Source organism: Phocoena phocoena, chromosome 21 (assembly GCF_963924675.1).
Source record: "Phocoena phocoena chromosome 21, mPhoPho1.1, whole genome shotgun sequence".
NCBI classification, from domain to species: domain Eukaryota; kingdom Metazoa; phylum Chordata; class Mammalia; order Artiodactyla; family Phocoenidae; genus Phocoena; species Phocoena phocoena.
In genome coordinates this window covers 7,020,261-7,081,208 of record NC_089239.1, presented here as the reverse complement: position 1 = coordinate 7,081,208, position 60,948 = coordinate 7,020,261, and the positions used below count along the sequence as shown (strand labels likewise).

At 48.2% G+C, this 60,948-nt stretch overlaps 2 protein-coding genes across 3 annotated transcripts; both read right to left on the bottom strand.

Moving 5' to 3' along the window:
* Positions 1–1,500: 1,500 nt before the first annotated feature.
* Positions 1,501–28,264, bottom strand: RAB11FIP1 (RAB11 family interacting protein 1). Of its 2 annotated transcripts, XM_065899904.1 has the most exons (6): positions 27,888–28,264; positions 12,902–13,347; positions 11,018–11,804; positions 8,200–9,975; positions 7,318–7,426; positions 1,501–1,719 (listed from the first exon to the last, which is right to left on the bottom strand). In XM_065899904.1, the coding sequence occupies exons 1-6, from the start codon at positions 28,262–28,264 to the stop codon at positions 1,501–1,503; spliced, it is 3,714 nt and encodes a 1,237-aa protein (XP_065755976.1). The 2 variants fall into 2 exon arrangements, with proteins under 2 accessions (XP_065755976.1, XP_065755977.1); XM_065899905.1 differs by lacking the exon at positions 8,200–9,975.
* Positions 28,265–52,390: 24,126 nt separating this feature from the next.
* GOT1L1 (glutamic-oxaloacetic transaminase 1 like 1) lies at positions 52,391–57,144 on the bottom strand. The gene is made up of 9 exons (XM_065900017.1): positions 56,951–57,144; positions 55,894–56,075; positions 55,039–55,150; positions 54,671–54,780; positions 54,367–54,459; positions 54,123–54,273; positions 53,470–53,635; positions 52,849–52,991; positions 52,391–52,587 (listed from the first exon to the last, which is right to left on the bottom strand). The coding sequence occupies exons 1-9, from the start codon at positions 57,114–57,116 to the stop codon at positions 52,436–52,438; spliced, it is 1,275 nt and encodes a 424-aa protein (XP_065756089.1). The 5' UTR covers positions 57,117–57,144; the 3' UTR covers positions 52,391–52,435.
* Between the last annotated feature and the right edge of the window lie 3,804 nt (positions 57,145–60,948).

Here is a 60,948-nt window from a genome sequence, read left to right as displayed (position 1 = left end):
TCAGGTTACTAACAACGAAATTACCTGAAGACTCTGAACTGGTGCTATTAGTTGAGAAGGGGGCACGTGTCCTAGTTTAAAAAAAAAAAAGTATGTTAATCTAGTTTTAAAAATACAGCCATCTAAAAATAGGTATCATCTTGCTCTTTACGATTTTATAACAAGGGGTGGGGGAGGGAAATGCCAAGAAGAGCTGCCAAGGGAACCAGGGAGCCAAGCGACGGCACGTGGGAGAGGGCCAGTGGATGCCGCTGCAGTTGTTCCGTACCTGGTGGGACTGTTTTAGCAAGTGCTTGGGTCACCCGATCCCTAATCAAGGCACTGACTCGGTCACTCCAGCCAGCAGGGACCCCGCGATCACAAGAGGAGGGATTTTGACCAACTGCCCCAGGGCAAAGTGATTCTAATTCCCCTGGTCTACTTTCCGTACCTCCACAGACAGCCCCTCTTGGATGATAAAGAGCACGCTTTAAGGCTACAGAGCAGCGGAGGCTGATGTCTGAAAAAGGCAGCTTGCTCCAAATCTCAGAGGCACACTCGGAGGTGTACCCTAAGCCCCTCTGCTCCAGTCCAGTCGAAAACAAAAGACCAAGTCCGAGGAGCTGGGTAGGTTTACATAGTATCAAAACTTAGCATCTGCCCCCAAAACGCCACAGCTGGGCTACTCAAAAGCCAAGGAAGTATGTGCAACACCGCACCAACTGCCTGGTCCCTGTCATCTCACCCTAAGCTTTAATGACTGGGGGAGACGTACTTTATATATATTTTTATTTTTTAAAGATTTTTTCCAAGGTATGGTTTCTCCCTCCTAGTCCTATTGGCTTTTTTTTTTCTTTAATTTTATTTATTTATTTATTTTTGGCTGTGTTGGGTCTTCGTTCCCGTGCAAGGGCTTTCTCTAGTTGTGGCAAGTGGGGGCAACTCTTCATCGTGGTGCGCGGGCCTCTCACTATCGCGGCCTCTCTAATTGCCGAGCACAGCCTCCAGACGCGCAGGCCCAGTAGTCGTGGCTCACGGGCCTAGTTGCTCCGCGGCATGTGAGACCTTCCCAGACCAGGGCTCGAACCCGTGTCTCCCGCATTAGCAGGAGGATTCTCGACCCCTGCGCCACCAGGGAAGCCCGGGAGACGTACTTTAAAATCTCAATACTAAAGAAAGAAAACCCCAATGTTAAAAATACATTAATACCCCCAGCGCCATCTGAACCTCTGGGCCAGGATCAGATCTAATGACCATGTCTCCGGTCAGGCATAAAATATTTACAACTTGGTTAAAGGCACAGTGGCATTTAAAAATAAAACCCTGGGAATGTCCAATAAAAGATTCATTGTAATAATTAACCTGGCTTCTGTGGGTGGGACTGACTCTTGCCAGATAAGGCGTGAGGGAGAGAGCGGTCTGGAGCCTGGACCCTGGGGCTCTCAGGCACACCGAGTCCTCGGCCTTGGGAGCAGGCGGAAACAAACTCACACACAAGTCTCAGTGCCGGAGGCAAGTGCTTCACATTTTTCCTGCTTTTTTGCCAACCTGAGAGGGAACCCGGAGGATGCTGGGGGTCTCCTCCATGACCCTGACCAGCAGGTTGTCGATGTAGTCTTCCAGCTGGCGCACCTGACACTCCTTCTTGCTTATCGTTTCCTTCTGTTTGAGGACAAGCTGGATCAGCTCGTCATGGGTCAGCTGTGCATAAGCTAACGCGGGTTCCGAGGGCTTGTATTTCTTTGGAGGGGGAGGGGAGAAAAGTGATAAAGTCAGTCAAGGAGTCAAACATCTTAAAGAAACACAAAAGAGGTAGCTTTTAGTGACTGAGTCTGTGATCTGAGTCTCCTGGGAATTGGTCTTTGATTTCAGTGGAAAACTGATGACGGATGAACTTTTCTGTGAAAGGGCCAAAAAGTTAGTATTTCAGACTGTGCAGGCCCATGTTCATCTTTGTGGTTTGGTTTGGTGTTTTGTTTTATGGCCTATTAAAAATGTACAAACCGTACCCAGCTCACAGGCTGCAGACCCCCAGGCTAGACTCTGGCCTTGGGGTTTAGAGATGTAATGACTGGTGGCCTGTGAACCCTGGAGCTGGCACAACCAGATATCCAAGTGGAGCTGAGCCCCAATCTAAGGTGACCTGTGAAGAAACCCTAGCTAGTGGCAGACGGTGCAGGAGGCGACACTGTCCTCCCAAGACAACACGTGGCCGCGCATCCCAGAAGGTCTGCTACTGCCTTGGCTGTGCTCAGGATATCTGGTGATGAGGAGGGTGCACTGGGAGACCCCACTGTAAGTCATTCCCCAAAACGATGCAGTCAAAGCCAAGGACCACCATCACAGCCATCGATGGCGCCCCCTCTGGGTACAAGTGGCTGAGCAGCCCCGTCCTGACCGGAGTGGGAGCCCCACGGAGTTACATTTACAATCTGGGATGACTGGTGGCTGACTGAAAACTGCCCAGGCCCCAGCCACGAGGACACGCAAGATAAGGATTATATAAAGTAACACGCTGTACCAAGTCTCTAGTGAGAGGGGAAAAACCCCCAAAGCTAACTTTTCCTGAAATCTGTGGCTCAGATTCATAAGTTTAAAGAGACGAGGTCATGGGGCAACCTCAAGACAGTTTTGCCGGCGGAACTCTGAGGTAATCACGGTTTCACTGTCGGCACTCTGAGGTAATCACGGTTTCACTGTCGTGAGGGTCTAACAGTTTAACCGAGAAAGGCTCAGAACCACCTGCTTCAAGAAGCAGCTATGTCAAGAGCAGGGTCAACCCTGACACGACACAAGAGAAGACCCTGTTCAGTCCAGTGACGCAAGCTGCCTGCACACCGGCCAGAATCCCGAAAGAAATCCCGTCCCTCTTGTCCTGGCTACAAAGAACAGCACGATGATGGCAACACTAGCTTAGAAACGTGCCTGACACTTTCAAACAGGGTGTGTCTGTTTACATATCCTATCAAGGAAAAAAGTAGTCTTTGTAAACAATAGCCAAGAATACACCCTCAAGGGGTTTTAGATTATACCTTGGTCACAGAAGGATTATATTTATTCAAAAATATTGATTACATAAGATGCTCTGCAAGAGAGTTTGGGAGAGAGAAAGAAGCAGCAGGCCGTGTAGCACACACAAAAAAATTAATTTCCCCCCCAAATAACAGGATTTTATTTTGAATCATAAAAGGAATATTTACTTATCATAGAAAATCTCAAATCCAGAAGAGGGAAGAAAATTATTACCCATAACTCCAACACCTAACATTGGGGTCTCTTTCTTTCTTATTCTTCCTGTTTTTTCGTTTTGTTTTGTTTGTGGGGTTTTTTTGTTGTTGTTTTTTTATTTGGTTTGGTTTATTTGTTTTTGTTTATTTGTCACACTGCACGGCTTGTGGGATCTTAGTTCCCTGACCAGGGATTGAACCCGGGGCCCTAGCAATGAAACTGTCAAGTCCTAACCACTGGACCGCCAGGGAATTCCCTTCCTGGGTTTTCTTTATGATATGTTTTACAACTTTAGCATCATACAAAATCGAGTTTTACAGCTTTTGAAAATTATTATTTTGTGAGCATTTTCCCATCATTAAACTTTAGAAAAATTGCTTTTTAAATGGATTTTCTTTGTTTGTTTAATTTTATTTATTTATTTATTTTATTTTCGGCTGTGTTGGGTCTTCGTCGCTGCACACGGGCTTTCTCTAGTTGCGGCGAGCGGGGGCTACTTTTTGTTGTGGTGCGCGGGCTTCTCATTGTGGTGGCTTCTCTTGCTGTGGGGCACGGGCTCTAGGCACGCAGCCTCAGTAGTTGTAGCACGCAGGCTCAGTAGTTGTGTCTTGCAGGCCCTAGAGCGCAGGCTCAGTAATTGTGGCGCATGGGCTTAGGTGCTCTGCGGACCAATCTTCCCGGACCAGGGCTCGAACCCGTGTCCCCTGCATTGGCAGGCGGATTCTTAACCACTGCGCTACCAGGGAAGTCCTAAATGGATGTTTTAAATTTCATTCTATTTTAACCATCTCTCTGTTGCTGGATATTTAGGTTGGTTTTGATTTTCACAATTATATAATAACATTTATTTAAATGTGTGACCATAAATCTTTGGTCATATCCCTAAATGTTTCCTTAAGACAAATGCATAGAACTGAAAAGGCATGCACACTTAAGGTACTTCCTACAAACTGTCAAACAGCTCTTCGATTTGGATTCTGTAATCTAAAGAGGAAACTATGCAGGACTTTGAAATCATTAGAAGTTCCTATTCATGTGATGACTAAAAAAATTAAAAAGCAATCCAGCAATTACAGAAAGTGAGTAATGGCCATGGAGAGGAAGAGGTGCAAAGAAAATATCCATTAATTCAAGAAACAATAGTGCCCAGTGTCACACATTTCCTTCCAGGATTTTTACATTGGATTTTTCCCTCATAGCTGTACCAATAATGACGTACATTCAAATTTGTATCCAACTGTTCCCATACAATATGACAGATGATTTTTGGATCTAGTTGGCTGGATTATTTTTAAATGGAAGCGTGGAAGCCACCTGAATAAATAATACATTCCTAGTTTTAATCATCTATAAAAGATGGCGGCCCTAAAACAATAACAACAACAAAAAAGGCCATTGTAGTAATGATTCAGCTGGCTTTTCGTAACTTTAGGGATGCAATTTCTTTTCCGAACCTCTCTCTCACTTTGCAACATTCCAAAGAGTAGTTATTTTTATAAGCACTGTTTATGCCTTAGTACAAAGCGTCTATTCTACGGTCGGCCAATAGCCGTCTCCAGGAACCTTTCCATGTTTACTCAGAGTAGTTACCAGGTATGGTCCAGGACCAACAGCTTTGTTGCATCCAGGCAGGGGGGCAGCAGCGGAACTTACAAATCATGAGTAGAATAAGCAGCTGTTGCCTTTGTTCTAAGGCAAGTTACTCTCAGTCAGGGCCTGGAGATAAGGCCCTGGTTAAATGAGCTTTGCAGAGGAAGCAGAATGGGAACCAGGGGTCTTGCTTCTCTTCGGAGCCAAGCTGCATGCCACAGTAAACGGAAGAGGGGACGGGGCGAGGGGGGTGTTAAGTGACTCTAGTTTTCGTGATGGTCCCTTTCATGCTGTTCTTTTGCCCAGTTTCCCGGTAAATATCATTAACTCCAAGAGGACAAGTGCTGCCCCTTCTACACAACTACAGAAGCCAGCCAGGCTGAGCTGGCGAAGTTAGGGTCCACCTTTAGGCTTTGGGCTAAAACACCGTAGCTTCACAGTTCTGGCTACAGCTGATCATTTTGAGAACAGTGATGCCCTGTCAGCATGGACGACAGGGAACAGAAGGCAAGATGGCCAGAAGATGCTAACTTGTTTTCAGCAGCAGTTCGTTATTACTACTCAGCCTCTCGACCCCAAAATCTCCAGCTTTCAGTGCACCTTCAGCCCAGCGCCTGGAGGCAAAGGTGCAACAGAGCCAGAGGTATCAGCCACCGCCTGGCACTTACAAAAGGCTTGCAGGAGTGAAGAAGACGTGAGCAAAAGTTTTATTTTAAAAACACAAAAACTATTTGATGTCCTGGAGTCCCTGGGACCGTAAATATCTATGACTGAATGAAACTTCTAGATGCTTGCAGTAAAATAGAAATAAAGTTTATGTCTCCCAACTGCGATCCCCAGCGGTGGGTTAGGAAATTCCTGTCCACGTGTCTGAAACACAACACATCTGAATCCCTCTGATTTTAGGATCAGAAAGGGCAGGATGAAGATACTCTCCAGCAGAGATCATCTGGGGGGCACTGGTTTTGGTTTTAAGGGGAGGAGCTGGGTTTTTTCGTGTTAGCCACTCGAGCTTTTTAAAGAGCAGAGATCTTCTCATCCAGCAATAGTCTTCCTGGAAATTTAGCTTACGGAAATCACCTACAAGAAGGGAAAAGTTCTATGCGAGAAATCATTGACGACAGTGTTGTTCATATTGAAAAATAGAAAACAAGCTACATATCCACTAACCGGGGAGTGAGTAAGTAAAGACTGGCATAACCGGCTCAAAGAATAATTAAGTAGCAACATGCAAAAGTGTTTACGATATGATACTAAGGGAAAAAGAGGATTTCAGAGCGTTTCCACGCAGGTGATGGAGCTGGAGAACCATCATTTTGCTACCACCACATGCGTTAGTGGACAGAAGGCCTGCCAGCAGAAGGCTGATAGGAACAGGAGGCTCACATGGTCTGAAATGAATGCCCCACACATTTCTTACTAACTGTAAAGGGGAAAACTAGCAACTTTGCACTGGAGAGCCTAGTGGACACCACCTAACCTAAGTCATCACAGTTAACACCCCACTAACAGGACAGGCTGGTGTCACGGGCTCTTTACACAACACACTGGAAAGGGCACGTTATTTCTCTAGTTAATTCCTGCCGAGAATGCCCAGCCTCGACCAAACCGCAGGGAGACATCAGACAAATCCAAACTGAGGAAAGTTCTACCAAACGACTGACTGCAACTCTGAAAAAGGTCAATGTCTTGAAAGACAAAAGAGGCCAAGGAACTATCCCAGAATAAGGGAGACTCCCGAGACAAGATAACTGAGTGACCCTGGACCGGAGAACAGACAGACAAGAAAGGGCACTACTGGGAAAACTGGTGAAGGTGAAATACGGACCGCAGATGAGAAAGCAGAGAGGCATCCATGTTAAATTTCTTCATTTTGATAAACGCCTTCATTCTTAGGAATTACACACTTAAGCATTTAGGGGTAAAAGGAGCATGATGTGTGCATCTTACTCTCAAATAATTCAGAAAAATATATATACGCAGCTACAAAGAGAGAACGGAGTAGGAGAGGGTGAGGATGATAAAGCAGATCTGATGAAACGTCAACAGTTGGTGAATTGGGATGGAGGCAGACAGGAGCTCTTTGTGCTATTCTTGCAGCTTTTGTAAAGTTTGAAATTACTTCAGAATAAAGTTACAAAAAAGTCTATCTGTGCAATGATGACAACTGCGAGAATTGTATATTCTTGCCAAAAGATAAGGACATGTGGGGAAAATGAGAATATCTGATCTGCATGGGCTGGAAGGTGGGTGACAGTTTCTTCTCATTAAAAAAGAGTACTCGTGTCAATCATGTTGCTTGACACACAACAAAATTCAACGACAGCCAAAGAACTATGAGGGGAAAAGTAAGTATCCCATGGAAAGTGTAGGGGCTTCCAAAGATCATCCAGAGACTGAGACGTGTGGTTAAGTCACCCCTGGCGTTACCTGCTGCCCCGGGAGATGTATGTCATGGTGACTCTCACAGCGGGTTTTCTAGATCCCTAACTAACCTGCCTCCTTCTGGAGAAGACATACCTTCATCATGGCTTCGTTGACCAAGTTCTCACTGATGATGGTGGCAGTTCCCGAGCTGGAGAGAGCGACCTTGGCGGCTGCCGTGTTCATCGGCTTCACGGGATGAAGTCTAAAGAGAAGGGGGAAAGGACACTTAGCTGTTTCCTTAGACGTGTACGTCACGGCAGAACCGGAGGAACTGAGGGACTGCCTCTCTCAGACGTGGCCGCCAACGAGAGAGGTGACGGGGGAATGGGGGGGACACGCGCGCTTACACCTGCAGTCCCACACGTGCCAACGTTCCTTCAGAAAGGAAAGCAGTCAGCGCGAGGCAGCCACGCACAAGCCAACAAGGCACCACTTCTGGCCACGTGTCCTGAGCTTCTCACAGGACCCTTGGCCTCGTTATCAACGTCAGGAGAACATTAAAGACGGTCTCCTATTCTCAGAGGCAGCTGCAGCCTAGGACTCCACTGTGGGAGTCCCCGCAGAGCCCTCTGCGCGCGCCTCGAGAGGGAGGAAAGAGCTCAGAACAAACAGACCAGCTTCCCATTGGGCACTGCTTAAAGTAAGCTGTCCGCACTGCTGGGTTCTCCTGGTCAATCTCAGCTGGTCTCCGGGACTAGGAAATAAGATACGGTTCCCGGTGTTTCTCTGCAAGGAGAGCTCCAACTCAGACCATGCAGAACAATTCCGAATCTATCTCTGAGGACAGCTGCTACTCTGTTCTTGCTATAAACGCAGCTACAAATGCTGCTCCCGGCCCAGGACACAGCCCTTCTGGCAACACAGGCGGACGCACCGTCAGAACAGCTGTGCGGTGAGCAAGCCCTGGCATCTGCAGACAAGAAGCAAAGGGGGCACGGCTTACACTCACGAGGACAGTCGTCCTCCGGCTCTCACCTGTGCTTGGCCGACCCGCTTCCAGCGCTTGGCTGAGCTGAGACTGGCTGTGCGTCTGAGGGTGAGACCCAGGCCTGAAGAAGCGGCTTCCTCTTGCCAGAATTTTCCACTTTACCCGCGGAGCCCTCGACTGCTGCTTTTTTTTGAGATTCTGCTGTACTGGTGTGGTGGGTGTCAGAGTGTGCACAGGTGGGAAAAGAGCGTGTGGCAGGAAAGGGCTCAGAAAAGGGGGGGCCGGACACAAGGGAATCCAGGGCTGTGGCTGGAGGCTGACCCGGCCTCCCATCTCCCACTGGTTTTGCCTCCCCGCTGTCACCGGGGCCCGGCGACTGTGGTTCCTGAACCGCCAAGGCTGTGGTCTGCTCTGCAGAAGCGGGTGCGGGTGCTCTGGGCGCTCCTGGCCTGGGCTCGCACAGGCCCCCTGCTGACCCGCCGGCCTCCCTGCTGGGCGCCCTCTCCCGCTCAGCACGGGCAGAAGCCCCTCCTCCCAGAGCTGCCACCGGGGCCACCCCTCTGTCATCTTCAAGCTGATCTCCTCTCTCGTCTTCCGAAGCGACTTCGGGGATGGAAGGCAGGGTCAAGTCCAGATGGGCTAGGGCTGGGGGCTTTGCCTCGCAGGAGGACTGAAGGCCGTGCAGGGGGTCAGACAGCAGACCCTCGTGGTCACTGGCTTTGCTCTGGTTCTGCGCCATCCGGGTGTCATCTCCCTGACTCCTGAGACGGGGACCATCTCTCCCCGAGCTGGCGGCATGCGCAGGGCCCCCCAAGAAGCTCCCCTTGGAGGACGGGCGGGGAGGGCGAGCTGCCAGGGCAGCAGGCCAGGGTCCAGCCACAGCCGCGCCCTCCTGGGAGTGTCCCATGTCCCACGCATTTCCAGGGGCAGCCCCTTGTGGCGTCACCTCCTGGGGGTCACCTCTGTCCCCGCGGACCAGCACAGGGGCCTCCTCCCCTGCCTCTTCCCTAGAGAGCTGCTTGGAAAACAACACCTGCCCCTCGATTTCCTTTCCGCCCTCACAGGCATCCGGACCCATCTCTTCGTGTTTCTGCACCGCAGAGTCAAGTAGAGGCACCGCCTCGCCCACGGGAATGGGGGGCACCGCTTCCTTAACTGCAGGACTCATCCCGCCACCCCCATCTGCATCCCCCACGGGAGACCTAGATTGACCCGCAGAGCCTGAGGCTTCCCGCCTTGGGGGCTTCCCGGCAGGGCTGCCCATCCCGCCTCCTCTGAGCGCAGTGGCGGATGTTACTTCTCGGGCCTCGACAGATGAAGGGATGACACCTTGTTGTTTTCTCGGGGGAGACCCCAGAAGCTCTTCTTCTTCTCGCCCCGCTTCAGGCTGCGTCCGGAGAGGCTGTCCTGGGTCATCAGCGCTGGTCTTCCCCACTGGAGAGTCTTCCATCCCTTTCCCCACTGGAATGGGTGTCTGTTTGGAAAGCGAGCCCACAGCACAAGGAACAGTACTTGGAACTTGTGTCAAACTCTCCTTTTCTAGCTCTGGTTCAGGGAGCGAAGGCGGTTCTTCAGGACTGGCCTCACCCACATCTGCGGGAGGCCAGTGTTCAATGGGAGTGGATGTGGAAATGGGGGCCGCTACAGGAGAGGAGAAAGAGGAGCCAGGAGGAGATTCAAAGGGCTGTGGCTCTGAATCATGCCCCAGTTTAGAAGGGACGGGTGTCTGACCAGAACTGGAAGGGAGAGCAGAGAACACGAGAGGAGAGCGAGCGGAAGGAGGGAGCCTGGGTGCGGGCTGAGCCTCTGGAGACACTTCCAGTCTGCAAAAAGGACAAAGTAAAACCTGCAGGTCAGTTGCAGGTACAGCATGAGAGGCAAAAGACATGTAAAAGTACAGTCTTTCCAAAGGCGAGGACTCTTTTTCATATTGGGGGCAGTACCTTGAGAAGTTAAAGAAGGAACACCAATACTTAATCCACAAAAGGCACAATTTTATCACCAAGTACATCTGCCACAGAAAGGACTGTTGCAATAGAAACAGAAAGATCCAGGTAGAGCAACAGTCTGCAGTCTCTTTTGGTGATAATGAAAAAGCACCTAAAAAGTGCAAAGCCATAAAATGTGCACCACAAAGCAAGAGGCAGATTTTGAAGAGGAATACTCGTGCGTGTGTGTGTGTGTGTGTGTGTGCGCGCGTGCGTGTGTGTGTGTGTGTGTGTGTGAAATCAAAATAGGCAGAATCTCAAAAAAAAAGCCTCTCCCCCCCCCAGCGCACAGGAATATCGTCACTGTGAATGTGAGTCATGCTGAGAAGCAGGACACCCGGCCAGTGAGGCAACGTGCAGAGAACCCTCCCAGTCACACCTGACAGTGGACCAAGGGTCTCTTGTGCCAGCACACCCACACCAAAGTGCAAGGAGGAGAGATTCCACCTGCCTCAAAGGGAACTCACAGGAAGAACCTACTAAACCCCGGTCTGCACGTACCACCACCGAAACCTGGTATTGCTCCCAGACCACGACACTCGGAATCTGATACAAAACCAGGGCATTCCACTGTGCTCTGCTTATCTCACTGAGATGGACAGACCAGTTCTAGGTACTTTTGCCAGAAGCAAAAATGTGTGCAGAGAAAACGCTTGCGGCAAAGATGCCTGCCGGGAAAATGTCGGGCAAGGGGCAGACCACGCCTGCTGGCAGTGGCCCCGGGCTGGGGCACATCACTGCAGTCTCTGCAGGTGGGCCAGGCCAGTGGTAGGGACTGGCTAAAAACAATTTCTGCAGGGACCACTACGGACCAACAAGCAAGGTCTGCTCTAACGTAGGCATGGCCGCTGGGCCCCGGGGAGGGGCTGAGACTCACCGGGGTTTCACGGCTCTGGTCTGGGGAGCCCTGGTTGAGGGAACAGGTGGCGCTGGTGCAGCCTTGGGCTCTGGGTCAGCTTCTGGTTCTGGGATCTGCACGTCTTCAAAGGGGTTCGGGGCTCTGCCCCGTCCCGAGACAATGGCCGCAGTCCCCTCGTCTGATCTCTTCACAGGGTCGTCGACAGGCCCCGGCTGGTCCTCACTGGCTCTAACCGCCACGGGCGTGCCTTCCCTCTCCTTCCCGGGGGCGGCTGGCGGGCTTTCGCCTTCACTGCCCTTGGCCGTGTCCTTCTTCCCGGTCACCAGGGAGAGCAGAGAGGACTTCTTGTTCTCCTGTTTCTTGCTCTCTTTGGTTTCCTTTGCAGCCTCCAAGGTCGCCAGAGCCGTGTTCTCGCGAAGGTCCCCGCTGACCAGCGGCCGGTAGGATGGCAGGGACATGGACTTGAGAGAGTCCTTTGTGGAAGACTCGGAAGGCACTGCACCTCCTTCCCCGGGCTCCTTCAAAGGTCGAGAGGCCAGGTTTTCTGTAGATGAGAACAAATGCTTCTTCCTGAGGCCCTGGGGGGATGGCGAGGAGGCCGGGGAGCTGCCCTTGGTCTCGCTCTTGGCTTCGGACTGCTCCACATAGACGTGGCTCCCGTTGATACAAACATTCGAGCGGGAAAGGATGTCATTCTTAGACCGAAGGCCTCCCAGGAAGGAGAGTCCTTCCTTCTTGGGGGGGTTGAAGTGGATCTGGTTCAGCTGCTTAGGATCCACACTTGCCGTTCCCTTGTGAGACAAGACTGTGGGAGAAGAGCCAAGAACCAAGGGAGTGAGAAGCTAAGGGAATGGTTCGCAACACGAGGGGGGGGGCGGGGCATGGCTTTTGTCCTCACGCATCTGAGTGCATTTTTGGTGTCACCGCTGGGTGGGGTGTGCTACCCGCATCTAGCAGGTGGAGACCAGGATGCTGCTAAAGCTGCTACGAGTACAGGGAGGCTCCCACAACAAACCATTATCCTCCCAAACTGTCAATGGTGCTGAGGTTGAGAAGCCATGCACGGAAGCAAGGAGAAGGGCAGTGCTCTTGGTAGAGGTGCAGAATCTGGCCAATAATAGGGATCTGGTCACTGAGACTGAATTTCAAAATATCCAGTTAATTCAGAGTTAATGGAACTGGATTCCTCGGCTTTCATTAGGAATGTATTCCATGAGAGCTCAGTATAAGTACCCAACGAATTAATGAAATATCAGAATTACTGTAAGTTTCCATGGTTTTATCCTTAATTAAAAAAAGAAACTCGGGGCTTCCCTGGTGGCGCGGTGGTTGAGAGTCCGCCTGCCGAAGCAGGGGACACGGATTCGTGCCCCAGTCCGGGAAGATCCCACATGCCGCGGAGCGGCTGGGCCCGTGAGCCATGGCCGCTGAGCCTGCGCGTCCGGAGCCTGTGCTCCGCAACGGGAGAGGCCACAGCAGTGAGAGGCCCACATACCACAAAAATAAAAATAAAAAATAAACTGTGCATGCATTCATTCTGTTAGCCCCAAAAGCTTGTACTAATGTACCTCAGTTACAGAGTCAGGCGTTGTGGAAAAGGCATTCGCACGTTCCTAGAAACCAGAGGGCTTAGAAATAGAGAAGGCTTCCTAACCAAGGTTACCCCTCATCATCACCACCACTACTGTGACCACCATGAGCAGCTACAGCGCCAGCACCACCAGTAAAAGCAGCATCACCACCACCCCCGCCATCCCCTCCACCAGCATCACCATCACTGCAAGAACTGAGGAGCTGAATTAAAATCTTTCTCCTAAGATTTGTTTGTTTCTTCTCTCCCAAAGCAAAGTGGGCTCAGCTGGGGGAGAAGGGCCAAGTAAGGAGGAGGAGAAGGAAACTCACCGTCCGAGGCAGAGGAGGACTTGTCCTCACCATTGTCCTCATCCTCCCACTGGGACTGAAAGTCTCCAGGACGAAGCAGCACTTTGTCTGACTTTGCAGTCGGCAGGACAGACATGGACTGAGAAAGCGGTGCTCTCTGCAGGTTGGACCTGGAAAACAAGGTCTTGAGCTTTGACTTCTTCTTCTTGTCTTTCGAAGGAGACTCGTCATCGCTGTCAGCCGAGGGCGTCACGCTGGGGATGATGGCTGACACGGTATCTGACGCGCTGTCCTTATTCTTCCCCTTGATCTTGTCCTTCAGTTTCCCGAAGGGATTCCGAGACTTGTCTTTCATGGAAAGGTCAAACATGCTAGCGGTCATGTTGCTTCTCATAAACTGGATGTCAACCTCAATTTCTCCTCGTTCTTTATTCTTCTTCCCCGGTTTGGATTTCAAGGTACACCACCTACGAGGAGAAAGGCTGAGAGGTTACCTTTGAATGGAAGCACCTCAAACGATGTTCACAGTCCACGTTACCTGGCCTCTCCTCTCTGCTATTACCAGCCTCGTACACAAACCCTGTGTTCTCTTCTTTGGGGTGTGAGGGGTGCAGTGGGGGAGGGCAGAACTTGAAGTTTTATTTCTGAGAAGACACCCTCTAGGCAAAGATAGGATCTGATTCTGTACTTAGTGTAAGGTCACCTAAAATCTTGATTCGGTAAAGAGCTATTTCTAAGAATAAAATAAACATTCCATCAAATCACTTCCTGTGACTGGTTTTTTCCTTCAACGGGGTAAAAATGCAAAGATCATATACAAACAGTTACGTAGGTAGAGTGCAAATTTTCAAGAGAAAAGCAAGGGTTTGTAGAATAGTCCCTGGCAGGGAGTAATGGAAACTATAAGACAGAGTTAAAGAGATTTGTTAAAGAAAAAAAAAAAAAGAGCAAAATAAGGCAGTCACAAAGTGACAAATATTGTATGATTCCACTGACGTGAGGCCCTTAGAACAGCCAAGTTCAGAGACAGAAAGGAGAATGGTGGTCGCCAGGGGCTGGGGGGGTGCGGGGGGACCTGGGAGTGTCAGTTGGGAGAATAAAAGTTTTGGAGTTGGGCGGTGGTGATGGTTGCATAAAAATGTGAAAGCACTTAATGCCACAGAACTGTGCGCTTAAAAATGGTTAAAATGGTCACCGTTCTTATATGTATTTTACCACGATGAGAAAGAGAGAGAAACGGAGAGGAGGCATTCATCCCCAGCTTAATAATCAGAAAAGGGAATATTTCAAGCATGATTCAAGAATTTCACTTGGTCATTCGCAAACCACTTCACGATATGGCAAATGATATTATATCAGCCCAACTCCATTGAAAGACGAACTTCAGAGGAAGTAAACCTCCCCTGGGCATTTTCCATCGGGTGAACCGCAAGGATGTGAGCCCGGTGAGTGGCGCGGGCTCCGCAGAACAAACAACTCCAAATACAGGGCTGACCCACAGCTGCCCCCGGGGTCACCCTCACACGCCGAGAACCACACTCTGATGTTCTTTTCGGTGACCTATTTAAGAGCTGAGGGCTGTGGACTTTAAGGAAATGATGGTTTTGCCCAAATAAACACAATTTCCTCTTTCACCTTCAGCCTGTCCTGCTCCCAGGGCAGATCGTGCCCCCCGCTACTTTAGCTCATTCTACACTTAAAGGGGCAGAGGGATGCAGAAACACACTTAGAAACATCCTCCTCTAGGTCTCACGAGAATGACATGAAGTGGACAGCATACCCACTTTACAGATAAGGAAATTGAGGCTCACAAGTTAGGTAACTGGTACAAGGCCTTGCAACTGCTAAAAGGCACAGTCAGGACTCTGAACCAGCTCTACAATTTCCCCAAAGCTTTCCCTTACACCAAGATTCCAGGTTGGCACTCCCTCTGAAGTCATCTTTGCTGAGCCGTCTTTTACAACACACAGAAAAGAGGGCTGAAATTTAAATTCTTTTTGAGGAAGGCTTAAGCTTCCAATTTAAATGTCCTGAGATGAAAGAAGAGAAAGGGGAAAGCTCCCATAGCTGGCATCAACCATAAATCATAGGGCTGCACGTAAAGTTCAGATACAACGTCATCGAGAAGGACTTACACTGGATTAACAAAATACAGCCAAGATCTGGGAAAATGACATGAGCCACGATTTTGGACCTTTAGGAGAAATCTTTCATGATTTTTAAAACTACAGTCCACAGCTGGAGCAGGAGGAAGATGCAAGGTCTTTACCGACAGCCTCACCCTGCCAGCCGAGTGTCTTCCCAACACATTTTCCACGGCAGGCTGGGAACAGTTTGCATATCTGTCATTTAGATGTTGAGAGGATTATTTGTATCTTTCTCTTCTGACAGTCATGTGCTAAATGGTAGCCTTGGTGATGAGGGGTGGTTAGCTTTTGTAAATACCAAGGGTAGGCACCTGAATAGGGGAAGTTGCTGAGAGCTGAGTGTGGAGGCACAGATGACCACACCAGCCACAAGCAGAGAGCCTCATCTCTCCACCCAGGGCCTTCTCCCAGCTCTTCCACCTCTCTATTCACCCTCCCAGGGGACGCAAAGGCTCCCGACCTTCAAAGAATACCACTTGCCAGCTCCCTGAACGGGGCCGCCTTCCCCGAAGTATCAGTGCCGAAGTCTGTTTATTTTGAGCAAAGCTGCAACCAACTCTAGGATCCTCCCTGAGGGCCTATTATCACCTGATGCTCAGGTTCAGTCCCTGGGCACTAGAGTGGGATTTGTTTTGGAAACTTCTAACACCACTAGGAGGTATGAACAGGCACTTCAACTGTTCCTGTCACTTATTTTCACACGCAAGCCGAAAACCAAACACCAGGTAGCCAAGAACAGCCACAGGGCTATTTAAGGACATGAAAAGCAGACTGAATCGTAGGCAGGTAAGTAACCCCTGTGAGTCTGCTGGATCTATTAAAGCTGGAAAGGAAGACAGGAATTCTTCTAGCAATATTATCCTGATCATTAAATTCACACAGCTTAAGCAAGGGATCTTTTTTTTTTTTTTTCGGTACGCGGGCCTCTCACTGTTGTGGCCTCTCCCGTTGCGGAGCACAGGCTCCGGACGCGCAGGCTCAGCGGCCATGGCTCACGGGCCCAGCCTCTCGGCGGCATGTGGGATCTTCCTGGACCGGGGCACAAACCCGTGTCCCCTGCATCAGCAGGTGGACTCTCAACCACTGCGCCAACAGGGAATCTCTAAGCAAGGGATCTTTGACACAAGTATAATCTGATAGTTCATGAAAGCAACGATCCATAAATGTCTCACCCTAAGAAATTCCAAAGCAGGACATATTTGTGGGTTCCAACATTTAAGCATTGGTTCAAGTTATCAGTGTTTCTGTCCGTTTGATTTTCAGTGCACTTAATTCCAGCACCTCACAGAAGTAGTTCGTATATAATCAGGTCCCAGCAGGGCCACACAGCATGTGACAGCAGGGTGGCTGTGTCCCAGCACAACCATTCAGGAAGGCCCAGAAAGCTTGAATTATCTCAGAAATCAGGGCTGGGTTTCCCCAGTACAAAGGGCAGAGTACAGAGAGAAAGCCACAATCCCAGTTCAGAAAGTTTATTTTTAGGCCCATATTCTAAAAAATCCTGCAACCTATCAAAAAAATGAAAAATAAAAGGATCCCTTCTATAAGCAAAGAGTCATTTTTACTTATAATTAAAAGTTAGTTCTTCCAAAATTAAAAGGATCTCTGAAAACACAGAAAGTGACAAGAAATGTATATAAACTGTATTTTAAAGTAATAACATGCATAGGATAACAATTCAAACCATACAAAATGGTACAGAATGAAAACTTTAATCTCCATGCCCCTCAGTCAAGTGAGGATCTTGGAAATGAACATACAAGCAAAAATCATATTATCTAGACAGGCTGCCCTACTGTTTGGGAGTTTTTTGGTTTGGGGTTTTCTTGGTCAAACACAAGACAAGGCAACAGCTAAAAATATAGAAAAATTCATTTAAGTCTTCTACACTTTCAGAAAGATGCCTTATTAAGAGCAGCAAGGGAAAGAATGAATGAAAGTAAAAAAGCATGAACTGGGTACAGGAAGGAAAACATACAGTATGCAGGACACAGGGTCTGCTTCCCGAGTCGCCGGGCTGGGGACCGAGTGTCTGGACCCGCATTGTCAAATCTCCTGGGCTTTTTATTTATTTCTTTTTAATACATTTATTTATTTTATTTATTTATTTCTGGCTGCGTTGGGTCTTCGTTGCTGTGCACAGGCTTTCTCTAGTTGCGGCGAGCAGGGGCTTCTCTTCGTTGCGGTGCGCAGGCTTCTTATTGCGGTGGCTTCTCTTGTTGCGGAGCACGGGCTCTAGGCGCACAGGCTTCAGTAGTTATGGCATGTGGGCTCAGTAATTGAGGCGCACAGGCTTAATTGCTCCGTGGCATGTGAGATCTTCCCACACCGGGGCTCAAACCTGTGTCCCCTGCATCAGCAGGCAGATTCTTAACCACTGTGCCACCAGGGAAGTCCTCCTGGGCTTTTTAAACACTCATTTTGAGAACAGCTAAAACCACCCAACCATGTCCAATTCTCAGGGCTGGTTTGCCTCAGAATGTAGGTTTCTCAATACAAGGAAAGCTGGTCCCAGGGGGCCTTCTATCTGAATGTGGGAGAGCGGGGGCGGTGTGGCTCCTGCTCTTGGGAAATGAAAGGTCTCACAGTGCATCCCTGCAGATGTGCGGGATTACACTTGTAAAGGACTGACTGGTACGCCTCAAAAATAACCTGTCTGCAGCTGAAGCAAACATGTTTTTCCTTTAAAACATTCCAGAGGGGTAGACACAGACAGAAAAAATGATGGCTTTCAAAGATTCAAGACACAGAGAAACGATGGCTTCAAAGATTCGGTTCGGTTCATGTTTTTGCATGGCAGGCGCTGGAAATACAAAACGAAGCGGCCAGATTCCTCCCTGAAAAGCTTAGCCACCAGTAGAGAGCTGGCTCACCAAACATCACAAGGCGTTTGTTACACTGAAACAACAGCTGCCTTTTCTTTCTGACTATGAAGTGTGAGAAAATAATTAGACGTGAAAAGAAATTCCTGCTAAAACAAGGACTCACACACAAAGAAGGTCCTCAGCTAACTGAAATCCCAAGGGGCTATAAGAACCACCTACTTAGGGACTCGGCAAAATGAATTAAGACTGCACCCTCCCATTAGACACAGGAGGCTCCAGGAAAGGCAAGGCAAAGGAAGACCAGCAGCTCCACAAGTCACTTCATTTTAATGGGTGAGCGTTAATTTCAAGGGGTCCTTGTCTACGGGTCTGATGTGGACTCCAGGGTCAATGGTGGACCGCCTACTTCCCTTCCTGCACAAAAACTCAACCATGAGTTATAGCATGAATCATCCCCCATGGTAACTAAACTTCATGACACAGGGCAGTTTGGCCTCAAGGGAGGAAAGAAGCAGGAAGAACAGAATAGCACCTGAGTCTAACGTTTGAGATGGAGGATGCACTTGATCTTTCTTAGACGGAGAAATTTTAAGAAGCAGTTTATTCACCGTCTTTCCCAGGGAATAAAAATAAATAATAAAAATCACGTGAGGGTAGCAGAGGAGGACATCTAAAAGGGGTTCTGAAAAGGACTGATTCCACATGGGTAAAGTGTCCAGACTTTTCTCTTGGTAGCCTAGAGGCAATGCACAGCAGACAGAGACAGAGATGTTTATGACCTATAGAAGGTTTGTATGTGTATCCTCCAGAAGCTAAGTAGTTTAAGAGGTTTTGTCATTGACCAAGACAGCTAGTCCTAACTACCTAACTATGAATACAGAATCACCGACCAGCCAGCCTTGCCCCCCAAGGTGGACCTTCCCCTCTGCCCATCATCAACTTCCTGGTGGTAAATCATGAGGGCTGCAAATGGCTCCTTTTTTACTCTAATCCCTAAAACAGCCATTCTGGCAGCACTGAAAAGCTATCTGTAGTCACCAAATTCAATCCTAAAAAGCCAGTAAACGACATGGCAAAGGAGAGATCACAGAAAAAGCAGGTTGAAAACGCTTTTGATCTTCCTATACTATTTGCTCTACAGAAATTCCCTTAGAAAGTAACTAAAACAGGTTATAGAAAAATTTTTTTAATATTTTTTTAAAATTGACTTTCTCTCATGCTAATTCAAACATTCCCTTTTGCTGTATTTTCTTGAAGTCTTTTTCCCCCGCATAGTTCAACGATTACTAGCTGAGAGGCTTCAGACAAGTTACTTAACTTGTCTGTGGAACAGGGTTAAAAGCACCTACCTCATAAGGATGTAATGAAGATTAAATGGCTTAATATACGTAAAGAGCTTAGAACAGTGCCTGGCACTTACACTCAGTAAGTGTTCGCTATGATTATGACTTGGTAGTAACCAGAGTACACGTGCAATTCTATTTGCAGCGTGTTTTTAAAGATAATTGTCTTACAGTCTCCATACCCACCATTTTTAACGGTTGTATGATGTTCTGTGAAGTGCATTTATACCATCGTTCACCCATGGTTCTCAAATAGGAATTTAAGACATCAACAGTTCTGACAGACTGTATTCCTAAGGATCCAATCTTACTTAAGCCATCAAACACAGATAACAATGATTTGCATTTGAAGGGAGTGGGAAAAGACTCAATTATAAAATTAGTTTGTAGAACTTCCCTGGTGGCACAGTGGTTAAGAATCCGCCTGCCAATGCAGGGGACACAGGTTTGAGCCCTGGTCCGGGAAGATTCCACATGCCGCGGAGCAACTAAGCCCGTGCGCCACAACTACTGAGCCTGCACGGCTAGAGCCCGTGCTTCGCAACAAGAGAAGCCACTGCAATGAGAGGCCCATGCACCACATCGAAGAGTAGCCCCCGCTCACCGCAACTAGAGAAAAAGCCCGCATGCAGCAACGAAGACCCAACACAGCCAAAAATAAATAATTTTTAAAAATTGTTTGTATGACACAATTTCCAAAATTAAAAAGTACATACAATTTTTTTAAATACCACGATTGGTGAATAATTTCTATAACTTATCCTGAGATTTAATGATCCTCAGAACTCTGCAGGATTTCTAAGTAGGTGGGAGAGACAAGAAACAGAGGCTCCCAAACTATTTCAGACATATGCCAAGATGGCATAACTGACTGCAGTATAAGGATCAAGACATATTTTCTAAGTTGAAAGCAATACCAAACTCCTTGTAGGTAAAGACTAAAGGAAAAACCAAGCACCAGTGTTTTAAGATTCTCTAAGAATTAGAAAAATTAACACATTTATAAACATGTAAGTCTACCACTCCTGCCATATCTAGTTACCAAGTTTTTACTTGACCATATCTCAAAAAGCCACAAATGTTAATATTCTAACATCAGATCAGATATCTCGCCTCTTGCCCAAAAGTAAATGCCACTGATGTAGTCTACGTGATCTGCCAAAGAACAGTCTCTGTGGGGTCTCTTTAAGGATGAGGAAAGAAAATGTGATGGTTTGGTTCACCACCTCTCGGCCAGGACAAAAAAAAAACAACTTCAGCATGACAGACATCAAGGAACATTCAGTCCACTCTACCCCACAGGTAGACTCACACTCCCTTCTGTGGGAGCTCCCAGCAGGGCAGCACAGCATCTGATTTATCTGGTAATCAGGTAAGTCCCAAGGAGAAGGAAAAAACCCCATACCAAAAGCATTTCAAAATCCTGTTCTCATGACAAATGATCAGTAAAAACGAAAAGTTCCATTAGCGTAAATGGAAACCCCACAGGACTGGTGCTGTAGGTGGTGACACTCTTGAAGAAATAGCTCAGGGCCCGCCTGCCAATGGTGCCCCTCACACAGGACAGCTGTTATTCAGGATCACAAGAGGCCTTTTCAGACCAGGCTTTCTGGAAGCCTTGGCTGTTCTCCCTCAGTTAGCCATGTCCTTTTTAATAAACAAGAATTTTAAAAGTGAAGTGTGCAGCGGTCACACCTCTAGAAAGGGTTTTTCTGGGATTTCCTATAAATGCCTTCCCTCTGCTCCACTCAGAGGCCAGCATTCAGGAAAAGACACTTAATTACAGCTGCCTTTTTTCTCCCTACGGGCACATTCCTAAATGTGTCCCTCAGGGACACCCTGGAGACGAAAGCCCTTGATTTTTCTCTAACAGATCATCCCTAGACCTGTCCCAGCAGGAAAGGAATTTCTCGTCTCATTAGTGGCTAAAAGCGGCTCCTTTACCAAGGGCACCGTAAGCCCCAAGCTGCAGGTGACCTGCTTCTCCAGTGTTGAGCAGGGGTGCTGACGAGCAAGCCAGACAGCACACTGGGAAACGGAGAGAAGCGGGGCTTTGACGTCATACCGAGGCCACCCCTAGTCTTTCATCCACTGGGCTAAATGTAAGATTAAACACTTCTCCACGTCTACACGGGCAAACGACCGCCTGCCCTGTGTCTACAGGGACCGCACTCAGAGACATCTGCGCAACTAGGCTGGGTCACACAGCAAACAACGAGATGGAAGTGGTCCCCGGCCAAGGGGAAAGCAGAGGAACTGGCCTGGTCTCCTGCTGAGCCAGCTGCGGCATGAGATCTGGCCCAGGACCCCTTAAGGGGAGCACAACCCGCTCACCAAGTTTTTTCCACACAGTGGATGTTGGCTTTCTTCAAAGGCCATACACGTGTCTGGGTGTTAATTGTGTTGGAATTCAAAGGCCCGGAGGGGGACTTCCCTGATAGTCGTGTGGTTAAGAGTACTTGCTTCCAATGCAGGGGGGTGAGGGTTCGATCCCTGGTCAAGGAACTAAGATCCCGCACAGCGCGGCCAAAAAAACCCAAAAAAACAAAAAAAAAACCCCAAAGACCCTGAGGCTTAGAGATCCGCACCAGGCCCAGGACCAAAGGCCACCCAGGGCATGGCTCTGAGATGAAGAGAAGGTCTTAAATGCCCTTCTATTGCTCCCACGTTTGAGCAAGGGCACCTTAATCCTCTGGAGCTAGGCCAGAGTGAGCGTCCCTCCAAAAGTATAGGGTGAGAAGCACAGCTTTCTCGGACGCATGGCAATTAAAATTGGAGTGGCCAAATGGACACCTAAGATTATCGTCCAGGGAGAGGGAGAGTGATGTCAGCAAGCGCATGTTGGAGTTGACGACCGTTTAATAAGCACGTGTACTGCTAATGTAATCATAACGTTTTTTAGTTAATAACTACAATTAAAATGACTGATACCATTTAGAAAAGCCTTCCTCTGATGGTAGTTGTGGAAATACAACAGAAGTCTTTGTAACCGAAAGGAAGTTAAGCAAAACAAGGCTCTTTTGTGCGCTCACCTTCCCTGATGTGAGAAACCTTTACATGGTTGACTGACTTGCCTCCAGAGGCGTAGTTTTCATTTACAGGCTTATTTTCCCTCGTGTTATTTATTATTTTTCCTTTTCTTAGTCCTGTAGTCCTCGCAGAAGTGACTCTACCGGAGTGTTGGGGCAACCAGAGAGGTCACATCGGGTTATTACAAAACAAAGGCTTGGCCTGTGTTGAAACTGTAAACACTTGAAGACATACATATACACACCCTGGTTTCAATGGTGTTTCCTGCTCATTCGCTCAGCACACAGGTATCCCTGCTGGCGTTGCCTTTGTAATGGTGACCTCACTCTTGTGTCACGGTGACTGCCAGGGAAAGAAATCTGCCCCCGTTTCCTGGTTCGTTTCAACAGCAGGTTCTCCTCATTCTGTTTGTTCATTCTTATCACTCCCTCTCACTCACCCACCCGTACCCAATCCATCACCAGTCAGGCCAGCTGAACCTCTGGAATACTTCTGAAATCCACCTACCTCTGTCCGTGACCATGCCTGTCACCCGAGTCCAAGCACCATAATTGGTTGCCTAGATTCCTGCCAGAGCCTCCCACTTCACCTGTCTAATTCCGGGCTAGGCCTGCTCCAAATCTGCTCTCCACCCAACAGCCACAGTGATCTTTCACGAACTGCATCACATCGCCCCTCTGCTTTCAACACTCAGTGGCTTCCACTGCTCTTCAACGAAGCCCTGCCTTCCTCTTCAGCCTCAATGGATGCAACCTCTCCAGCTTCCCAGGCATTCCTGCCTCAGGGCCTTTGCACAGGCTGCTCCCCCTTCCTCTACCTTTCCCTGGGAAAATTCCTCTTTATCCTTCAGGTCTCTGCCTCAGAGAGGCTACCTGCAATCTCCTGTTCTTTCCTCTTATGACACCCTGTTCTCTTCCTCCACTGCACTCACCCCAATACAGGATTGTTCATTTATGTGTTCATTTGTTTACTGGCTATCTCCCCCACAAGGCTCTCAGCTCTCTGAAAGCGGGGATCATGTGTGTTTTGTTCATCACTGTTTACAATGTATACCAAGTGCCTCACACATAGTAGGCATCAAAAAATAATTACTAAAAGTATGGATGAACGTTAAAAACAAGGGGGAAAAAGGCAGTTAGAACTTTCCCCATGCTAACTGTCTTCTAAATGAAATCATCATCAAATCATATCACGAAAAACAGGAGGGAACATCTTTCACATCGATGGAACTGTGACTTTGAGCCACCCTCCCCCTTCTTAGTCACTCCGTTCCCCTGCTGTGAACAGGTTGGGGTTATTTATCCCAGAACCCACAGATCCCCGTCCTGGACGTGAGCTATCAGGTTCCTACACTGGGTGGGAGGGTTTCCAGTAACGCCCAATGTCATCTTTAGGGGGAATCCCAAGAAAAGAAAAACTTAAGCAGTAACAGCATTGCTCGAATTTTCTAGTCTGTTACAAAAAGCCGAAATGTGCTTAGGAAACCCAGAGGTGTAAGTGCAAACACTGACGGCTCAGATTTGTGAATTCGAGACCTCTGTGCTCATCTGTCACCTCTGTGCCTCCACCTCTCCCAGAAAAACAACTGTCTAGCCCTCCTTAATCACCTGAATTTCCTTTGACAGCTTGTCACTCTTTCTTACAGTAACTTACAGTTCTTCAAAATGTCTAACCTTTATCAGGGTCCAGATCTTTTCACATGCAACCAAATTTCCTCTTGAATCTTCAAGAAATATGAGAAAATGACCCTCCATCAGTCTCTCTTCATATCTGGAAGGCTATCACAGTATCAAGTTTCATCCTATTTACTTACACAATGGCCTTCCAGGCACCAGCCTGAATATTTATTTTAATCTGTCTTTAAGAGATTATTTCTCCCATTTTTATTGCTCTTAGTATCCTAAAAAGATGTTTTGGGGCTTCCCTGGTGGCGCAGTGGTTGAGAGTCCGCCTGCCGATGCAGGGGACACGGGTTCGTGCCCCGGTCCGGGAAGGTCCCACATGCCGCGGAGCGGCTGGGCCCGTGAGCCATGGCCGCTGAGCCTGCGCGTCCGGAGCCTGTGCTCCGCAACGGGAGAGGCCACAGCAGTGAGAGGGCCGCGTACCGCAAAAAAAAAAAAAAAAGTTTTGTTTTGTTTTGTTTTGTTTTCAGTCTAGGACCCCAAACTACATGAGACCGGACAGCAGAGAAATCCACATGCTAGTCACCTGATTCTGCCTCCTCTCAGATTCACGTCTGTTTTATGATCACGGGACTTAACTGATTCCCATTTAACCGGGGCCCAGCTGAGACCCCAGATAAGTACGCACGAGTCGGCCCTCTGTGTCCACAGGTTCCACATGTTGGATTCAACCAACCTCAGATCAAAAATATTCGAAAAAAAAAAACATTCCAGAAAGTTCCAAAAAGCAAAACTTGGATTCATGCATTGGCAACTATTTATATAGCATTTACATTGTATTTACAACTATTTACATGGCATTTATATCGCATTAGGTATTATAACTAAGCTAGAGATTATTTAAAGTATACAGGAGGGGGCTTCCCTAGTGGCGCAGTTGTTAAGAGTCCGCCTGCCAATGCAGGGGACACGGGTTTGAGCCCTGGTCCGGGAAGATCCCACATGCCGCGGAGCAACTAAGCCCGTGTACCACAACTACTGAGCCTGTGCTCTAGAGCCCGTGAGCCACAACTGCTGAAGCCCGTGCGCCTAGAGCCCGTGCTCCACAAGAAAAGCCACCACAGTGAGAAGCCTGTGCCCCGCAACAAAGAGTAGCCCCCACTCACTGCAACTAGAGAAAGCCCGTGTGCAGAAGCGAAGACCCAGTGTAGCCAAAAATTAAATAAATGAATAAATAAATAAATTTATTAAAAAAAAAAAAACAAATAAAGTATACAGGAGGATGTGCAGAGGTTATATGCAAATATTAAGCCGTTTTATATAAGGGACTTCAGCATGCACAGATTTTGTTATCCCGGGGGTGGAACCAATCCCCCTCGGATATGAGGGACAGTTGTATAAGTGCAAAATCAATTCATTTCCATTTTTTCTTAACTACAGGGGCCACTCTTCCCTGTTAAACGGATCCTATCTATATGTCAGCCTCTGTTTAGTGCTTTAAAGATATGTATCATCACACTAAATTTGAGGTCTGCAAAATCTGAGCCATTACAAAAAGCATATTCTCTTGACTCCAGATATATGATGCATGGGGGCTTACTAAGAGGACAAATGAAAATATCAGCACAGTTAGCTCTTAATGCCTTGAGTTTTAGCTTCTGGACCCATGGGGGAAGAAATCATACCTAGAAGAGCAACTGTTCTCTGTAGAGATGAACACACATGCACACATTAACACACACATACAAAACTGCAGACCAGGATTTGAGCTTTTGTTTTGGTTTTGATTTTAATGTCTAAGGTGGAGTCAAACCATTAATAGCTAGTTCAAATGATCTTCCTAGCCCAACCAGTTTCTTTCCGTTGAATTCCCACCTCTCAGTGTATATCTCATGCTCCAAATCACAGCTACCTTGGGCACCCAAGTGATGTACCAGGACATCAGACAGGCTTGGTTTAACTGGGTTTCCCCAGCACCTTGGAAAGTCCCAGCAAGTGACAGGTGGAAAGCTTGCAATTTCACCTACTGCTAGCAGAGCAAAGAAGGCTTCCTTTGCAGTTATTAAAAATCTATCAACTAAAAAAAAAAAAAAATCTATCAACTAAGTACCATTTTCCTATAAGCTGATACTCTAAGTGGTCACAAGCTCATATGATAGAGACAGGAGTAATCATCTAAGTTTAGAATTACATCAGAGAGGATGAGAAAAATGGAGATGCGGAGACTGTACCCTTCCTGAAACAGGGAACTTGAGGAGGTTTTCATTCCTCCCAAAGCAGTAACAGAACCTTTTGAATCTATACACGGGGCTCCATTAATCCAGCAACCTGGGAACATCTTATAAACATCAATTAAGTCTGGCCGCAAGCTCCATTTATACATAGGACAACTTGGATGTTTAGAGACCGAGCAGCCTGAAGCCCAGCAATGAGTCAGGGCGAGAGTGGGCACCAGACCCAGGAATCTGGAATCCCCATCTCTGGCAGGAAGATGCTATCTATCTTTCAAGGGAATAAAAGGTTCACAGAAGAAACAGATGGCAGAGACAGACGATAATATCCACACATCTCGGGATGGGACAAGACAAAGGATGGGCAATGGTGCCTAGTTGAAGCTGGAAAGGAAACCAACCCCAGGCCCCAAATGTCATTTAGTCAAATGGAAAATTAGCATTGCTTCAGCCCCAGCTCAGCAAAGACGCTGCTGCTCACCTTATGGCTTGTAAGTTGATGCCACAAAGATACCCCATCCATCCTCACCTCAAGGCTCTCTCTTTTTATCTGATTTGAGTTCAGAAATGCCTGTTCATCTTTGGCCAGATAAAAGGAGCAGGTGTTACAGTTGCAAGCACCCTACAGAAAGGGGAGTCTGGTAACTTCAAATCCTCTGGCTCTTCCTGTCTCCTTCACAAGGGAAAGCTGAAATACCGTTTATATCTAAAACACACAATATGAATCAGAGTGCTTCGTAAACCACAGGAGTTAGGTGATAACATGACTGCCTTGCATATTTAAGGTCCAGCAAAGTAACCAATTAAGCTAAGCGAGGCTAGTTGTCGGTACACTAGATGAGCACAATCAAATGTTCCCTTCCAAACACCTGCGAAAGAGAACAAATAAATCGGTAACACTTTGGCGTGCACAGGGTTTCGCCCTGCTTTCCCTGCGGGACTCTGATACCCTAAAAGAGAAGTCTTGGGGGCAGGGGGGGCGGTGCGGTGGCTACAGGTGAGCAGCCATCCCCTCCCCACTACCCAGTAGGACCAGAGAACTTGACAAACTCCGGACGGGAACAATGCTTACTTTTCAGTTCAGCTCGGCCAAGGGCAGGCCCTGGCTCCAGCCATCAATGGGAAATCCTTACTCCTTTGGGGCCCGGGGCAAACACGGTTAGTATTTTTCGGTCTGAAAGTGAAGACCAAACTGTTCTAGCATTCTTGAGGGAGGGGCGGAGAGGAGGGCGGGGCAAATTCTCTCGACCAACCCCTTCGGCGGCTGTGAGGTCGGGTTGGGGGATAGCCCTCCCCAGGCAGCCCGCATTCCCCGTTCCCCAGTCCCCACCGCACTGTAACGCCCCAGCTCAGCCCCTGGGCGAGCCTCTAGGGCCCTAGTGTCAGTGGCTCTCACTGCTCCAGTGGGTCCTCCCTGCGCCCTGGCCCAGCCATTCTCAGCTCAGTGTCCAGTACAATTAAATACCCAGGAGGCTTTCCACGGAGGCTAATGCGTACATCAAATATACACGCTACTCAACTAAATAAGAGTAATTCGTCAGCCCACAGGTAGTTTCGAGTCATCAAAAATTCATTAAGTGATTACTAAGTTCCAGACTCCGAGCGCCGTCCTGCAGATTCAAAAACGCTCCAGGTGCCCGAAGCCACACACTTGGGAGAGCCCAAGAAGGTGAAGCTAGGTGAGAATACTAGTACGGGCCGAGGGGATCCCTCTAGAAAGGCCTCGCTCCGTTCGCCCCCTTGGTGGGGACACACTCAAAAGGGTCTCGGCGCCCAGACCACGCGTCCTCGCCCCCGGCCCGCACTCACTGGGTCTTCCTGTGGCCGTGGTCCCGGTGCAGCTCCCGCAGGTCCACCTCGGCGCGGCCCAGGAACTTGTCGAGGCCGAGCAGCGCGCGGTGCAGCACGGTGAGCTGCAGGGTGGCGGCGGCGGCGGGCGCTGCCTCAGCCGACAGCAGCGGCGGTAGCTCAAAGGTGGCCTCCTCCCGCCACACGGGCGCGCCCAGGCTGCGCTCCGACACGGAGGTGGCGTACTTCTCCTTGCCCACCTGGATCACTGCGTACGCGTCGCTCGTGCCCCCGGGGCCCTTGGCCCGCAGGCCCCGAGCCTGGAGCACCGTCACCTGCACGTGCGTTGGGGACCACACGGCCCCCGGGCCCCTGCCCGCCGAGGCCGCCAGCGACATGGTGGCTGCGCTGCGGTCCAACCGAAACTGAGAAGATCGCCGCGACCCGCGGCCCCTACGGCCCGCCCCGCCGCGCCGGCCTCTTTAAGGCTTCCGGCCACGCCCCCTCCGTGCCTTGCCCCTCCCGGTCCCGCCCCGCCACCCGCCCCACCTGCGGGTGCTGGGCCCGCCTCCTCCGCGCAGGCCGGGCGAGGCTCCAGGGCGCCGAGGACTGGGCGGGCTCGGCGCGGGCGGGGGCGGGGCTTGAAGAATTCGGGTCTGAGAGGTGCTAGGTGAGGGCAGGGGTCTCCGACTGCCAAAGGTCTCCCGGCCCAACCGGAAGTGGCCAGAGCAGCTACTGGGGAGCCACACCTCATTTCCAATCTGGCTTTGCCAACCGGCAGGTGTGTGACCTTGCACCGATTACTTAATATCTTTGGGTCTCAGTTTCTTTATCTGTAAAATGAGATAACAATCACCTCATAGAATTGCTATAAAAAAATGTTACCTGGTACAGGGTGAGTTCCCAATAAACGGTAGCTACAAGGGTAATTATGAATACGTTCCCAAATTCGTTGCTCTTCCTACTTTGGCCGCGGGGGGCGTTGCTATGGAGGAAAGTGGGTTCGGGGAAGGTGCCAGGTGAGGGAAGAGCGAGGAGGATCTTTTGAGCGCCCGAAAAGGGGAAGGGAAAGGCAGGGGGCGCCTGAGACGGCGTGGGAGTGTTCTGTTTTGCCCCGCCCTGACCAAATAAGGTGAGACCAAGAGGCTAAGTCGGGGAAGGGGACGAAAGGAGGAACTGAAAATGGGATTGCCCAACGGGGCCCTTCCCCGCAGTTCCCCTTCTCTCCCTGGCTGGACCCTCTGCAGTCTCTCCTCGCTCTTTATCTCTGAGCTCCCAGTCAGGCACTTTCTCGTTCCCAGTTTCCATTAGAGTGGCTGATTCCCTTCATTCCCAGTATGCTACTTCAAAGACTCAAATATCTATTGACCATCAGATTGCAAAGGTCACTTTGAAGGTTTTTAGGTTTTAGAATTAAGGAAAGGCCCAGAGAAGCAGAGAAGTGACTCGTTCAAGATCCTGCAACAGAGCCAGGACTAGAACCCAGGTGTCCTGACTCCCATCTAGTGTTTCTGCTGCATCCTTTGCTTCTTCCAGATCCTCAGAACCCCAGTCTTGGATGGCTCAAGGCATTCCTATCTGGACCCCACCCTGATTCACTCTCCTCTATCTCCTGAACAAACTATAGCCCAGATAATCTTCCCATGTACTCACTTGGCTGGCCCATGGCGGTCCTGCCCACCTCTCTGCCAGCCCATGTCCTATCCACCGCAAGGCTTCACTCAGATTTCTCCAGGGTCTGGCTTCTGATAGCCCTCTTCAGGGCAGGACCGGGTGGTGACTTGTCTCCTCCAGAACCCCCAGCAGAAACCTGGGCAGCCAGTGGGTACTCAGGAAGTGCTACGGAACTGAAGAGTTGGCAGGTTATCCCAGCCAACCATGAGTACATAGTGTTTCCTTTTACCACGTAAGAAATTACAAGACAGACATTATGCCTCAGGTTTGCAACTGAGGGTGGCTGCAGTGTGGGAAAGGCCTATTTACTGGGCCTTGAAATGTTTAACAGTGATCGGAAGGGGAAAGGAAAGGAGGTACCAGACCTGTAAGCGGCAGGAAAGCCTAGCAGAACTCTGTTGATTTGGTGCCATTTCCCTGCTTGACGATCTGTTAACCTCATTCAACCTTATGGCTCCATTCGCTACTGTAAAGATATATTGAGAACTGACCTGGTGCCCAGCATGTGCTAGGTGCTACAGACGGAGGGCACAAAACCCTTTGAATGAGACCCAGTCCCAAGGCACGCCCTGACAAATGCTGTAAAGGAAGTCCTGTACCAATAAAATGCTTTGGGTGTTTTGAGGATAGAGCAATTTCTCTAAGCTAGTGGATTTTTTTTTTAATTTTTTAAAAATTGAAGTATAGTTGTTTTACAATGTTAATTTCTGCAGTACAGCAAAGTGACTCAGTTATACATATATATATATATATATATATATATATATATACATTCTTTTTTTATATTCTTTTCCATTGTGGTTTACCATAGGATATTGAGTATAGTTCCCTGTGCTACACAGTAGGACCTTGTTGTTTATCCATTCTCTATAAAATAGTTAACATCTTAAGCAGGTGGATTTTTATGAAGGACATGGCATTGAGCTGGGCCCTAAAGGATATGCCAGATTTGAAAGACAGAGAAGGGAGCATGGAGGAAGAGCCTTTCAGGAGAGAACAGAACAGCTAAAGCAGGAGTGTGGAGGTCAGAGTACCCCAGTGGGGCTAGACTGTGGGATACTTCAGGAGGGCGTTGGGGGTAGGTGGTGGAGAAAAGGCAGCCCAGGTAGGCCGGGCCAGATCACGCAGACCATGGACACCAGGCCACGGTGTGTATACAGAGTTCTGGACCAGGTGAGCCCGCCTCCAGAGGACTTTGAACGGTGGTGTGATCAGGTCGTAAGGCAAGGTATGACCAGAAGCAGCCCAGCAGCCAATAGCGCGGTAGGTCACAGCCAGACACCGGCCTTTGTTTTCACCTGGAGACTGTCTGCCTCCAGCCCCATTCTGCCCCACCCCTGACCCATCCTTGGTGACTATTCTAAGTTGATGCTACAATAAATAAGGCTGTACCATACTCCCCTCTTGGCTGCCCTGCCTATCCACTGCTCCACTGCCTCCCAGCCAGACAAAGTCAGAGACCTGTCATCCAAACTGATCCTAGGAGTAAAGTTTTTCATCTCCAGCCTCACCTCCTCTCCCACACACACACGGTTCCCCGGGGGAGACAGAGCCAGGAGTGAAACCCAGAAGGACAGCCCCACAGGCTGAGTATGACACGGAGCATCCCCTCCACTCATGGGAAGGATATGAGGACAGGCGGGGTGCGAGAGGGGAAGAGAAAATAGGATCCCCTGGTGACCTCATGTGTTTGGGTCTCTGTCAGACACAGATAAGCTCTGTGGTTAAAGAGGAAGTGAGAGGTTGGGGGAGGACAGGGCAGCCTCGCCACCTCAGAGAAGTCCCGGTCCATATCCTTCTCTCTAGACACTGGACACGGGCAGGGGTTAACTCAGAGGAGTGGGGCTCACCGGAGGCGGGAATGAGAAACTTGCCGGTGGAGAGATGCCAGGAGGTCCAGCACGGGGCGTGCTTGGGAGCTGGCTGATCGCCCTCCACACACCTCAGGGTGGCTTTTCCCCCTCCCCAGCTGGAGCACACTGTCCCTGAAGGCCTACCTACTGACCGCCCAGAGTCCAAGAGGCTGTCTTCTTCCAGCTTTGTAGACAGACCCTCAGGCCACGTGGGGCAGGGGGTGGACGGGTGGAGCAGGCCCAATGACGAGGGCAAGGCTGGCACTGGGCCCTCTGACCCCTGGCCGGCTCCCTGAATTCCGGGAGTGTTTGTAAACACCTCCCATGGCCAGGGTGCGGAGGGATGACTGCTCTCCCCTCTTAACCCGCCCCGCCTGGGGCTCTGACTGGCAGAGGAAGGAGTTTCAGCAGACAAGGCACCTGACAGGTTCGACTGGAAGGGTCAGCCACCTGTCCTCCTCCCAAAGCAGCAGGGCGGAGAGCACCTGGGCCCGGGCCTCTCGCCAGGCGGCACTGGGCCGCCTCGCCGTAGGGTCTCTAGCACAGATATGCTCTTAGGCTCATCCGGGAAGGTTTCCCCTCTAAGACATGGTGCAGAACCAGACTAGACGGGAGACAGGGCCTGTGGAGGGGGAGGCGTCACTGCCCCGCCAGCGGCCGACCTCCCTACGGCCCCTCGACATCCCCCAGCTGCAGGCACACGACCTCAGAGGTCATCCTGGCGACTCTGGAGGGGCCCACATGTTCCCCCGAGGGAGGAAGAGAAAGGGCCTGGTAGGGCTGCCTGTCAGCCTGTTCTCCTTCGCCCCAGTCTCTGGGGGGTAGCGACAGCCTTCCTCACACATGACTCATTCACTGGGGCTCTGCCTGAACAGCCGGTCTGTTCAGGCAGAGCCCCGGTCTCTGCTCCGGTCCAGCTGCCTCTGCCTCCTCCGGCCCACTCGGTTGACCAAGATTCCCTCCAAGGAGCAAGGACTTCCTGCTTCTTCACGGAGTCAGTGAGCACCAGGCTCTTTCCTGTGCCCCAGGGGCTGTGGCAGTGAAGAGGTTGAAAGCATGGCCCAGCGGACAGAGGAGGGTCTCAACAAGAGGATGGCTCAGCCATCTCCCTACAATCTTGGTGACAGTACTACTTTGTTTAATGAAGCTTGCCTCACGGATTACGCAAAGGTATTGCCTTTCCAACTTGTCAGGTCCCTTCAGAGAAGGCTCCTGAATCCCACAGCTGAAAAGCTCTAGGGAATGTGCAGCCCTCACCTTCCCACTTTCTGCCCAAAGCTTTCCCTCCCGCCGCTCCCATTCAGAACTGTTGCCTTTTCCTAGCTTTTTTTTTGGGGGGGGGGGGGCGGACACGGAGCGGGGTGGCCAGGTCACATGCAGGATCTTAGTTCCTCCACCAGGGATCGAACCCGTGCCCCCTGTAGTGGAAGCGCAAAGTCTTAAGCACTGGACCGCCAGGGAAGTCCCCCTAGCTTATTTCTTGTACTCGGAGTCAGCACTGGTTTTACTCACTTGCCAGCAGCTCGAAGGCAGGAAAAATGTGGTCCTCACCTTTGCCTTAACCATCTCCCGATTCCTTGCCAATGGAAGGCAGCTCAAGTTAGGTAGAAGAGACATAAAGGACTCTTGAACCTTCAACATTAGTCCATTTAATCCCTGCTACCGCCACCTCCAGCAGTGCCCTGTATTACTGTCTTTTTAAAATATAAGGTTTAGGACTTCCCTGGTGGTGCATTGGTTAAGAATCTGCCTGCCAATTCAGGAGATGTGGGTTCGAGCCCTAGTCCGGGAAGATCCCACATGCCACAGAGCAACTAAGCCCGTCTGCCACAACTACTGAGCCTGCTGCACTCTAGAGCCCGCGACCCACAACTACTGAGCCCGTGTGTCACAACTCTGAAGCCCGGGTCCCTAGAGCCCGTGCTCCTCAACAAGAGAAGCCACCGCAATGAGAAGCCCACACATCACAACGAAGAGTAGCCCCCGCTCACCGCAACTAGAGAGAAAAGCCCACGCACAGCAACAAAGACCCAACGCAGCCAAAAATAAATAAACTCATTAATTAAATAAATTATAAGGTTTATACTTTCTGAGTATAAAAAAATACATGTTCATCATAAGAGCCATTTTCCACCTTTCCAGAATCAACTTCATGGCACATAGGGGCAAAGTAGAAGTTTTGAGTGTTTACTCCTCCTTGAATTCTTGCATTGGAAGCTGCCCCTCAAGATGTTGTCTCTTCCTGGCATCTCTCAGAAAAGCCATGAGCCTCCACTTTCTCAACCGCCGCCCCCCCTGGACCACTGGGGACCCCACCACAGCAGAGCCAGCCAAGAGGAGGATGTAAACAACCCCATCAACCTTTTACTCTGCTTCCCTTTTGAAGCCACGACACATGGCACAGGGCTGATGGCTATGTGGACTTTTGACACCCTAAGGAATCGTGATGTAGACCCGGAAGCTTCAAGCCAAGCCCAGCGCTTGATGCTTGGCAAGGTCGAAGGGAGAGCACCAGAATAAAGCCCTTCCACTGCAGGGAGAATGGGTTTGATCCCTGGTTGGGGAACTAAGATCCCACATGCTGAGCGTCACAGCCAAAACAAAAAAAAGGAAGAAAAGTGTTTATATAACATAGGAACAGATTTCTTTTTTTTTTTTTTTTGGCTGTGTTGGGTCTTTGCCGCTGCTTGCGGGCTTTCTCTAGTTGCGGTGAGCAGGGGCTACTCTTCGTTGTGGTGCGCAGGCTTCTCATTGCAGTGGCTTCTCTTGTTGCAGAGCATGAGCTCTACGCATGCGGCCTTCAGTAGTTGTGGCTCACGAGCTCTAGAGTGCAGGCTCAGTAGTTGTGGCGCACGGGCTTAGTTGCTCTGCAGCATGTGGGATCTTCCCGGACCAGGGCTCGAACCCGTGTCCCCTGCATTGGCAGGCGGATTCTTAACCATTGCACCACCAGGGAAGCCCAGGAACAGATTTTTTAAAAGAATCTTTATTATAGCATTACAGCATGGCCATAATCAAGGAAAGGAAATTGTACTGTAAACATTATATGCAGAAAAGTGCACAAAAGTTTCCAGCCTGGTGAACTTTCACCACCCAGATCAAGAAATAGAACAGGACCAGCACCTGCAGAAATTTCCCCTTGGTTCACCGCCAATCACTAGGCTCCCCTCCTTTCGAAAGGTAACCACTACCTTGACTTTTATCCCCAAAGATTAGTCTTGCTATTTTTGAACATTATGTAAATGAATCATATATTAAGTATTTGTTTGGGGTCTGGCATCTTTACTTTTTTTTTTTGGCCTCTCCCGTTGTGGAGCACAGGCTGCGGACACACAGGCTTAGCGGCCATGGCTCACGGACCCAGCCACTCCACGGCATGTGGGATCTTCCCGGACCGGGGCACGAACCCATGTCCCCTGCATCGGCAGGCAGGCTCTCAACCACTGCGCCACCAGGGAAGCCCTACTTTTTTTTTTTTTTTTTTTTTTTTTTTTCTCAGCTGTGCTGAGCAGCACGCAGGATCTTAGTTCCCTGATCAGGGATCAAACCTGTGTCCCCTGCAAAGGAAGTGCAGAGTCCTAATCACTGGACCGCCAGGAAATTCCCCAGGGTCTGGCTTCTTTCACTCAGTATTATGTTTAGGAAATTCACCAGTGGTGTTTGCGCAGCAGTAATGTATTCATCTTTATTGTTTTGTAGTATTCCACAGTGTGACTCTACCACAACCTATTTTTCATTCTACAATTGAACTCCTGGCCTCCAGAACTGACAACGAGAGAATAAATTCCTGTTGCTTTAAACCACCAAGTACGGCAGCCACTGGAAACAGGCCTATTAGGAATAAATCTGCTGTACATTCTCATATGTCTTTGGGTACATATGCATAAACGTACACACACACCTAAGAATGGAATTGCTGGGTCACAGGGTGATTATATGTTTAGCACTGAGAGAGAGTACCAGATCATTTTCCGAAGTAGTGATACCAATTTATACTTCCATCCACAATGTCTGAGAGATCCTGTTTCTCCACATCTTTGTCAACCGTGGTATTGTCAGTCTTTCCTATTTTGTTCTTCTGGTGGCTGTGAAGTGGTTTTCATTTGTATTTCCCTGATAACTAAGGGGCTTGTGTGCTTGTTCATTGACCATTTGGATATGGTCTTTTGTGATATGCCTATTCATTTCTTTTCTCCGTTTCTATTTTCTGTTGTCTGTCTTATTGATTCATAGCATACATATAATATATTGCGTATATTATACCTTTGTCCAAAAAAATCTCAGGCAAATATCCTCTCCCACTCTGTGGCTTGCCTCTTCACTCTCTTAGTGGTGTTTTGGGGTGAAAAGAAATTCTTACATTTAATGAAATCTGAGTTATCAATTTTTTATGGTTAGTGCTTTTGTGTCCTGTTTAAGAAAACATTCCTGCCTCAAAGTCATAAATATAGTCTCCTTTATAATCCTCTAGCAGCTGTACTGCTTTACTTTCACATTTAGGCTAGCAATCCATCTGGGATTAACTTTATTGTGAAAAGATAATTCTCCAAAATATGATAAAACCATGACTCATATAGATATAAAAATGAACACATGTTAAATTTTTATTTAACTTATTAAGAAGGAAAGGTGGCAAGGTGTTTCAGCCTGTTCCAAGGTGAATCCGAAGAATAGACACATGTATAGATCAGGAATATTGAAATAGGGACTTCCCTGGTGGTGCAGTGGAGAAGACTACCTGCTCCTAATGCTGGGAGCCCAGGTTCCAGCCCTGGTCAGGGAACTAGATCTCATGTGCATGCCACAACTAAGAGTTCGGATGCCACAACTAAGAGTTCGGGTGCCACAACTAAGGAGTCTGCCTGCTGCAACTAAGACCCGGTGCAACTAAATAAATAAATTTTTTTAAAAAAGGAATATTGAAATAAATGTGCAAACTGAGGCAAAACTGGTTTTTCCACGGTTGGGGGTGTGTTCCTCCACCAGACAGAATTTATTTTTATGAGCTTGGCACTGCTATCAGTTATCTACAAGTTACAGAGGTTTTTTGGTTTTTTTGGGGGGGAGGGGGTTCTTTGGCTCCACAGCATGGCATGCGGGATTGAACCTGGGCCACAGCAGTGAAAATACTGAGTCCTAAAAACTGGGCCTCCAAGGAACTCCCTACAAGTTGCAGAGTTATAAAATAGCTGCCATAAACTCAAAATCAGAGGAGATGCTACAGAAAATGCAGTTTTCCCCGAAGCAGAAAAATTTCCCTACCATATAGTAGCAGATAGAGGTCAAGATTCTTTTATTTTTCCATAAGTATATCCCATAGATCCAGTGTCATTTATTAAAAAACTCAGCTTTCCCCCACCGGCTCTACAGTGTCCCTGTGATGTGTGGATTTGCTTCTGAACTCTGTTCTGTTCCATTGGTTTATTAGTCTATTCTTTTTTTAAAAATATTTTTATTTATTTATTTTACTTTTTTATTGAATGAAAGATTCTTTAAATTCTACAGTGCTTTACAATTTTCAAAAGTTTCACACACGTGATTTCATACAATCTCATAATAACCCTTTTTTAAATCCCCTACCCTTACGTTGCCCCTCCCTGATTCCCTCTCCCCACTGGTAACTACTTTGCTCTATATCTGTAAGTCTGCTTATTTTTGTTTTATTCACTAGTTTGTTGTATTTTTTAGTTTCCACATATAAGTGATATCATACAGTATTTGTCTCTGTCTGACTTATTTCACTTAGCATAATGCTATTTGCAGCAACATGGATGGACTTAGAGGGCATTATTAGTCTATTCTTGAATTAATGCCACACCATCTTAATTATCATAGCTTTATAATACATCTAGGTATCTAGTAATGTAAAGCCTTCAGCTTTGTCATCCCTTTGGTTAGATTTCTTGGTTATTCTTGAGCCTTTGCATTTTCACAACATTTTAGAATCCATGGTTCATTTCTTTTTTTTTTTTTTTTTTTTTTTTTGCGGTACGCAGGCCTCTCACTGCTGTGGCCCCTACCATTGCGGAGCACAGGCTCCGGACACGCAGGCTCGGCGGCCATGGCTCAGGGGCCCAGCCACTCCGCGGCATACGGGATCCTCCCGGACCGGGGCACGAACCCATGTGCCCTGCATCGGCAGGCGGACTCCCAACCACTGCGCCACCAGGGGAGCCCCCATGGTTCATTTCTTAAAAAAACAAACAACCTCAAATTTTGATTGAGATTGCATTGAGTTTGTAGATTAATTTTGGGGAAATTTGACATCTTTACAATATTGAATCTTCCGAACAATGAGCAGGCTGAACTGCAGTTAAACCATCCTGTAGAGCATTTATAAAGTGAGGAGGACCTCGAGGTCTATCATCATGAGATATTTTTATTAAGCATAATTAAACATTCATATTGTACTGGGAATGATCTTTATAACGGTTAATCCAAAAACAGTAAGATCTTCTTCTGAGAATTTACATCCAAGACAAAATAAATGAATGCAGGTAAACATATTTGATGATACTTTCCAAAAATTCATAAAGAAAGAGAGAAATGGTTATATGTGTCAATGGTCCTTGGCTAGAGCTTTCTTCTCATATAGGAAGACAAACAAAAACTTCTTACAAGTTGTGAAAAACTTTGTGTAGAAAATAATTTACAAACAAATGTAAAAATGAAACCACCATCAGTGCTGTGGAGATACCTCTTGTCAGCATTTTTCAAGTGGTTTTGACTATCACTTCTCCATCAAATACAGTCAGTCTCCTCAGGACCTACAGGACCTAATACTCTAAATTTCTCTGAGAGTAACATCTGGAGGATGAGTAGAAGTTAAGTGGGTGAAGAATGGTCCGAGCAGAGAAAGCAATACGTGCAAAGGCCCTGTGGCAGGAGAGAGCAAGTGATGGGAGGCATTGTAAAAAAGGCTAACTTGACTGGCTCTGAAGAGCAAGGCCAATCATGGTGTGAGAGGAGGCCAGAAGAGTGCTAGGATACACACCATACACAACCTCAGAGGCCATGGCAAGAACACTTTTCTTAGGGTCAGATTTGTGTTTTGAAAAGATCACTGGCTAGAGTGGAAGACAGATAAAGGTAGGGCTGAGCACGGGTCAAGGGAGGCTAGTTAGCAGGCTATTTCATTAGTGCCAGTGAGAAGTTATGGCAGGTGGACTGAGTAGTAATGGTGGAGAAGGAGGAAAGTGAATGCAGTCTAGAGACTGCAGACGGTAATTAAATACCTACTCTGTGCCGTGCACTGTTCTAGGGCTCGAAGACACAGCAGAAAACAAGACAGGCCAGGTGCCCTCCCTCAGGGAGACTATAACCTGGCTCTAGGTTCCTGGCTTGCATAACTGTGTGAACAATGATGCCATTAACTGAGCTAGGGAACACTGGAAGAAGGACTGGGTTCCATTTTGGACATGTTGAGCTCTCGGTACATTTGAGACACCCAAGAGGATGGTAAACAGACTGGTGGATATATGGGTCTGGAGCTCAGAGGAGAGGTCTGGACTGGAAATGTATTTCCTTCATCAGATGTAGAATCAAGCCAAGGGTTCCCTATGAGGCTATTGTGGAAAAAAATGACTTTAAAGTTCTTAAAAGCCCTGCTCTTTCACAGAAAGGATGAAAGTTGGCTTCATCTTTACCCTGAGGCTGCATTTTCATGACAGCACCATATATTTAATTCCCCCTCCCCAGGCCCTTTATAAATCTGAGAACACTTAGCTACCTGTAAACACTGTCATGAACGCTCTATACTTCCTTGAAATTCTACCCAAAATATATACCAAATGATATAATGAATACAATGTGATTATTTTTACTCTGTTAATATGATGGATTATCTTCATGGATTTTCAAATATTGAACAAGCCTTACACCACTGGAATAAACTCCATTTATTTGTAGTGTATACGTTAAAATATATATATTGCTGGAAAAAAAGCTGGAAGTAGTACAAGAATTCATCCCAAATAACATCATCCCTGTCTACTGGATACTTGGAATACAGTGGAAAAAATGGCATGTATGTGAATGGGCAGCTGCTTCATATCTATACACATGTATATACATACCCACTATATACCTGTATACAGGTAATTTGCTTGTATTTACTGATAACTTTCCTTATTTGTGTTACTATTATTTTTTCACACATAGTGATCCTGAACTCCTTTTTAAATTGTAACAATGTTGATCAAAGTCTGCTTTATATTAGAATTATTTAGCCGTGTCTATCCTTCATGAACTTCTAAAGGGTAGGACCAGGAATTCCATAGCATCCGGTTAGGATTCGGTGCTTTCACTGCCGTGGCCTGGGTTCAATCCCTGGTTGGGGAAGTAAGAATCCACAAGCTGCACGGTACAGCCGGAAAAAGAAATAGATAAATAAAGGGTAGGACCACATCTAAATTTCACTGTTTCCCCTAATTCTGCATTCAATGGATGGATGGACTTACATTTCTTCTCCCTTAAGACACATTCATTCATTCCATCTACTAGCGGTCAGATTTGCTTCCATACATACCTTAAGACACCCATGACGAACAGCTAAAATTGTATACATAACACAAAGAATCATTCCTCTATTACTTTAATTCCTAATTCTATTATCTTGTATGTGTATATATGTATTATGTGTCGGTACGTATATCTATATCATCTACTTCTGTAAAGAAAATTCCAGGTACAGTTACAGTTCTGTTAGACGTGAAAGAGGTCAATATGGGTGGTGAGGTGAGAAAAGGGGTGGTCTGGGAATCAACAGGCATCAATCTTAGTGTAGACACTTTAGCTCTGGGACCTTCAGCAAGTCATCTAATCACTTCCAGCCTCAGTACTCTGCAAGGATGGTGTTAAATGATCTCTATGATCTTACATCTCTAAAATTCTTTGAAATCCAGTTGGATGGTAAAAATGACTTTTCAACACTGAGAGGCCCCTGACCACAGGGCTTTGGGCGAAACACCTCAGAGAAAGCAGGGAACTACATCTAAGTATTTGGTATGGATACATTCATCTTTTAAGACTGGAAGGAAAAGTGTGGGTTAAAACTGAAAGCCAGGGTTGGTGCTGGAGGTTACAAAACATCAGTCGGTTTGAAAGTGATCCTAGGAAGGTAAGGACCACCTGTTGAGGAAGGAGATGGAAGGCCCGTAGGCCCTGCAGTTTGGGAATTGCTTAGGTTTGTCACTAGTATAAGAAAACAACTGCTGTCCTGATCGCCCTTGTATGAAAGTTGAGGCCATCGTGCGGTGCCTCGCTTTGACAGCAACAGCCCCGAAAGGGGGTCATTCCAAGTGTCAAGGGAAGCAGATGCTCAGATAGAAAATAGAACCAGGAGAGCGTTGGGGACAAGGAAATTCCCTCTTTCTGTCTAGACCTTGCTCTCTTAGCTTTAGACTCAGAAGAGGTGTGTGCATATATCCTAAGATGGTAGCACTGTCCTGAGGCAGACTAGAGAGTAGGGAAGAGGGACCCCACTAATGGAAAATGAAATAAAAATTCATAGCCGTCACTAGTTTCCTGTAATTTTCTGCTTCCGTTTTGCTTATCCCATAGTCTTTTCAGAGGTCATTTCAAATGTTCCGACCTTCTGGGTTTAGAGCTTTAGAAGCTCTGCAGGGAGCTCTAAGGGAAAGGTCATGAGTCCACAGCAGCAAAATGGTTACAGGACGCAGCATCCCCAGGCTCCACCCTACCCTAACGCTTGACGGTAACTGCAGCAGCCCTAGAAAGATGCCAGGGAGAGGCCTCAGGAACGCCAGGGGTCATAGTCAAGGCTGTGCATTTCTATTGCCTTTTTTCATAAGGAGATCCTCTCTCTGCTGTCAGTCGTAGAAGATTCTGGATGTTATGGTGATTAAGGGACAGAGTCATTTTCTATTTTTTTTTTTAAGAATCTTTTTTTTAATTTATTTATGTTTTTTTTTTTGGCTGCCTTGGGTCTTCGTTGCTGCACGCAGGCTTTCTCTAGTTGCGGCGAGCAGGGGCTACTCTTCGTTGTGATGTGTGGGCTTCTCACTGCGGTGGCTTCTCTTGCTGTGGAACACGGGCTCTAGGTGCACGGGCTTCAGTAGTTGTGGCTCGCGGGCTCTAGAGCGCAGTCTCAGTAGTTGTGGCGTATGGGCTTAGTCGCTCCACGGCATGTGGGATCTTCCCGGACCAGGGCTTGAACCCATGTCCCTTGCATTGGCAGGCGGATTCTTAACCACTGCGCCACCAGGGAAGCCCTGGAGTCATTTTCTTATATTAGCTCAAGGTTCAGCCAATATCAGAACATCTAACCTTTTAGAGCCGTGTTTTTCTATTTATTTGTACCCTGCCCTGTTTCCAAAAGGATTTAAGCCTGCTTACAAAACCACATAATGGAGTTAAAGAGCATAAATTAGAATAGCAGGGGAAAGGCGAGGCAGAGGAAAAACAAGGGTGAGGGCATGAAAGTGTGCTAAAAGTGAGCGGCAGCCCATGGAGCCCCAAAGGCACACTGGGCTCTGTCCTGTTGGGCTTTTTAAAACTTGCTGAAGCTGTCAAACCAGTGTTGTTTTCATTCCCCAGAATCCTGTCATTGTTGGGGACAAAGCCCAGTGAAACAATCAAATCCGGATTCCCAGGACAGAAGGAGACCTCTTACCTAATCCGATGCCCTAACCCACGTGGAAAGCACTGCAGTTTACCGACCAGTCCCTGTGCATGCCTTCTGGAACCTGCACTCGCTGGACCAAAGCCCGACATTTAAAAATACATTTAAGGAGATGGCTTTCAAGTGTTTGCTCTGTTTTACTTCAGCGTTGCAGAATCCTCAGAGCAGTTTGAACTTCCTACGAAAAGGGGGGCTCCTAGGATCAGGGGGAGCAGGCAGGACCATCGAGGTCACCCCTAAGCTGGGTAGAGGGTGAGTCAGCCTGGCTGGTGGAGGGGTGTGTGAGAACACCTCTAAATTTCCTTGCCCCTCCCAGACAAGCTGCAGATGGCCACCACCCAGGACTTCACCTGAACCGCATTCCAAAGACATCTGCGATGCCTACACACGTGGGAAGTACACCTGAGAGCAGATCTCGGGCCTCTTTCTCCCTGGGGCCGGGTGAGGAGTTCTTTAGAGGTCGAAGAGGAAGAAGATTCCCATCTCCCCCACCCTCCTCTGTACTGGCAGATGGAAGGAGAGAGTTACCAGGCCAGAGCTGCCCAACTTCTCAAGTTTAAAATTCAGGGTTCTTCTTCCCTGCTCCCAAGTTTGCTAAACAGCACCACCTACTGTCTCAGACGTAAGGAAACGGGAAAGAGCGGTAGTGGGTGAGCCTTGCAACGTGCCGTTGATAGAGTAGAATGAGTTTCCCTCCCAGTGCGCCCCTGAGACCCTCGGGAAAAAGCAGAGGCAGAGAAGGACATCCCACAGGCCAACTTTACACCCTCTCCTCCCTGCCTACCCCACTCCAACCTCCCCTCCACCCAAACCCACCAATTTCCCATAGCTTTATGCTAATTCCATCCCCAGCACCACATCGACAATCCCTCAGACACCAACATACCATTGATAAGACAGGTCCTAAACCCAAATTCCGTCATTGAGCTTCTGCACTTCCTGGTAGGAAGGGGAGGTTAGCGGCTCAGGGTCTGATAGGGTAGACCCCCTAAAAGTTCTCATGGATGTTGTGTTGTTGCCCAGTAACTTCTTTTTCGGTAGTGGTAAAACTCACATAGTATAAAATTTACATGTTTTAAAAAATTTTTTTATTGTAGTTGATTTACAATGTTGTGTTAGCTTCTGCTGTACAGGAAAGTGAATCAGTTATACATATACATTTATCCACTTGTTTTTATTTTCCCCTATAGGTCATTACAGAGTATTGAGAAGAGTTCCCTGTGCTATACCGTATAAAGTTTACATGGTTTGGGCTTCCCTGGTGGCGCAGTGGTTGAGAGTCCGCCTGCCGATGCAGGGGACACGGGTTCGTGCCCTGGTCCGGGAAGATCCCACGTGCCGCGGAGCGGCTGGGCCCGTTAGCCATGGCCGCTGAGCCTGCGCGTCCGGAGCCTGTGCTCCGCAACAGGAGAGGCCACAAGAGTGAGAGTCCCGCGTACCGGAAAAATAAATAAATAAATAAATGAAGTTTACATGGTTTAAGTTGTACCGTCCAGGAGCGCTAAGGACATTAGCTTCTCGTGCAACCAAACTCCAGAGCGCTTTTCATCTTGACCCCAGTACCATTTTCAACACCGTTCTCCCCCCAGTTCTAACCTTCTCTTCTCTGTCTCATAGCTCAAGTTCTTCTTGATTGCCATTCGCATTTTTTTCATTGACACCATAAAACCCTGTGTGAGGGCCCGGGAATCCTGCCCAGCAGAGGTACCTGTCTTTGGCTCTAAGGGAGGATTCAGGGAACAAAGATCACACTTAGATGCCAACCCTCTACCTTGACAGATTGGGGCTGCTGCAAGTAGCACAGATCTCTGCAGAACTGCCCTGTCCGGGAGGCGTATTCTGGTTCTAATGTTCTATGGAGCAAGGAGGCGATTAGTTCATAAAAATGCTATCACAGGGACTTCCCTGGTGGCGCAGTAGTTAAGAATCTGCCTGCCAATGCAGGGGACACGGGTTCGATCCCTGTTCGGGGAAGATCCCACATGCCACGGAGCAACTAAGCCCGTGCACCACAACTACGGAACCCACGTGCCACAACTACTAAAGCCCGTGCGCCTAGAGCCCGTGCTTGGTGACAAGAGAAGCCACTGCAATGTGAAGCCCACGCACGGGCACAAAGAGTAGCCCCCGCCCACCTCAACTAGAGAAAGCCCACAACAACAAAGACCCAATGCAGCCAAAAATAAATAAATAAATTTATTTTTTTTAAAATGCTACCACAAATATTTGTGATATTTTTATGCGCCCACTTGACAAACAAATATGTTCCTTGTGCTATTTTACATTAAACTGGCAAAGTCAGAGAATAAAGCAAAATAAATACAAAGTGCGGCAAGAAGCATAAAGGAAACAAGAAGGAAAGGAAATAAAATATATTTGTGGGGGAAGGGAGACCTTACTTTGTAGGATGGTTACATACAAGTCTTTGGCGGGGGCGGGGGCGACATTTAAGCTGAGATCTGCGACCCACACCATGAGAAAGAACTGACCTTGCAAAAAGCAGAGAGGGCGTTACTGGGCAGGAGAGACTGTGCAAAGGCCCTGAGACTGGAAGACCTGTTTATATTGGAGGAACTGGAAGAAGACCGGTGTGGCTGGAGTGTGGTGAGCAAGCGAGAGAAGGGCGCTTAACTCCCAAATCACGGTGCGGAGTGAGGGTCCCTGTTACAAGTCCACGGGAGAGGCGTAGGCGAGCACAAGAATTTGGCTTCCCGGGGAAGACCCTAGAGCCCGGGCAGGAGTGGAATCGCGAGCGAAGGCTAAGGCCTGCTGGGGGCGCTCAGGAGCAGTTCCGAGTCCATCCTCCACCACGGCCCCTACCCCGCATCCCACAGCGGTTCAGCCCTCGAGGCCTTGTCCAGGGACCAGAACCCCAGCCTTAGACCAGGGACTCAGGCCGACTCCTAGGTAAAGAATGCCTTTCTCCCACCTCTGGGTTCCCCTCTACCCGCTGGCCGGTGCTTGGCCAGGTGACCTCGCCGCCCGCCGTCGGATGCTCGGCCCCGGGTACCGCCCGGCTCTGCTAGGTCCGCTCCGTCCGGGAGGCTGCGCGCTTGCCCCACCGTGAAACCCCATTCTCGACTTTCCTCAGCTCGAGTTGGGCGTCCTCCCAACCCTGGGCCCCCCAACACGCGCGCGCGCGCGCACACACACACACCCACACCCACACACACACACACACACACACACACACACACACACACACACACACACGGGATTTGGAGCTGAGCCTGGGGCCATCTCTGCCTGCGGACAACGGGGTTTCCTGGAAGATGCGCCCAGGGCCCAAGCTTTTCCTTGTGCGTCTGCAGCCACTTGTCGACCAGGGAAAATCGGAAAAAACTCGCAAATTTTCTTTTACTACGAGGTCTTGCTGGAACTCACAGCCGATGGAAAAGGGGAGAAGGCAGCCCTAGAAAGCTCAGTGCGCGCACTACAAACTGCTGGGCTCGGCGCCCGCATCTGTGAGCAAAAACACGGGGACGCCTGTCCCCGGGATCCTCTGGAACCCTCTGGAATCCCAGCTTGCCCAGGCTTGGATAACCTTGGAGTCGCGGGCCACCGACAGAGGCGGATTCACTTGAAGACCAAGATCCCCGACAGCAGGTCGGGGGGCGGAGCTGACTGCACTTCGGAAATACTGCCTCCCCGGCGCCTTCCTCCCCAACACGCACACATCAGATACTTGAAGAAGCCTGGACCAGCCAGGTCCCCAGCGGCGTCAGCGATGCCCGGGAGGAACCTGCCCGGCACCAGGAAAGGCGAGGCCGCAGTGTCGGTGCAGAATCTCCGGACCCGGGGCCTGGGACCTGGCCTCCCCGCAGCCTCGCCGGCCGCGACTGCTCTTGCGCGGCTGGTGGCGCCCGCGTCCTCGTGCAGGGCTTTCCGGTCCTAAGAAAGCCTGCGAACCAGTCCCTCCCTCCTACCCGTTCCTTCATCTCCATGTCCTCACCAGCCCCACGGTGAGCAAGCTTTCCCCTTTGCGCAGAGGACTGTCTGCTCGGAGGCGACGCAGTTCTGCAGCTCTTGATTCTCCGCAAGGCGCAGGCGGTACAGTTGGCTCCGGCCGCGCGAACCCTGGAGGCTCCTCTGGGCCCCGCTCTGGGTGCTTATTACCTCCTCGGGGTCGGGAGCCAGAGCCCTTGGGGGACGAGAATGAAGGGGTGATTGGGAGCAGCCGGCATGGGGGAAGGCAGCGCCTGTAGCAGGAGTCAAGGCACCGACGGAGCACATGGACCCCTGCAGCCCTTTTCGGCTGTGTGCCCTGGGCTGGGCAGTTTACTGATGCTCACTGAGACTGTAAACGAAGGTGATGATGGTAATAAAAATAATATAAAACAAAATAAAATAGCTACCTTTTTGAATTGTTATGAAGATTAAATGACAAGATAGACATAAGTGCTTCGCATAGTACAGTTCCAGGTAGCGTTCCACAACCATTAGCTATGATAGTAATGGTCATTGTTACAGTCTGGACTCCTTGGAAGAGCCAGATGCGTTTACTGACAATGTACTCAACCGAAGCCCCCGTGTCTCCAGGGTCCTAGGCAAAGGAAGACAGGCTCCTAGGAACAAAAAATGAAAAAGTATTCCTTCCCGTGTTATTGCCATCCCAGTGTGAAGAAATCCAAACGGAAAAATTGCCCACCTCCTACCATTCCTAAAAAATCACTACTTTCAGTCTTTCATGTTATCCCTGGCTTACATACATAGAATTTTGTGTTCTTTTATCACTTATTATATAAGTATTTCCTTGGTTGCATACGTATACTACTTGGTATTGATAACAACCATTTTAATGGATCATAACATTCCACTAAATTGATATGATTCCCTTACTGTTGGACTCTTAAGTTGTTCACAAATTTTCATTAGATAATGCTGCTATGTAATCTTCGTTAATAAAACTTTTAAAATAAAAGTTAACCATGATTTATTTTAATATTTTTCTTTTAAAGTTTATTTCTCCAAAAGCTATACAGATCTGATCACTGAGAACCACCTAATACATATTCTTTAAATAAAAGTAGTTTTTTATATGAAAGTAATAAAAAGTTAAAATATACAAATAAAAAATGAATGTTATTTGTAATCCCATCACTCAGAGATGTCTTAGAAGCATATCCTTCCAGGCTTTTCTGAATATAAATATATATTAATTTTTAATGTAATTTGCTTAGAAAAATGGAGTCCTATGGTACATACTGTTTTGTAACCTAATTTTCACTTAAGGCATCGTAAGTATTATAATAATAGCTAACTCTTAATATGGTGCTTACTATGTACCAAGCCCTATTCTAAAGTGTTTTACCTATGTTAACTCATTTAATCCTCATAATAGCTCAATGAGGTAACACTTGATTGATAGCCCATTTTACAGATGAGGAAGCTCAATCCCAGGAACGTTAAGCGACTTGCCAAAGGCCAGACATGTAAGAGGTGGCAGGGGCCACATACTTAACCCCACCTTATGCTTCTGCCTCACTTTACAGGTCATTAAACTGACGTTTATCTTCTCATTCTTAATGAGTGCATAGTATTCAGAAGAATAGATATAATTTATTGAACCAATCCTCTTGTTTAACACTTAGATATCAATCTTTGATCATAAGAAACTTTGATAATAAACATATTTGTACACACATTCTTGGGCACTTCTTTATTCCCTTAGAATAAACTCTGAGAAATGGAATTGCTGGATCACAGAGTAAATCTATTTAGGCAGGGTGGCAAGGAAAACCTCCCTTTTCCGGAACATAAAGCAAGACTTCTGCTTAAGAAGTGAGCGAATAGTCCTCCTGTACAGCAATATTCTCATTTCACCTGGCCACCCACTCACATGGTCACACCCACGTCATTGCATTACCAGAAAATGTACTGTGACCGAGACACTGACTTCACACTTCCTGCCCGCAGACCACCACCTTCTATACTTCTCTGATTTCAAGACCTCTAACTCACTAGCCCCCACGACTTTTTCATTCTCTGTCACTCCTTTCCTATCTTTTTTAAAAACTGAGGTATAATTGACATAACAATGAACCGCACATATTTAAAATGTGCAACTTGAGAAGCTTTGACATCTGTATCCACCTGTGAAATCATCGCCACCATCAAGATGGTGAACATATCTACCACCTGCAAAAGTTTCCTTGTGACCCTTGGTAATCCCTCCCTCTCAGGCAACCACTGATCTTTTTGTCACTAAAGATTAGTTTGCATTTTCTAGTATATTATACAAATGGAATCATAGAGTATGTACTGTTTTGTCTAGCTTCTCTTACTCAGCGTAATTATTTTGAGATTCATTCATGTTGTGTATATTGGTAGTTCTTTTTTTTTTTTTTTTAATTTTTTGGCCTCACTGAGCTGCATTTGGGATTTTAGTTCCCCCACCAGGGATGAAACCCGCGTACCCTGCAGTGGAAGCGCAGAGTCTTAACCACTGGACTGCCGGGGAAGTCCCTGTATATCAGTAGTTCTTTCATTTTTATTGTTGAGTAGTGCTCCACGGTATAAATATATCACAATTTGTTAACCCATTCAAATCCATTCACCTGTTTATGAACATCTGGCTATTACAAATAAAACTACTATGAACATTCATGTATAAGATTCTGTAGGGACATATATTTCCTTTACTCTTGGGTAAATACCTAGTAATGGAATAGCTGGATGACATGATAATTATATGTTCCCAGCAGCAGTGTATGAGAGTTTCAGTTCCTCTACTTTCTCACCAACATTTTAGTATGGTCAGTCTTCTAATTTGTACTTCCTTTTTTTATATATTTTTTTATTTTTATTTTTGCAGTACGCGGGCCTCTCACTGTTGTGGCCTCTCCCGTTGCGGAGCACAGGCTCCGGACGCGCAGGCTCAGCGGCCATGGCTCACAGGCCCAGCCACTCCGCAGCATGTGGGATATTCCCGGACCGGGGCACGAACCCGTTTCCCCTGCATCGGCAGGAGGACTCTCAACCACTGCGCCACCGGGGAAGCCCTGTACTTCCTTTTTGACTACTGATGGTGAACATATTTTCATATGCTTTATTTGACATTCATATAGCTTTGGGGGTGTGTGTGAAGTACCTGTTCAAATCTTTTGAACATTTAAAAAATTGTTTGTTTTCTTGTTACTTTTTTAGAGCTATTTATATATTCTAGTTACCAGTCCTCTACCAGCTCTATGATTTGCAAATATTTTTCCCAGTTTGTGGCTTGATTTTCAGTTTTCTTAAAAATGACTTTAAATAGCAGAAATGTTTAATTTTAATTCGAATTCATCTGTTCTTTCCTTTATGGATCATGCTGTGATGTTGTATCTAAGAAAACTTTGCCTAACCCAAGGTCACAGAGATATTCTCCTTTGCTTCCTTCTAGAAGTTTTATGGTTTTAGGTTATACATGTAGGCCTATGATCCATTTTGAGTTAAATCTTTCACTCAATATATTTTAGTTTACTGAAAACACCTGGAAATAATGACTAATCAATATCAACGAGAACCTTAAGAGCGCAGATTGTGGTGTATAAATACTTTTATCTGCTAAAAATGATTAGGACTCCTTTGAGAAAAGACTGATTCCAGGTCTGCAGCAGAAAATGTTCAAATTTTCCTGGAATGTCTTGTCATGCCAGAAGCTCTCAAAAATCTTAAAGAAGATTTAAGATTAAGTCTTAAAGGAGCTCTCAAAAACTGCTAGGCTTCTATCAAAGATCTTGGAAACTAATTTGAATTGGCTCTGACAGGTCAAAGATGGGACATTTTTAACATCAATAAGGATGATGGTCACAGTAGACTACAACACAAATCATTTTAAATCCATAAATTCATAAAGATTAAAAACACACCTTATCAACCACCTTTGGGGATTGCTAGTACACCAATTCATTAATTTAATAACTAGTAAAGGAAGGGAAAGCATCAAAACTAATTCTGCCTTTCCTATAGGAAGTATACCTCACATTAAATCACAGTGAGGGGAAATTTCTATTCATAAAAGTATTCCAGCTAATGAATAAATGATGTTAGAATTAGAACACCTGTATCACCATTCTTCAACACTAATGAGTTAATGGAGCTCGGCAATGATCCTCTGTGACTGCTAACATCACAGTAAAACAACTAGCATCTCCTGCTTCCTGATAAAACACAACATACCATCTGTGATGTGGCCTTGCCAAGACAAAAAAAAAAAAAATGCTGAATCTGATCAAGCCTCTAAATTTAAATTCTTATTTTCAAAAATACAGGGAGGGGGCTTCCCTGGTGGTGCGGTGGTTGAGAGTCCGCCTGCCGATGCGGGGGGCGCGGGTTCGTGCCCTGGTCCGGGAAGATCCCACATGCCGTGGAGCGGCTGGGCCCGTGAGCCATGGCCGCTGGGCCTGCGCCTCCGGAGCCTGTGCTCCGCAACGGGAGAGGCCACAGCAGTGAGAGGCCCGCGTACCGCAAAAAAAAAAAAAAAAAAAAAAAAAAAAAAAAAAAAGATAAATTCATCTCTAAGCATCAGGAAACCAAAGGAGATGGCCTCATTTGCTCCATGAGCTTGCTTGCAATCCTCCTCAATTATGAGACCTGTAGACAGAACCTCGGCTTCCTCTCATAAGAACTACAATCTATGGAAAAGGTATTATTTATTTTCCAGGAAGGAGCCACCAGCCTTGATAGACAGGTTTGGGTATCTTAAGCCCAAACCCATGAGGCTGCTCACTTGTCTGTACTCCCTGTAAGAACAATCTTCAGGGAACGCAAGGAAGCTGAGAATGGACTTGCCTAAATCCTTATGCTATATGCAGCTCTGGGACTTCCCTGGTGGTCCAGTGGTTGAGAATCCGTCTTGCAATGCAGGGGACACTGGTTCGATCCCTGATGGCAGAACAAAGATCCCACATGCGGCAGGACAAGCAACTAGAGAGCCCGCATGCCACAACTAAGACCCAATGCAGCCGGAAAAAAAAAAAAAATACAGGTCTGCACCTAATTTAATGTGTGTTTCAGGAGTCCCCAAGGTTCAATGATTCATTAGAAGGACTCCCAGGACCCAGTACACCATGTTACATTCATGGTTACAGTTTATTACAGTGAAAGGACAGGACTGAAATCAGCAAAGGAAAAAGGCAGATAGGGTGGAGTGCAATAGACACCAAGCACGAGCTTCCAGTTTCCTGTCCAGTTGTCCTGTTCCAGTTGCACAGACAGTGCTCAATTTTCTCAGCACCAGTGTGTGACAACATGTGTGAGGTGTTGCCAACGACGCACACCAAGACTTTGATATCCAAAGTTTTTATTTGGGGTTAATCACATAGGCATGCAGTGCCTGCATAACTCACCTTAACTACCCAGTCTCCAGCCCCTAGACATCAAACTGACACAGCATGACCCAAGGGTTCCATCATACAAACCACTCTTGTCAGGCAGGAAACTCCAAGGGCTCAGACTTCATTTCCCAGTAACTGGTCAAGGGCCAGTCCTGAAGCCCCTTGGAATGTATAGAGTTTGGGCAACTAAGTTCTGCTGTGTTAACCTTTTCCTGAAACTTACTTAGCACTTATTACGTGCCACCTTTTATGATTAACTTCTTTTTTACCAAGTGAGTTGTATTTCCCCAGCTGGGGTGGAGGACATCATAAGAGCAGCAACAGTGTCTTATACCTTTTAGTATCCTGGGGGCTTGCAGAGTTCCATGTATTAACAGACACCCAACAGTCACTTCTGTTTCATGTGATTAAGGCTCATCTTCTAACTAGGCTATAAACTTCCAGAGAAAAAGAACTGGACCGTGCCTGTTTTTTGCATACCTTTTGATGCCCAGATGTCATGGTCTGAATGTTTGTGTCCCCTCAACATGCATATGTTGGAACCTAATCACCAATGTGATGGTATTGGGATGTCATTAGGTCATGAACGTGGAGCCCTCATGGATGGGATTAGTGCCCTTATGAAAGATGACTCAGAGATCCCTCACTCCTTCTACCATGTGAGGTTACAGGCAGAGGTGCTGTTTATGAACCAGGAGGTGGGCTTTCACTAGGCACTGAACCTGTTGGTGACTTAATCTTGGACTTCCCAGCCTCCAGAACTCTAAGAATCTTAACGAATTTCTGTTGTTTATAAGACACCCAGTCTATGATATTTTGTTATAGCAGACCAAGTGTACTAAGACACCAGATCAGGCCCTTAACATGATAGATGCTCAACAAATATGAGATGGTCAATGAACGTAAACATTCCCTTTTTCTCTGGGTCTCTTTGCTGAGGCCAGACCAATGCTTCATCAATGGATGGAGAGAGAGACAGAGAGTGTTTTGCAGAGAAATGAATTGCAGCAATAAATAATCAGCACAGGACATTCTTAGAGACCAAAGGTTTTATTCCAATCAGGAGTCATTTACTTTTGGAAGCTATTTCTCTGAGTCCTTTGTGAAGAGGACAGCCTCAGTGATGCTCTCAGTGATGTAATCTATGTTGTAGGAATTGATACAGGTGAAGTTGATCCGCCCATTCTTGGGGATATAGATATGCTTTTTCTTGACCAAGTAGTCCACCTGTTGGGCTGGTGATGACCATAGGGTCTCAGATCCTGAGGTGGCCACCTCTAGCTCCCCTCTAGCCTAGGGTGAATTATGGAGGAGAGGGAGTGTCAGCCTTTCTGGGGATCCAGAAGAATCTTGAAAGCAGCTCTACCTTCCTCAGGAAAGGATCAAAATCTGGGGTGAAGCTAGGGACTGGTCACCTAGCCCATGAAGTTTATGCTCAAATACAAGCCCAAATACAAGGTCAGAAAGTGGGGAGCTGTCCCTTCCTAGACACTTACGGTTGAGTCCAAGATAGCTATGAGACCCCTTCTGCTCAGTGATGTGATCCCAGGAGCCTGGGGTTCCCAGGAGCCGGAGCTTCTCCTTCACCTTTTCCTTGGTCATCATGACATTCTCTACAACCCCTTTCAGACTCTGTTTCCTGCCAAGGGAAAGACATCAGGAAATTAAGAGTATAAGGTCTCCCCGTGCTCGCAGCCTCCTCATTGCCTTTCCCCTCTTCTCCCTTCAAAAGTGGTGGAGCCAGGCATCCACCCGGGATGGTTATAAATGGGAGGGGGTTTCAGTCCATACTAATGTAAGCAAGGGAAGCAGACTCTCAGGCAGACTGCCAGAGTAGCAGGCCCTTGGTGCTTCCTCATCTCCTCCTGCAATCTGGGAATGTTCAAATAATTCAATAATAATTTGACCTGGGTCCAAAAAGAGCATCCTATTACCCACTGCCGCAGGCTGGGCAACCCTCAGCATAGCCGCTGCCATTGGTACACAGGGGCTCCTCAGTAAAGAGTAAAGAGGCAATGTGGGCAGGAAGAGAAGCAGCCACTGCATCCTGTGAGTCAGCAAGTCTGTGGGTATCCAGAAGCTCTGCCCACCCGTCCTGCCCCACCCCTCCCCCTTACCATTCTCCCTGCATAGCCGGGTTACAGAGGACAGAGGTGATAATGCGAGCACCCGTGGTAGGAGGGTTTAGCCACAGGGCCTGCACGAAGTCCATCAGCTGCGAGAGGACGCACAGCAGGAGCTCGTTACTGAGTGCCACCACCACGAGGATCCCCACTCCTTCGTCTGCAGCATTGGGACAGACAGCCTGTCTCAGCGCCCCCTCTGCCATTCCCGAGCCGTGCGCGCAGTCTCTGCCCCTTGCCTTGCTGAAGAGAGGGCTGGACCGCGGGGCTCGCCACCCAGCCCCACCAAGTTGGCATCCATGCCCCGGGAAGCTGCCACAGGCTCCTCTTGCAGGAAAAAGTAGCCACAGGTAAGAGCCTTAAAGGTGGAAGGGACTTGAAAGATCACTAACTTCCACCCCTCATCTTATAGTGGAGGAAACAGAAGCCTGAGAGGCGTGAGATGGGTCAGCTAGAGTCAGTTTTAGCAGCTGAGCTAAGACCATACCACAGAACCTGACTGGTAGCTCAGTGCCCTTCCCTTCTGCCGCCGGTGCCCTCTCTGGAGGCCTGGGTTCTCTCCAGAGGGTAGGACATGTCAAACGTGTCGCTCGTGCCCAGGGTGGGGCACCACCAGGCCTTCCCTTCTCCTCCTGCCCACGTCATACCATAAATACCAAAGTTCTTGGACAGATACTGGCTGCAGAAGAACTCAAAGCCTCGAGACACAAAGTATTGTAAGAATCTAGCATCTTCTTCCAGGTCACCAGTCGCTAAACCTTGATAGGGAATGTCAAAAAATGGAAAGATCTGCTTGCTCTGTAGGAGAAAGGAGAATGAGAAAAGGAAGGGACTGATGGAGGCGCGGCAGGTGGTGAGAGGGAGGGGAGCCAGGCGGGAGGGTGGGCTCACCTTCATGAGGACCATCAACTGTGTCCACTGACCCTGTGTCAGCTTGCAGTTGCCGATGTTCCCAATCACGAAGATACAGCCATGCGGGGCCTGCTGCAGGTAGAGACTGTCTCGTCAGGCGCTTCCTTGACCACGTAGGTCGTGGCAACGGGACATTGGGAGGAGACGTGGTCCTCCATGTTGGCTCCTACTAAAGGGCTACGAATCCAAGCCTAGAAAAGGCCTTGACGATCGAAGGGGGCGGGAAAGGAAAGGGAAACTGTGAATCAAGTCTCGGGGGGTGCTTCTGAGCGAGCACATCTACCTCCACCACATCGAGAAGCATGCTGGGGTCCAAGCACAGCCGTGCAGAGTCCCAGAAGATGTGTTCATAAACTGTAAAGCCCATGTCCTGGAAGACGAGTCCATGCGGTTCTGTGGGGAGACATCCCCCACCAGCTGGTACCCGGCAGGTGGAAAGATGGAAGCAGCCACACCAGAGAGTGAGCCTGAGGCGGCAGGTCAGTGGCCGAAGGCAGGACGGTAACAGGAGAGGGACAAGCATACCTCGGCTCGGCCACCATGTTTCTCATGACAGAGAGTGCAGAGGACAACAGTGGAGATTGCAAATGGGGTAGGAATCAGGAACACAGGATGGGGGTCTGCTGTCGCCCTCACTTGCCTAACACTCACCTTTTTGAGAAGAAATGATGTAAACTATTTGAGAATCCCGACGCCAAGTTTTGAGGAACCGGGCCCCCAGCTGGAAAGCACCGCTGTCACCTACAGTGTGCACGCCCCCTGCCTGCCAGCAAACAAGAAGCAGGAGTAGCACCTGCAAGCACTGATGTTTCCCAGAAAAAGTTGGGGAAGGAGGGTCACTTCCTCATGGAGGTCAAAGCAACATGCTCCAACACATACGCCTCCGTTGACTCATTCAACCAGATTTACTGAGCACCTACTATGTGCCAGACACTGTAGTAGGCACTTGGGATGCATAAGGGAACAAAAAGAACACCCTCCACCCCCGTGGTGCTCACGTCCATACCAGGCACGGGCAGCCTTTGTCTACAAAGGGCCAAGTAGTCAATGTTTTAGGCTTTCAGGCTGTATAACTACTCAAGTCTGCCTTTATAGCAGAAAACAGCTCTCGACAAAGCAAGCAAATGATCGTGACCATGCTCCAATAACATTTTCTGGACACTGGAATTTGAATTTCATATAATTTTCATGTGTCCCAAAATATTACCCCTCTTTGATTTTCAACCATTAAAAAAAAAAAAAAAAAAGAGTGATGGTGATACCAGCCCCACTTCAGATTCAGGTCATCCCCTTCTTAAAAGAGCTTGCACATGATCACGTGGGCTGGTGCGAGGGCCCTGGTTTGGGGTCCTGATCCTGGCTCTGCCCTCCAGTGACCAAGCTGGGGACTCTTTGAGCTTCAAGGGGCCCCGCCAAAGTCTCTTTCAGGTTTATGATTGTACATCCCCGATCCCCGATCTCCACTCCTCGTGTCTCAGTGAGTAAGGAAAGGGCCCTGCTTCTCACCCTGTTCTCCATAATGACTTGGCTGTCCTTCCCAAAGAGGAGGTTCAAGGAGGCCTGGATGAATGATTTCATGCCCAACACTGGCGTGTACTCATAGGTCAGTGAGGGATCCTGGGCGATCTGCATTCGGGTCTTGTGCACGACAGAGGACACCCAGGGCTGGCCTTGGCTGGTCATGCAGGCTGTGAGGGTAAGGGAAGAGGGGGCTCTTTTTTTTGCGGTACGCGGGCCTCTCACTGTTGCGGCCTCTCCCGCTGCGGAGCACAGGCTCCGGACGCGCAGGCTCAGCGGCCATGGCTCACGGGCCCAGCCGCTCCGTGGCATGTGGGATCTTCCCGGACCGGGGCACGAGCCCGTGTCCCCTGCATCGGCAGGCGGACTCTCAACCGCTGCGCCACCAGGGAAGCCCGAAGAGGGGGCTCTTAATGCCCACCTCAGCATCTGCGAGTTTGGGCTCTTCAGAAAGCCCACAGATCTGTCCTGCCTCTCTTGGGGCTTTGGGAAGTCATGTAGGAAAAGACAACTTTCCTTTTCTTTTTCCCCTTTTATCAAAACAATGTGTTGTTAGTGAATGTATCTAATTTTCATCATTTTAAAAAAGGCAACAGAAACCTATGCCATTTAAAGGGCAAAAATGATAGACAACATGAGAGTTGCAGGTACATGAGACTGAACAAAGGTGACACTGACTTTCACCATAACAAGGGCTGGCTGCATCCCTGAACAGTCCATTTTAGGAGCCATTCTCTGTACAGGAGCGGAGGAGGGAGGGGGTAGAATGAAGAGGCTGAGGAAAGTACAGTGTCCACGCAGGCCCCAAGCGTAGAGCTGGGGGAGAGGACACAGCTCTTATCAAATCCCGGGAAACCCGCAGAGAAGGGCAGAGGGCACAGAAGGACCCAGGAGGTTTTCTGCTCTTTTATTTACCCACTGGGCAATTCTGTTAACAGGAGCAGAGCTGTCCGTCTGGGGAGGCTTGGGTTCTCTCCCGATACGGCCCTCCTAGAGGCAATGATGGTAGACCAAGTCTCACACTCCAAAACTACGAGGCACCTACCTTTATAGGCCAGGAACGTCTTGTTAGGGTGGTCATCTTGTTTGTAGGTCTTCAGCAAGCTGCCTTCTAGCTTCTGGGCTAGGGGCACATCCGTGAACACAGACATCGTTGAGGGAAAGTAGAGCCAAGACTGCTTCCGCTCCCGAAGGCTGCTGCTCTGCAGCATTCCTCCAAGTCTGGACCCGACGGACCAGCCTCTTCCCAGAACCTTGGCAACTCCAACGCAGAGGCTCCGGACAACTGGTCACCAGAGCAACAGAACCCCACCACTCACTGTCTCCGCAGTGGCCATCCTCCAGGGCTACGGGAATACTGCAAGACAACTGGGGAGAACCCTCTGAGAGAGGGGGCCAGGGGAGGGCGTAGGGAGGACCTGGAATTCCCAGGCACCTCTCCCTAACTCACTGGCTCCTCTCGTCACCTAATCCAAAATAACAAGTCAGCCCCTTAGAAGATGGGGCCACGCAGGCAGCCATGAGCCCGGTGAGGGCTCCTCCTGCAGATGGGAAAATCTCTGACCCAGCAGTAACGTGAGTCAAGGGATACATTTTAAAAGCTTCTACTTTCATTTTGCTCAGAGCTCCAGATTTTTTTTTTTAATAGAAAGAAATCACTGTTTTCTTCTACAGTTATTTTCATAAAGAGTCCTACGTTTAGAGCAGTATAACTTGCAACTCTCTCGGCCAATCCTATTTCTCTGTTATTTACAGACAAGACTTCTACATTTGCAAACTGTTTCAGTGGTGGCTGAGCAGCAAGTGTAGAAGGCAGAGATCAAAGGCAGAAAGTGTTGGCCTCTGCAGGATCAGTCTTGCATTTTGCTTTCTTTTTTTTTCCAAATGACTTTGTGATCCTTGCAGACACTGTTGGTGTCTCACTCAAATACATTTTCCAGCACTGTTGATGGATAAGGCTTATCTTTCAGATCTACCTTCCAGATTGTCCTTGGCAACAGGAAACCACCTGGCAGGTTACACCCCCATTAGCATCACACTTACACCCCCAGGACTGCCTGATCCTGGCATACAAAAAGCCAGCCCTCTTGCCTTGGGGGATGCACGTGGCTCAATTTGCACCTTAGGGCCCATCCCCCAATCAGGCCAAGGCCCCATCCTTGCATGGCCCCCTCCCCTTCACAATCGTGCTTCCCTCACTTCCTTACAGGTTCCTCCTACAGGGCATTCCCTCTGAAAATCACGTGCCCCAAATCTCTGTCTCAGCCTGTGCTTCCAGGGAACCTGCCTTGAGACAATGACAGTGGAAGTTATCCTTATTACTGTAGAAAACTATAAAACTTCAAAAAACAATAACAAAGAGCACCGATGTCCTACTATCAATCCACAACCACAGTTAACATTTTGGTGTACACCCCTCTGGTTTCTTCTCTAAGATGTTTATATTTTAAGATGATGGTTATTGGGACTTCCCTGATGGCGCAGTGGTTAAGAATCCGCCTGCCAATGCAGGAAACACTGGTTCGATTCCTGGTCTGGGAAGATCCCACATGCTGTGGAGTAACTAAGCCCGCGCGCCACAACTACTGAGCCTGTGTTCTAGACTCCGCGAGCCACAACTACTGAGCCTTTGTGCCACAACTACTGAAACCTGCACACCTAGAGCCTGTGCTCCGCAACAAGAGCCTGTGCTCTGCACACCTAGAGCCTGTGCTCCGCACACCACGAGGAAGAGTAGCCCCTGCTCGATGCAACTACAGAAAGCCCGCGTGCAGCAACGAAGACCCAACACAGCCAGAAAAAAAAAAAGATTATGGAGATCAAAATTGCCGTGTCATTTTTCATCATTCTTGTTTTCACTACACATTTCAGTTGTGACAATTTTAACATCTGTGCCAATGAGAACTTTTCATGCAGCAGGTGATAAAAAACCCAACCTAAACTAGCTTGAGAAAGAGAAGGAATTTCTTGGCTCTATAACGGGGCAGCCCAGGGTACATCTGACCTCACTCATCGTTCAGGCCAGAGCGTAATGAGTCGTCAGGGTTCCAGCTCCCTTTTCTGTGGTTCCCTTGGCTCTGCTCTTCCGGATGTTTCTGCTCTGTTCTCGGGCTGACTCTGGGCACGGGAGCAAATGCCAATGTAGCACATGTGCAGAGGAAACGCATCTGAGGAATTTACATTGCAAATAAACTAAAAGCCAATTCCTGAAGGAATGTTTACATTAATAATGGGATATCCATATAATGGAATTCCAGGCAGGTGTTAAAGGCAGCCCTATGTGTACAAATGTATAAAAATATTCAAGATACATCATTAAGAACAAAGGAGGTACAAATAGATAGCAAAGTGGGGAATATTTGGGGGGATATATCAATAAAAGATGCATTTGCATGTATATGCCTAGAAAATCTCTGGAAGGGTGCATGAGAAGCAGGTAACTGTGATCACCTCTGCAAACTGGAACAGGCTGGCTGGTGGACAAGGACAGAGAATAACCCTGACTTGCTCTCCACTGGACACCACGTTGTGCCTTGGAAATGTTAGACCACCTGCATATGATTTCTCATTTAAAAAGTGTTTATGGGCTTCCCTGGTGGCGCAGTGGTTGAGAGTCCGCCTGCCGATGCAGGGAACACGGGTTCATGCCCCGGTCCGGGAAGATCCCACATGCCACGGAGCGGCTGGGCCTGTGAGCCATGGCCACTGGGCCTGTGCGTCCGGAGCCTATGCTCCGCAACGGGAGAGGCCACAGCAGTGAGAGGCCCACGTACAGCAAAAAAAAAAAAGTGTTTATGTTTTCAAACAATGGCTGCAGCCTTTCCAGAAGTTACATCCTCACTATCCAGAAGAAGAGAAAGCGTCTCTTCTCTTGGCTCCTTGCAAGAACGAGGAAGCTTCCCTCCTCGAAGCCCCCGGCCTCCTTTCTCTGGCTGCAGTGGGTCACTGGCCCATCCCTGACCAAGGATGGGATACTCTGGTGAGTGCAAACCAATCACCTAGAGCTGAGGGAGGGTGTTCATCCCTCCCAAACTGCACAGCTAAGAATGGACAGAAGCATTCCCTAAAAGAGTTGCCAGGTGTTCTCAGAAATGGGAGAGCGGAGAAGGGTTGCTGGAAAGGCAGTCAGAGAGTGTTCACTGAATCATCCATTCCCAAGGCTTAAGAACCACCATCTTTTTTTTTTTTTAAATTTTGGCCGCATAGGCTCTTCTAGTTGCAACGCGGGCTTAGTTGCCCCACAGCATGTGGGATCTTAGTTCCCCGACCAGGGATCTAACTCACGTCCCCTGTGCTGGAAGGTGGATTCTTAACCACTGGACCACCAGGGAAGTCCCCAGGAACCACCATCTTTAATGGCTATTTTTACGTGTGTTGGCTTTGTGCTTCCCAAGGTGTTAAACATCCATGGTCCCCATTGCTGTCTCAGCAGCAGAGGGAAGGTTCCTTTCTGGTCTACCCCAGGCTACGGAGAGTGACAGCATGTGGGAAGTAACGGAGGGGGCGGTTGGCTTGTGCCTGCGGCTCTGCCTGGAAGCTGATCAGCCAATAACTGGGGATGGAGTGTTTGTGGCCCCAAGTTCTGATCATTCCTGGGGTGTTCCCTAGAACACCAGCCCACGCTCTAGGGGCCCGGGCTTCAGAGTTGTGACACACAGGCTCAGTAGTTGTGGCTCACGGGCTCTAGAGCGCAGGCTCAGTAGTTGTGGTGCATGGGCTTAGTTGCTCCGCGGCATGTGGGATCTTCCCAGACCAGGGCTTGAACCCATGTTCCCTGCATTGGCAGGCAGATTCTTAGCCGCTGCACCACCAGGGAAGTCCCACATACTTTGCTTCTAATAACCACTTCTTTTATCTTTTTCACAATCTTGGTCTCTTTGCTGAATTCTTTCTTCAAAGAAGACAAGGACTGAGGCCCTTCTTCCAGCTTTTCACTGCTGGAATCAATCTGTCAGACTTATTGTTGACCTGCACCCACAGGTCTGCAAGCCATGTACTTGTCCAGGCTCAAGAGCTCAGAGTCAGCAACAGAGACGTCAATGG

Bases quoted from the DNA above. Each gene is read 5' to 3' on its own strand.
- RAB11FIP1 (XM_065899904.1), bottom strand. From the start codon at position 28,264: ATGTCGCTGGCGGCCTCGGCGGGCAGGGGCCCGGGGGCCGTGTGGTCC. The intron at 11,805-12,901 runs GTGAGTTTCCTT...CTTCTCCCACAG, and splicing joins GTCCTCCTCTGCCTCGGACG to TCTTGTCTCACAAGGGAACG. The intron at 1,720-7,317 runs GTATGTCTTCTC...CCCCCTCCAAAG, and splicing joins TCAACGAAGCCATGATGAAG to AAATACAAGCCCTCGGAACC.
- GOT1L1 (XM_065900017.1), bottom strand. From the start codon at position 57,116: ATGCTGCAGAGCAGCAGCCTTCGGGAGCGGAAGCAGTCTTGGCTCTAC. The intron at 54,781-55,038 runs GTGAGTGTTAGG...GTCTCCCCACAG, and splicing joins CATCATTTCTTCTCAAAAAG to AACCGCATGGACTCGTCTTC. The intron at 52,992-53,469 runs GTAAGGGGGAGG...TTCCCTTGGCAG, and splicing joins CCGGCTATGCAGGGAGAATG to GAAACAGAGTCTGAAAGGGG.